The 71,112-nt window shown below is 43.3% G+C and overlaps 3 protein-coding genes and 1 long non-coding RNA gene across 7 annotated transcripts; 3 read left to right on the plus strand and 1 right to left on the minus strand.

Annotated features, from left to right (window-relative positions):
• Nucleotides 1-14,391: 14,391 nt before the first annotated feature.
• On the plus strand, nt 14,392-18,458 carry NPVF (neuropeptide VF precursor). The gene is made up of 3 exons (XM_083578929.1): nt 14,392-14,554; nt 16,983-17,365; nt 18,117-18,458. Exons 1-3 carry the CDS (start codon nt 14,426-14,428, stop codon nt 18,202-18,204), a joined length of 600 nt encoding a protein of 199 aa, XP_083435055.1. The 5' UTR covers nt 14,392-14,425; the 3' UTR covers nt 18,205-18,458.
• A 1,458-nt stretch (nt 18,459-19,916) lies between these two features.
• Nucleotides 19,917-38,844, plus strand: SPMIP4 (sperm microtubule inner protein 4). The gene is made up of 9 exons (XM_083578693.1): nt 19,917-20,029; nt 22,501-22,643; nt 25,395-25,556; nt 28,942-28,971; nt 30,312-30,421; nt 34,462-34,523; nt 35,295-35,460; nt 36,182-36,273; nt 37,933-38,844. Exons 2-9 carry the CDS (start codon nt 22,510-22,512, stop codon nt 38,719-38,721), a joined length of 1,545 nt encoding a protein of 514 aa, XP_083434819.1. The 5' UTR covers nt 19,917-20,029; nt 22,501-22,509; the 3' UTR covers nt 38,722-38,844.
• A 3,487-nt stretch (nt 38,845-42,331) lies between these two features.
• On the plus strand, nt 42,332-45,974 carry CYCS (cytochrome c, somatic). Of its 2 annotated transcripts, none has more exons than XM_083578967.1 (3): nt 42,332-42,489; nt 44,284-44,460; nt 45,548-45,974. In XM_083578967.1, the coding sequence occupies exons 2-3, from the start codon at nt 44,292-44,294 to the stop codon at nt 45,694-45,696; spliced, it is 318 nt and encodes a 105-aa protein (XP_083435093.1). In that variant the 5' UTR covers nt 42,332-42,489; nt 44,284-44,291; the 3' UTR covers nt 45,697-45,974. The 2 variants fall into 2 exon arrangements, with proteins under 2 accessions (XP_083435093.1, XP_083435094.1); XM_083578968.1 differs by having other exon boundaries at nt 42,337-42,489; nt 44,287-44,460.
• Nucleotides 45,975-46,173: 199 nt separating this feature from the next.
• On the minus strand, nt 46,174-56,057 carry LOC310745859. Of its 3 annotated transcripts, none has more exons than XR_014540395.1 (3): nt 53,832-54,944; nt 50,828-50,990; nt 46,174-46,679 (listed from the first exon to the last, which is right to left on the minus strand). It is a non-coding gene; the product is annotated as an uncharacterized lncRNA (long non-coding RNA). The 3 variants fall into 3 exon arrangements; XR_014540396.1 differs by lacking the exon at nt 46,174-46,679 and adding an exon at nt 55,626-56,057 and having other exon boundaries at nt 50,764-50,990; nt 53,832-53,895; XR_014540397.1 differs by lacking the exon at nt 46,174-46,679 and having other exon boundaries at nt 50,764-50,990.
• Nucleotides 56,058-71,112: the final 15,055 nt, after the last annotated feature.

Raw genomic sequence — 71,112 nt, forward strand, 5'->3', positions numbered from 1 at the left:
CAGGAGGCCCCATTAGCTAAAGTGGTGCTTCAGGTTAAGAACAGTTTCAGATTAAGAACAGACCTCCGGAACGAATTAAGTACTTAACCCGAGGTACCACTGTAGTAAGCTATGGACATTCAGCAACTGAAAATGAAGCAGTATGTCTGTTCTGAAATTTTTGCAGAGCCAAACCTTATTGAAAGTGGATCACATATAACTGTTCAATCCAATCAGTGCTCCCCCCCCCCCCCGGGATACTCAAGGTTACGCAATACCGACAGCTTTTCAAATGTTGAAAATGTGGCACTTTACTGTAACAACTTCATGGTGAGTACTGACTCCTTTTTCCCTAAAAATAAAGCACTGAATACCATCGTGAGCACAAATCGTCATGAATGCACAATAAAACAGACGTCTGGAAGGGTCCTTGCCTGTAAGTAAACCCATAAGATAAGGCTGCAAGTGAAGGAGGGAGTAACAAACTCAGAGGAATCCTTTCCCAATGTACACTGGTTCTTAATACAAAAGTTGAATTACTCTTGCTAAGCAGTTCCACGATGGAAAAGCCAGCAATGTTTAATTTTGTTTTCGCTACACTGATACACAGCATACGATCTCTGAAGAACACAACCGGGAATAATGATTTCGCTATTGCTGTAGAACATTGTAAATGTTACAATGGTTATCAACAACAAGCTGGTTTAATAGCATTCCATAAAATGTTATATAAATCCTAGAATTCAAGTACATTCAGTGCATTAGCGGAGCACAAACAAGCTCTAAAACTGTGTTCATTGCACTATAATTTTCAGACACTGCAAATGAGATGATAGTTTACAGGCAAATTGCTTATTGCCAAGAAGTACGTGGAACAAACATGGCCAGTTTGGGCCCCAATCACTGTACTGTTGACTGTATACTGATAAAAGTGAAGGCATTGCCAATAATGTTGTCATTTATGGCAATGAGGATAAGGAGCACTTCTGTATCCTATCCTGCATAAAAGCACCTGATTTGCTCTGATGTCACAAAAGATGGGCGAGTTTGCCCAGGCTATATTAGAGTTGGGAGTGGCAATTTCAAGTCTTTGGATGTACTTCTGAGCACCAGTATGGGCTGGAGGTACACACCTGTTAAGTTGTGGGTGAACATATCAGACGACACAGCGATTCTTCAAACAGCTCTTGTTTATTCACAGGCCAGAACAGAACTGAACTGAAGGGTTCAGTCAGCCTGCTTATATAGTACAACATAACTGTAACAATTTTCTAAAACTATCCAATCACTGAACGTTACTTTCAAGCCCTTATTTGCATAACTATCTACAATATCCCCCTGCTGGCCCAGGGTGAGAACTTCAGTACATAACAACACCTTACGTTACAAATAATAAAATTATTGCCTACATGTTATGGGCTTAAAAAAAGAATCTTGCTTGTACAAATTGGCTGGTTAGTTTTGGAGTCTTTCAATGGAAACAGGACGGTCGCACTTGCCACTTACAAGAGTTTTACAAGAGAGATGGTAATGCACATTTAGATTTCATTTTAATCATTATAAGCTAGACTCTCCATTTTTTCCCCTTAACTTTTTTGCAGACCAGCCAGCATTCCCTGACATTAAGGGCACTTTCAGACCGTCACGATTTTCATGCAGAATTCAATCACATACGCATACAAACAGCTTGCACAATGAAGATCCAAAATCTTTGTGCAAATAAATCAGGATGAATGTTCAAAATAAGCAGGTCATCTGGAAAAAGCCACAGTTTTTTCCTGGCTATTTTTTTCATGCAAAGCAACCCTGGGTAGATTCAGGTTGAGTAGAGGACCCAGCAAGGGGATGTGTCATTTAACATTTTTGCTTCCATTCCCCAGCTGTTTTTCCACTGGGGAGGAAAGATATGGTGACCGTGTATCATGCCCAAACCTGAAGATTCCCACAGCTGCTTTCTGTAGAAAAAGTTGTAAAAACAAAACAAAACACAATAACAGAACAGAACAGAACATGTGTAGCTTGGTCCTAAATCTGAGCGCATTGAATGTGAACGCTTCAATTAGGAATTCTTAAAAGGATAACTTTGTCTTTTTCTAAAGAGATTGAAACGTTTGTGAAAACAGTTTGTGCTTTTTCAAATTAAGAAAGGTCAGCCAAAACAATAAATGAACAAATTTAGGTAGGAAGCAAACCAAACCAATCTAATCACATACCCTCATCTGCCAAAGTAGATAAATAGGTTCAGCCATCTTTCTCCCCAGGGAGACGCATGTACATGTATTTTTTCCCAAAAAACAAAGTACAAAGCAATACTGCATTTCAAATTAAACTGGATAGCTAATTAAAGGGCTATTTTTTTCTATCTTTCTGGTATTACAGGACAGCCCTGTCAAAATGCAAGACGCAGTACCCTAAAGAGGAACAAAGTGCAACCAGAAAAATGGGTTCAGTTATGAGAGCATAACATTAGGATTCTTCCAAGTCAATTAAAATTAATAATTAACTGTAGCTAGTGTAATAGAAATTGCATGAGCAAGTATAATCTTTTTCACATCAGGAAAATGTTATGAATAACTGAGCTCAATTAAATCATCTCTTTAAAATTGTAGTGATATAAGCATAGAATAAAATTAAGCAGAAGCTGAAAATGCAAAGGTTAAATGCAGACAAGTCTGTATTTTTTTTTTAATGTTGAATATCTTTTTGGAACACTCTCTGTATACGAATGATCAAAAATTCAGCTCTGGTATTTAGGAACCAGATAGATTAAGTGGAGTTTTCTACATTTCCTCTCCCAAACAAAGCCATATTTTGTAATTGAGTTTAGATTTATTTCACGCAAGGCCCATTTTGCAATAGTTTTCAGTCATACATAATTTGTAGGCAAGTTAGCAAACACTAGGTAGTAACCTAACCTCCATTTCCCAGAAAAAAAACCTCAGTCTCTGTGTGATGCTCCAGGGCCTCAGAAAATTTCTTAAGCAAACATCTCATGCCCCCATGTGGTTGAATTGCAAGTCTGCTGAAAACTAAAAACAGCGCAGCAAAGGAGCAAGCACACAAATGAAGATGTTGTTGTTGCTGCTGCTGTTAAAAAACTGAAAACTTAGAAATTTACAAAATGGTGCTTGCATAAGACAGCAATGTGCAGCTCACCACTTACTGGTTTTGAAGGAATGTCTAAGAAGCTGCCTGCAATATTACCACGAGCGCATGACACACTGCAGCCACAAACGCAGGCTTGTATCAGACTGGCACAGAAATAAGTTGAGCTCCCCCTACAAAACTGGGAAGTATCTTAACTTATTTCTAAAAACATGGTTTCCCATATTTATGAGGTTGGACACTTTGAGAACTGATGCTCACTGCTTCCCCGGTAGACCCTCCGTTGTGGACCCTTACTCTCCACCTCCTTCCCAGCAGCTGGACCCTCAGGGTCGCTGGCCGATGGGGAATTCCCTTCAGGTGCTGCAGCCATGGGGAAGTGTGACTTCCTGGCTGGTGTGCTGGGTTCAAACGGGCCAATCAGAGCCCAGGTTGTGGGGGAGTTCCTTGCTGGCCGGCCAGGCATTGGTTCACAGCCATGACCGGCTGGACAGCAACACATAAAAGGACACTGTGAGAATACGATGCTGAGCTGAATGAACTTTTGGTCTGATTCAGCAGAGCTCTTCATAGGTTCTTAAGAACGAATCTCAGTCGCTTACTGAAATCAGCAGAGGTGTTGATGTCTGGGTTGATTCCAAAATGGATATGTAAAAAAGCCACAGTCTAAAAATGGCTGGTCAGTGCGAGGTAGGAGGAACAAACAGTAACCCACTGCTGAAGATCACTGGAGGAAAAGGATCTTCAGCAGTAGATTCCTCTCTGCCCACCATGATCCTTTTGGGAGCAGACTATGTGCAAGATGGGCAGCACTGGATTTAGGCCAGTGTGGGCAGCTGATCCTATTTTCATAGTATCTTATTAAAGCTTATGATCGAATATATTCACAATGGTTGTTTTGCTACCATTTAGTCCAGAGGTAGCCAACTGGGTGCCCGCCAGATGTTTTGGACTACAACTCCCATCATCCACAGCCAGCACAGCAAATGGCCAGGAATGATGGGAGCTGGAGTCCATATCATTGGATTCCCTGCAATCAGTTGGAGGTGTTTGCACACACTGCTGAAACTCTCTTCAGCCCTTACTCTCACTGCGTAGTTCAAAGTCCCTGAACCTAAATATCACTAGTATAAAGAATATAAGTTGGAAAACCTGATAGGAAAAGGGAATGGTGGAGCCAGGGTTTTTTTCTGAGTTTCCCGGCATTATGAGTAATAAATGCAAAATTAGTGTGAGATTTGTGACTAATGTTTCAACATGAAGCCAGCAAGCTGTGAACCACTAAATTCAATGAAAGTGATTAGAAACTATAGACAGAGTTCCCTGCCAGCAAAATAAACAGTTAAGTGGCAGATGGTCGTCGACAATCCCACTGGAATTGATGGTCCCTTTGCCCTAACAAAGCAGCTGTTTATGTGACAGAGTGTATGTGCGCATGTAAAGTAAAATGTCACATATATATCCTCTCCCCGCAAAAATCCAATGACAGCAATGGTCATGAGCACTCTCCTAATGTCATGGATTTTTAAAAACCAAAGAGTCACCCGGGATAACAAAGGGCCCGTCGTGTAGCATTTGCAGATGTATGTGTGTTGTAAGTAAGTTCTCACGATTCAATCATCTCTGCCAGAGAAGAGCAAATGCATGTGGCTTTTCTTTCTGCCCGCATGGTGTGCCACCCCTGCCTTTGCCATCCCTGTGGGCAGTTCATCCAATTGCCATCTAGGTGCATACAAATTCTGCAGGGCCATCATGGCTGATGTCCTGATTCATTTAGGAAATCAACCACACGATCCCACATGATTTACATGGATGTAGGAGGCAATCGGGCTATCCATCCCCAGGTAAAGGTAAAGGACCCCTAAACGGTTAAGTCCAGTCAAAGGCGACTATGGGGCTGCAGCACTCATCTCACTTTCAGGCCAAGGGAGCCGGCGTTTGTCCATAGACAGCTTTCCAGGTCATGTGGCCAGCATGACTAAACCACTTCTGGTGCAATGGAACACCGTGAAGGAAACCAGAGCGCACAGAAACACTGTTTACCTTCCCACTGCAGCGGTACCTATTTATCTGCTTGCTCTGGTGTGCTTTCGAACTACTAGGTTGGCAGGAGCTGGGACAGAGCAATGGGACCACAGTGCCACCCGCGTCCCTTTCTATTCCCAGGACAGAGGTGAAGGATAGGGAACTGTACTCAGCAGCCAGAAAGTTGCAATGTGCACTCATATCCCTCTGCACATGAGGCTACCTTCGGGGAATGAGCATTAATGGAAACAGCCTATGGAAACACATAGAGGGACAGATAGATGGGTTTATAGAGGCCCCAGCAATTTTATGGTACTAGAGGTTATAAAGTATAAGGTGTGAACATCTGATCTATGGCCTGTCCCAGCTATAGGATGTGTGGAGACTCTTTGCCCATTTTGTCCAGTATCGGACTGGGAGTGTCTGTTCAGGATCTGAGTCAGTGGTTTTTCCCATTGCTGACACTCTGAGCATGTTCATGTAGCCTTCACTGAGGGGCCTGAGCTCAGCATCGCATCCAAGAGGTCCCAGCTAAAATCTCTGACAACTCCAGTTAATCTCAGGTAATGTCTCCTCCCCCTCAGTCACTCTATAGAAGAGAATAATGAGCAGTTAATATTTTATAGTCCTTTTTATTCAGTCATCTGGTTGCAAGCAAAAACCCACATCTCTCCACAAGGAGAGCAGTTGGCTACTCTCAGCCCTCCCCCTTACGTCCCCAGCAACATCCTGGGTGCCATTGGGAAGCTCCTCCTCCCTGCATTCTCTGTTCTCTAATACAGACAGACCTCCTAGTTCTTGGGGAGGGAGGGCCCCCCATGCTCTCCAATGACGTCTCTGCTAGCTGCTCCCTCCCTTCTCTCTCTCCTTCCACTATCTCGTAACTAGGTAACTCCTGTGGAAACGGCTGAGTGTTTGTGTCTCTCTCTGCTCCTGAAACCGCTAGAGATAAGGAGGGCAAATCTTCCCCCTCTCCTCCTCTTCCAAGAGGAGCTGATCTACCTGATAATACATTCCCCAATCCTCTGATCCAGACCTTTCCCTGACAGCTAATGGAGTCAGGAAAGAGTCTTTGCCTTGCACTTCAGGAAGCTCTTCTCACTTGCAATGGACTGCACGAGGCTCAATACATCAATAGTATGGCTATGAGGCAACTTGTAATGTGCATGATATTTATATGTGGCCCAAGTAACAGAGAAATGGGTGACGTGTAGAAAGCATGCTGCACAACTGCCCCATTTTAAGCCAGTTATCTCATATTTAAGGAAGCTGCCCTGGCTTCTGATCCCAATCATGGATGTCCCGTTTTGGCTCCTGTGTTCTGGCCGCGCCAGAGCATGGAACCAAAAGATGTGCCAGCTTACCTTGTCCTTGTGCATCACCCACTCTTATTCCTCTGACTTTCTAGCTGATGTACTGTCAGGGACCGTTCTGAGGACGGCTGCACTGAGGAAGGGTGGTGGGAGCCACCCCCTCCCCCTGCTCCTGCTCCTGAATCTTCCCAGGAGCAGGAGGACAGTATAAATTTTGAAGAGTGGTTTGCAGAGGGACATAGTTCAGAAGGCAGAAGCTGGGAAATGCTGGGTGGGGAACAGCTAGGAGAAGAAACACTGGAAGAGAGAGGGTTAACAGATTCAGTCATTGGACAGCATTCCTCTGTCTCCCCAAAGTCACAAAGAGCTCAGAAAGTCTCAGAACAGAAAGCACAGAGATTAAAAAACTCAGGTGACGAGACGTAGGAGTGATGTAGATTAATAGGGACAGAAGGCGATGTAATCCTTAATTGGGAGCACCGCCATTTCTAGGAGATGTGTTCTTTGTTCTCTCGCTGTGATTATTAAAGTTTCTAACTGGTAAGACGTTCCTTTCTTTGATCTTCTTATCTACTGCCACAAGGGGAGGAAGCCAATTCCCTGAAGCCTGACACGTACTTACAGAAGCTGGGGCCAGACTTCTGGAAGTGGTGCCAGCTTCAGGAAGCACTTCAGTGGCTGTGGTGGAAGAAGACACTGAGGAGTAGGGGGATGCACCAAGAGATGGGGGAGCTGGGCTGGAGTGCAAAGGGGGCAGCCTCCATCGAGGTCATGATCCAATTTGCTGCACTCTAGTGTTTGAAGGTATGAGAAAGTTTTTGCTTCATCAGGGCTGGGGAGCCTGTGACCCTCCAGATATTGCTGGACTACAACTCCCATCATCCCTAGCCATTGGTCATGGGGTCTGGGATTGACGGGCATTGGAATCCTGCAACACTGCAAGTGCCACAGGCTTTCTCCATCCCTGGACTATACACAGTAATACAAAAGACACAAATATTCAGAGGGAACAGGGAAATTAAAAGCTCTACTAATCAAATTGATCAGTTTCTATAGAAAATCGCATTCTAATAAATTCCAGAGTAATGAGTATCTATACTGAAAGGCCCTCAGTTAATAGTTAATTTAGTTAAAACGCTAATGCCTCTTTAAAATTCCAGAAAGACTTCTTAAACTTAAATTTATGGAAGTGTTTTTTTCTTCTTCCTGTGTTCTTTGTTATTACCTCTGAATCCAGATTTAATCAGCTTCTTTCTCCCTCCCCTAAGCCTTTATGAAGGCTGTTGATTTGTAACCAATCCAATTCCCCTTAATAATGTATGTTAAATTAGTTTAATTTTTAATAGGAGAGAGAGAGAGTTAGGGATAGTGCATGCTGCAGTACATTTGTAAGTACAGTACCATTTTTTTCAAAAGAGTTAGTAAAAAGTACGAGTACATTTATAGCTCAAGCTGTTATTGAGGACATGTTTGTTTTATTACTAGAATCAGATGCATAATTGAAGAACCTGTCCAGCCTAGAATTATTGTTCTCACGTCTTCCTCTTCTTTTCTTCCTTCTTTTTTTTACTAAGAAAATATAATTGTCTTTGGTCTCTTGCTCTCATTTCACCAAGCCCCACTTCTGCAATGCTTCTCCTTATTCCACCATCAGAAAAAAGCAGCATAAACATTACAGGTCTCTATCGATTTGTGAGATTTGTTTCGTCAAGAAAAAGAATGAAAAAGAAAAAGATTGATTCATAGATTCTTATAAACAGCAGCATTCCCTGAATCACTCCTTCCTTGTATGAATCACGTTCCCCAAACTTTAGATAAGAACAAACAAAGGTTGGGCAGAAAATAGGAACTTTTGCATTCTAGGACTGACCTCACTTTTATTGCATTTATTATTTAATTTACCCAGTTTCTCTCTGACCCCTTCCTCCCAAGGTGGAAAGCACATCCACAATAAAAGAATACCATCAAAAATAAAATGAAGACTTTGTGGAAAAAGTGGTACTGGACACCAGTTTAGTTTGCCCATATATTGCCCACAACCCAACCACGATGTTGATGATGCAGTCCTAAGAGGACTTAAGATCACTTGTGATGTGTTGCCTGGTAATACAGGCGTTTGGGGGAACTGTCCAAAATAATCTAGGAGATTGTGGGTTTCTCCCTCCAATTCTGTTTATTGTCCCCCTCTGAAGGCCTAAAGGCTGGTGTAAAGCATGAGGATTTACTAATTTTTTAGTGGCCAGTTGGCTATTGATAGCTGAAACCTGGAAGGCCTTACCATGATTATTCCTGGATTTATGGTATATAAATATTTGTCAATCAGCTAGTGCGGAGAAAATAATGCATAAAAGTCATAAAAGGAATGGGGTGGGGGGACCAGACAATTTTTATGCAATATGGTAACTATTTATTAAATATACAAACAAAATTGGTCTTAAAGATAAACACTTCAAATATCATGTGGCAAGCCTGAACGGCATAGCTAAACCTGTAGCATGCTCATAAAGGTAAAAGGTAAAGGGACCCCTGACCGTTAGGTCCAGTCGTGGCCGACTCTGGGGTTGCGGCGCTCATCTCACTTTACTGGCCGAGGGAGCTGGCATTTGTCCACAGGCAGCTTCCGGGTCATGTGGCCAGCATGACTAAGCTGCTTCTGGTGAACCAGAGCAGCGCACGGAAACGCCGTTTACCTTCCCACCGGAGCAGTACCTATTTATCTACTTGCACTTTGAGGGGCTTTCGAACTGCTAGGTTGGCAGGAGCTGGGACAGAGCAACAGGAGCTCAACCCGTCGTGGGGATTCGAACCACGAACCTTCTGATCGGCAAGCCCTAGGCTCTGTAGTTTAACCCACAGCGCCACCCGCATCCCTAGCATGCTCATACAGACTGTAAAACGAAACTCCAGTTGTGCTTAACCATTGCTCTTCTCAACAACTCCACTTTATAAGGCTCTGTATCATCCGTTCCCTGAGATCCAGGCTCCCCCAAATCATGGGAAAATAGAATGGTGTCTGAGCAGGGTCAAAACTTCAAAATAAGGGCGCCATTTAGATGGCCAGTGCCCTGCTTCTGCAATATCGTTGGAGAAATGACCCAGACACTGTCAACCCCATCTATGACCCAAAACTGCCCAAAGCTGCTCCGTTGCAATTTGCTAAATTTGCCCTGCTGCCCCAGTACCTGTCAGGATGCTGTCAGCAGCTCCCGTCTGATTGCCCAGGAAAGTATAAAGACAAGGGAAAGTGTCTTACAGTCCTTTTTTATTTCAGAGTTTACAGAGAGAGGCTATAGAACCCAGCCTCTTGGATAATGACGTTGTCCCGACTGAATCTCCACCCCTGTCGCTCCCACTTTCTCATTTGTCGCTTCTATGGGTGCTGCTATGTGCCCTCTGTCTTTGAGCTCTTTGCTCTCCTACTTTTAAGGCTCGTCAGGCTCTGGGAGATGGAGGGTCTGGAAAGCTTTCTAATGACAACATGTTGCTTTGGCTCTCCCATGATTTCCCAACTTTCCCCCTCATCTGCCTCTGAGCTGTGACCTCCCTCAAACCCCTGTTGTAAATCTATACTGTCTTCCTCTTCCTCCTCCCTGGAAGCGTCAGGATAGGGAGGTGGTCTCCACCACTCCTCCTCTGCCCAGTCCCCGACAGTATCCCATAACTTGGTCTACAAGAGACAAAGCCTGCTTTGTGCCTCTGACTAGGGCTAGTCAACACCCAAGCACCAAAGGCTGCCTTCTAAGCCTCTCTATATGGTCCTCAGGATTTACCCCCAGGCCACACCCCTCACTGCCCCTGCTTCCTATCCTCCTTGAGAGTTTTTGGCTGGATGAAATGTGTCTTGTGATCATGACTCTTGCTTGGTGAGAAAGAGACAGCATGGTGTGGTGGTTAAGAGTGGTGGACTCATAATCTGGTGAATTCGTGTCTCCACTCCTCCACATGCAGCTGCTGGGTGACCTTGGGCTAGTCACACTTCTTTGAAGTCTCTCAGCCTCACTCACCCCACAAAGTGTTTTTTGTGGGGGAGGAAGGGAAAGGAGAATGTTAGCCGCTTTGAGACTCCTTCGGGTAGTGATAAAGTGGGATATCAAATCCAAACTCCTCCTCCTCCTCCTCCTCCTCCTCCTCCTCCTCCTCTTCTTGCCTGCTGTGTGAGTGTACCCTGCTTTTGTTGGGCATTTGTTGCTTTGCCCACCTTTGACTCTTCCCCCACCCACCCACCAGCATGTGGCCCTGAGAAGACTGACCAGACGATCCCCACCCTGGTCTACACAGTCCAGATTCATGTCATGGGCCCAGGAGTCAGCTTTGTTTTAGCTATCAACAGCCTGAAGGGGGAGAAAGAGGTGTGACTCCACCTGCAGCTGATCAGCCTTCAAGGACAAAGAGGAGAACCAGCTGGCTTCAGCCTTCTTAAAAAGAGCTTTCAGCAGCAGTCAGATGTCGGAAACAATGTTTGTGGTTCCCGGCCCTACCTTGCTGCTTCTTGCTCTACATCTGGACCCTAGGATTTGTAATCATCAGATTACATCAGAACCCTCAGAGCAGACTTAACTTCATATGCTGACTCTGCCAAGTGTATCTCAAGAGACTCTTCTCTTCTGGTTGTCTGGCCTCACACTCCACTGAGTTTCACATGCTGTCGCTCAGCAATGGGACTATGACAATTCATAGGAACCCCAGACACTCCTCCACGCACTACTGTGAATTCTCCATGGCAGACAGCTTGCCAAACTCTTGCAGGAGGTTCTCCCTGCCTCTCTGCAATATATTGTTCGTAAATTCTGAATTTGCACATATTCTGAAATTTGCAAATTCTGAATTTTCACGTACATGCAAATCGGATCACAGGTTTCCATTGTATTTCTCCAAACTTTGAGATACGGTTCTTGACTCAAACCACATACCACAGTGTGTATAAAACTGTGTATTTTAAGATAAAATATATTTAGAAAGGTGTCTTTTGAGAGAAAATACATTCAAACATAGGATTTAGGTACATATTTAAATATGAATTTTCATGCATCTTAAGCAAACAAAAAACACAGATTGACGCAGAAAGAGGATGACATATGTAGGTGTGAAAGTGATGCAAAACTCCCAGAGACTCCTGTGGTTGGGGGGGTCTCTGCCTGTCCATGCAAATGATTCCTCCATCCATAACCATATCAGGATACTACCATAACTGTTAACATCTGCTTGAACTTTTACGTAGAGCTGCATTTTTAAGACCAAAGAAATATCAAACACAGTTCAGTAAGAAGGCTGCATACATAGAATGTATGAAAAATGACTGGGCCAATTCTTCAATGAAAAAATGTATGCATTTTTAAATCATGCTATTTCAAAATGAGCCATAAAATAGGTCATTACATACTGGGGCAAAATGAATATGCAATGAATTATTCATCTTTATGGAAATCCTTCGATACTTATTGGTGACATGAGTCATGTAATGCATATCCTTTTTGCACAATGCGCTGTTAATAATGAATAAGGATTTATCATTATATTATTATATGAAATGCAACGAACAATATTAAAACCTGCTCTTCCGCTGGAATCAAGTGATTTACGGCACACTGACGGATTCGCTTAGAAGACAAAGTTGCTCTTTTCATTACTACTGATCAGATTTTCATGCCATTTAATATGAAACCATGCATTCCTCCAGGCCAAGAGTTCATCACAGCGTTTGAGTTTCCTGCATGGTCCCCATTCATTGCAATGGAACCTACATGGGAGTAGAAAGTTGTCCTTCAATGCAGCTGACATCATCAAACAGATATTGCCACTTGTTGCACAGTAGTCAAATAAAGAAGAATTTTTTTAATATCCGTCAGGTTTTGAGCTCAGATATCATTACACTTCTTATTTAATAAAACACAATAAATTATATATTAGCAAGTAATCTTACAGAGGATACAATATCCTGCAAAACAGTTTCCAATATGTAACAGTTGGACAGAGTGTTGGGATAGGACCTGGGGGAGCAGGGATTGAATCTCTACTCAGCCATGAAACTTACTGGGTGACCCTGGTCCACTTACCATCTCTTAGCCTAACCTGCCTCACAGGAGGGGATGCGGGTGGCGCTGTGGTCTAAACCACTGAGCCTCTTGGGCTTGCTGATCAGAAGGTCGGCAGTTCAAATCCCTGCAATGGGGTGGGCTCCCGTTGCTCTGTCCCAGATCCTGCCAACCTAGCAGTTCGAAAGCGCAGCAGTGCAAGTAGATAAATAGGTACCGCTGCAGCAGGAAGGTAAACGGTGCTTCTGTGTGCTCTGGTTTCCGTCACAGTGTTCTGTTGCGACAGAAGTGGTTTAGTCATGCTGGCCACATGACCCAGAAAGCTGTCTGTGGACAAACACCGGCTGAAAAGTGAGATGAGCACCGCAACCCCATAGTCACATTTGACTGGACTTAACCATCCAGGAGTCCTTGACCTTGACCTACCTCACAAGGTTGTTGCAAGGATGAAATGGAGAGGAGGAGAACCATGTACAGTGGTACCTCGGGTTAAGTACTTAATTCGTTCCAAAGGTCCGTTCTTAACCTGAAACTGTTCTTAACCTGAAGCACCACTTTAGCTAATGGGGCCTCCTGCTGCTGCCCCGCCGCCGGAGCACAATTTCTGTTCTCTTTTTTTTCTTTTTTTTTGAAAAAAAGATATTTATTGAAATCTTACAAAAAATAAAGAATTACAGAATAAAAAGAAGACAAGAGAAGAAAAAAGAAGAAAAATACAAAAAACACAAAAATACATAGAAAAAAAGATACAAAATACCTTAAAAAAATAAATAGAAAAAATTAAAAACAAATCAATTTTTTCATATCTTAAATTTCGTTTGCTTATTTCCCTGACCTCCTCACACCTCCCTTTTTTGTATTCCCGTTCACATAGTTAGTTCAGCAAATCCTTACCCTTTTTCATTTATCTTAACTCTGTATCTCAACACATTATAACTGTATGTTTTCATCCGTTGTCAATCCATTTTTACATATTCTTATTGTCCTTGTTGCTAAGGCCACTTAATTTCAATCCAGCATCATTTTAACATTCATTAATTTTACAATGTTTCTGCAAATAGTCTTTGAATTTCTTCCAATCTTCTTCCACCGACTCTTCTCCCTGGTCTCGGATTCTGCCAGTCATTTCTGCCAGTTCCATATAGTCCATCACAATTTCTGTTCTCATCCTGAAGCAAAGTTCTTAACCTGAAGCACTATTTCTGGGTTAGTGGAGTCTGTAACCTGAAGCGTATGTAACCCGAGGTACCACTGTACATCACCTTGAGATCCTTGGAAGATAAAGGTGCTCTATAAATGTAAACGTATCTTTACCTTACCTTTACCTATAAATGTAACAAATACAATTGCTATAGAAGTGTTTAATAATGCCCAGGGTGGAATCCAGAACGGCAAACTACACCTTTAAAGCACATTCAAAACACATTTCCATCCTCAAAGAATTTTGGGCAGTGAAGTTTACTGCTCACAGAGCTACTGTTCCCAACAACCCAGTTTAGGCAGTCTGTTTCCAATGGTGCACCTCTAAGAAGAAACAAACTCCCACAGACCTGGGAGAATGGCATGCACCGACATTTCATTTTCAAGCACCGATGACTGAGGCTGATGCAAGAACAGAGTGGTTTTGTTTCAAACGTGGTAATTAAGCATAAGGTCCTGCTCCAGATTATTGTAGCCCTAATTAAAGCTCTTTAATAGGCAAGGGAAATATTTGGTAATGCCATCTGCATTTCTTGACCAGAAACACTTTTGTTTAAACAAGTTCACAAAACAAATTCTCTGCATACTTCCCATACATAATTAACATCACATTTCTAATTCATATTAAAATGTAGATGTTTGGAATCGGTGTCATGGTAAGATTATTATTTTTTTGGTTGCCTGATAGTATAAAAAGATGCCACTTTTTCTGCTGTCCAGATTTGGATCTCTGATGTAAATACCATCTAGGAGAACTGAAAATTATTTCAAATGAACAGATTAATCATATTTACTTTAGCTACATGTTTGCTTTTAGCCTCAAAGACCTTCTGCCGTGATGAATTGGTAATGACCAGCTTGCAGAGCAGAGAAGAATACAGTGATGATAACTATTCTGAGGTAAGAAATTTACTAACATAATATTATCCTTTAAGAACTGTGTTTGCACTGCTGTTGTTGTTTAGTCGTTTAGTCGTGTCCGACTCTTCGTGACCCCATGGACCAGAGCATGCCAGGCACTCCTGTCTTCCACTGCCTCCCGCAGTTTGGTCAGACTCATGTTTGTAGCTTCGAGAACACTGTCCAACCATCTCGTCCTCTGTCGTCCCCTTCTCCTTGTGCCCTCCATCTTTCCCAACATCAGGGTCTTTTCCAGGGAGTCTTCTCTTCTCATGAGATGGCCAAAGTATTGGAGCCTCAGCTTCACGATCTGTCCTTCCAGTGAGCACTCAGGGCTAATTTCCTTAAGAATGGATGCGTTTGATCTTCTTGCAGTCCATGGGACTCTCAAGAGTCTCCTCCAGCACCATAATTCAAAAGCATCAATTCTTTGGCGATCAGCCTTCTTTATGGTCCAGCTCTCACTTCCATACATCACTACCGGGAAAACCGAACCATGGCTTTAACTATACGGACCTTTGTTGGCAAAAGAGGTTGACAGAGAAAATGTTGAAACAGCATATGTGTGGATCAATCAGGGCCGGCCCAAGGCATTTTGGCACCTGAGGCGAATCAGAAAATTGTGCCCCTCCAAGAATCGTACCTCGGGTTAAGAACTTAATTTGTTCTGGAGGTCTGTTCTTAACCTGAAACTGTTCTTAACCTGAGGTACCACTTTAGCTAATGGGGCCTCCTGCTGCCGCACACACACACACACACAACACAATTTTATATTTTATCAACCTCCTATCTTCATCTTCAGTTCACAGAGATCCATGTCTTCCCAGCTCCCACCTCAGACAGCTCCCATCTTTCTCAACCTCACACCCTGAGAAAAACCAGTCTATTCTGCCTCTCTCACAAATCTCTTCTACCAATCTTCTCTCTTTATGTATCTTCATTCATATCATGCTTATAAGTTATGTTATTTAATATTAATAAGATACTATCAAAAACTAAGTAAGAAAAAAGAAAGAGAAAAAAGAGGTACTTCTTCTCTTCTATCTGTCAATTAAATAGAATACAGTTATTTCCAATATTTAGCAGATACACTCCAGAATAGCTCCTAGCTGTAGGTGGTATACAGCTTTTTGCCATCTGCTAATGGTACTACTTCAAATTCCCTTTGCAGGCCTCCAGCATCTCCAGTTCTGACACTCAATCAGTCTAATATGACTCTTCCTTTATTGTTATTTCCAGTTGTCCCCAAATTAATATTTCTCCAGGTTCTTGTGAGATACTTCTTTTTGTGAGTTCCAGCACATCTCAATAAAATGAGAGTCTGCATTTATTTGCCTGTTACTTATTCAATAAATCATAACCTCCTGCTTTTCTCTCCTGGAAAATAAGCTCCATCTCGGATGTTAGTCATCAAGGTAGAAATTATCCATCAGACATTTCACCTTCCTGGTGTCTGTGACAAAAAATCTGGCCAGTTCCAGCCAGTTGGCTATTTTAAAAAAATAATAATTAAGGATTAAACTTGGAAAGCGGATTAGTAATAAAGCCAAGGATATTAGCCCAAACCGGGGTAAGTGCACAGCCAATCTGAAGGTAAGACAACTTCAGAATGAATTGAGTACAGTGGCACCTCGGTTTAAGAACAGTCCGGTTTAAGAACGATTTGGTTTACAAACTCCGCAAAACCAGAAACAGTGTCTTGGTTTGAGAACTTTATCTCAGTCTAAGAACGGAAGCTGAACGGTGGAAGGGCACCGGCGGCGGGAGGCCTCATTAGGGAAAGAGCACCTCGGTTTAAGAATGGTTTTGGTTTAAGAACAGACTTCCGGAAGGGATTAAGTTTGTAAACCGAGGTACCACTGTATTTGACTCCCCCTCCCCCAACTACTCTTGAAGTGTTCTCACTCTCCACAGAAAAATCTGGGACTGGCAGAGAGTCAAGACTTGGAGAGGGCCAAAGCCTAATCAGAATCACACTTAATTATCAGCATGTAACCAGTATATTGAATGGGACGCAGGTGGCACTGTGGGTTAAACCACAGAGTCTAGGGCTTGCCGATCAGAAGGTCGGCGGTTCGAATCCCTGCGATGGGGTGAGCTCCCGTTGCTCGGTCCCTGCTCCTGCCAACCTAGCAGTTTGAAAGCATGTCAAAGTGCAAGTAGATAAATAGGTACCAATCTGGCGGGAAGGTAAACGGCGTTTCCGTGCACTGCTCTGGTTCGCCAAAAGCAGCTTAGTCATGCTGGCCACATGACCCGGAAGCTGTCTGAGGACAAACACCGGGTCCCTCGGCCAATAAAGTGAGATGAGTGCCGCAACTCCAGAGTCGGTCACGACTGGCCCTAATGATCAGGGGTCCCTTTACCTTTACCTTTAACCAGTATATTAATCGCCTTGAAGTTGTGTTATTGTTTTTTCCCCTTTTAGTCTAGTGAAGACATCATAGAAGAAAATCAGAGAAGCCTAAACCTTGAAGAACTGGAGGATTGGGGGCTGAAGAACATCATTAAGATGAGGACGCCCACCACAAAGAAGGTGCCCAACTCAGCTGCAAATTTGCCCCTGAGGTTTGGCAGAAACTTTCAGGAAGAGAGAAGCATCAAGCCTGCAGCAAACCTGCCTCTCCGGTTTGGAAGGGCGTCTGCCGGAAGTCTTGCTCGGCACACCATTCCTTTGTCACAAAGATCTGAGAGAGCTCCTTCGGTTCAAAGTTCCTTCCATTCTCCTGCCAACTTGCCACAAAGATTTGGGACATCGCTTCTCTTCAGTCTGCCCCAAGTGGCCAAAGACCCTGACCAAGGCAATAACAAGTAAATAAATTTAAATCCATTGTTTTATTCAAGTGCTGAACGCTCTGTGGCAGCCTTCCATCATCCGAACAACACTTCCCACCAGCCACAGATTGTGTGTCCATGATCCAAAACAGCTGAAGGGAACCAGGTCATAGAAAGCTGCTCCATGTGTTATTCATTCAATAAACAACTTCTAATTCCAACCTCATTACCAATCTGATTTGATGTAATAATATACCATTATGAATTTGCCCGGTCAATGTTAATAAAATATTCCCTAGAAGTCCAAGTATGTCCTTTGTGGCTTGAGAAAATCTTAACGGAGCTGCCGTCTGAACTTGAAGGAGGAAAGTATGATGGAGAGAGATGTGATATTTTTAAAGCAATGAGGCCACTCTGGAAGCATCCTCTCTGCATTTGATAAAAAATGATCTTTCCTCTCCAAAGTCAAGCTCTAGAGTTGCGACGAAAAATTCTCCTGCATTATATTTCAACCATTCTCTTATCAATTCTCCATCATCCAATTCTCCATTCTCCATCACCAAAACCCAAAAATAATAACTGGACATTTCCTATAATTCAAAACACATTTTTGGAATGGGGTGGTGGAGAGGACTGTTTTCTTAAAAGCATTTGAATGGTACCCTTGAAAAGCACATTTAATTTGAAGAATGATCCAGAGGGTGGTGAAGGGTTCTCTCCTTTACATCCATCCACATTTGAATCATTGGTGCTGCTGAATCATTCGTGGTTGATTCTTTCTTTTCAGATTTGGCAATTTACACAATAATATGAAAAGGGAATCTGATGATGAAGAGGCAAGACTTTGGAAGGCTCTGGGTGAATTTCCATTCTAAAAGGTGATACAACGAAAGAGAAAGAAATGGGGCAATTTTTTTAAAAGCCACCAGTCTTCAAATCATGATTTCCATCAAGAGGCATTTGTAGACTGGTGATGGTGGCTGTTGTAGTAGTTTGTTTCCATAGCTGTGCTGCGGGTTTCAATCTCTCATGTACTCTGTACCATTGGTGTCAATTGTAAATAGCATCTAGTAGTATTGCATGTAGCTGAAAACAGTGTCAGCAAAATAAAAAATGTCACCACAAGAAATCTACCTTGTAACCAAAGTGGCTGAAAAGTGATGCTGAAATAAACATGTTTGGGGCTTGCTTCTATAAAAGCTGTGCATGTACAAAATGTACAAAAGGACTGGAATTTTTTTCCTGATTCCTGTGGATGAAGAAATCCGTAAAAATAAATAAATAAATGAGGGGTGGGAATGACATGATGCTGTGCAATGCAAATTTCTCTTTGGTTTTATAGCACAGGAGCCAAGGAAATAATCACTGCCTAGTAAGTGAAGCTGCAAGCAAATTCTAGGCAGGTAACACACACAAGGATGGCTATCTGTCGATTATTTATTATCCATGCATATATATTATTCATGAACTGGGGAGAAAGGCGGGAGAAGGACTGGAATAAATCAAACCTACAGGAATGGATTTCAGGAAGCTGCAGGAGCTCCCAACCTTCTTTGTTTCTCACACAAGTTGTGTGTTGGTGCCTAAGCCCTTTATTTTTCAAAAGAACAAGAACACAGTACTCTTTTTAGACTTAGGCCAAGACGTAAGAAATGAATCAGTGAAGAGCTGGCGGTTGTAAAGTGAGTCCAGACACCTGCAGGATTGTACTGTGGTTGCATTCATGTACAATTCAGGGCCAAACTAAACAACATACTGCACTGTGTCACTGCTAATAATCTCAGTTTTTGGCTTTTTAAGTGTGGGAGCCCTACTTTTCATCAGGGCCAGGTACATGGGGAGGGGAGCTTCAACTCTTTCCTCACCCACCATGGTTTTGATTGAAATTGTCATAATTGCCCCCCATAAGTACCAAGAGGAAAGTATCTCTATCATTGGCCACCTCAGGAATTAGATGCTGGCAGGTAGTGGTCAGGGGTTGGACTTGTAGGGCAGAAAGTAGGAGGACCAACATTAGGTGGAGCCAGAGCCAATGAGAGTCGAAGCCATCCCCTGACTGGTTGTATAACCAAGAAAGCAGGCAGGTGGAGACTGGCTGAGGGTAGACTAAGGTTGGTGGGGCAGTGCCCCATTTGCCAGAATGGACTAACCTCCACCGCTAGGGGATAGGGAGTGGTGACCAGATGTTGGAGGAGATAGCCATATGTGGTGTGCCATGTGGCCTCCACTGCACCCCCTAAGCCTGTTGCCTTCCATTGTAGTGGAGAATATTGCCCTGTTCCCAGTGACTATGAACATTAGAATGTGTTTCATTCTGTCAAAACATAGAGAATACAAAACTAAGCACTGGTTTAATGAGAATGTGGCCGTCACTCTCAGATATCTCCCCCTTGTTTCAAGAAGTAGCATAAAAGGTTGCTTTTCAAAGCACAATTAGGTGAGGGTTTTCTTTTCCTTCGTTTAGCTAAACTTCCTTTAAGTACATTCGTGGTATTTTGGTTTCGGTATCAAGCACTATATTTCACTTTTCCACGTCCATTTTACCGAAATATAATGTGCCAAATTCAACAAGCTAATTTTCCATCAGAAACTGTGAAAGCAAACAATCAGGACAATCTCCTCTATTGTGATGTCAGATACCACTGACAGGACAGGGCAGGAAACTAGAACAACATACTGCACTGCCCTTAAACTAGAAAGGTAGGCTTGAGGCTCAAACTTCCACTTTTAAGTCCGCTTCCATCTGTTTCCTCTCTTCTAGCCATTCTTATCTAACTTTCAACACTGCATGGGGTTGGGGGAAAGGCCTGGAGACTAATGGAAGCATCAAAGATGGATCTTCATCCATCTTGCGGGTATAGGGTGGTTACAAATTTAATAAATGATAATAATAACTTTGAAAGCGGACATGTGTTGCACGATTCATGGTGTTGTGGTTGTTGATGGATGGCCTTGAGCAAGTTAGAGCATAAGACAAGCCTGCTGGATCAAGCCAAAGGCCCATCTAGTCCAGCTTCCTCCTCTTAGAGTGGTCAGCCAGATGGTCAATGGGGAGCTCGCAAGCAGGACCCAAGCACAAGAACACTCTCTCCCCTCTTGCGGTTTTCTGCAACTGGTATTCGGACAGTTTACCACCTTTGACTGTGGAGGCAGAGCAGGTTATTAGTTAATAGTCCAGAATGGGTGGCTGATGAGGGATAATGGCTAGGTTGATAGCTGGTGTCAGGCTGCAGGGAATCTGATCCTCCTCCCTCACAGCAGGCTGCCAGTACAGTGGTACCTCAGGTTAAGTACTTAATTCGTTCCGGAGGTCCGTACTTAACCTGAAACTGTTCTTAACCTGAAGCACCACTTTAGCTAATGGGGCCTCCTGCTGCTGCTGCACACTTTCCTGAAGCAAAGTTCTTAACCCGAGGTACTATTTCTGGGTTAGCGGAGTCTGTAAACTGAAGTGTATGTAACCTGAAGCGTATGTAACCCGAGGTACCACCGTAATGGGAAAAAACAAGAAGCTCTTACCAAGGTGTTTTATTCAATATTCACAGAGATAGACATAGGATGCAGTCTCTCAGATAATGGCGTTGCTCCGAGTAAAGTCCCGCCCCCTCCGTCTCTCCTATTATACATCATCCCTGCATCAGCTAATCTGTGTTTTTTGCCTTCTGTTCTCCTACTCGCAATGCTCGCCAGGTCCTGCGAGGAGGAGGGGATCAGGAATGCTTTCCAAAGACACTGAATTTGTCAGCTGTCCCTCCCCTGGTTCTTCTTCCTCCTCCTGCTCCTCTCCCAATATTTCCCAGCTTCTCCCCTCTGCAGCCTCTGAACTATGACCTTCTGCAAACCACTGTTGTGAATCTATACTGTCTCCCTCTTCTCTGGGAAGTGCAGGGGGGGCAGTCCCCACCATTCCTCCTCAGTCCAGTCCCTGACGGCTGGGATGCTTTCTATGCCTTTGAATGAGGTACTCATTGGAGCACAGAGAAGGTGACCTATAACCACCCCTCCAGCTGAGAGGCGGAGGATGATGTGAACAGTTTGTGTAAACATAGACTATTTGCCATTTGGAAGAAAGGGACACAGAAAGAAAACTGGTTTCTGGCTGAGGGCATCTTGGAAGTGCAAGGTATTTCTGTTTGGGAATCTGCTATGGGGTAGCGCATCTCCTGCCTTGGAAGAGGGCCTCTTTGCTTCTCCTTGAGCCAAACCTGTGGCCCTCCAGACTTTGGCTTTCATCAGACCCAGTCAGCATGGCCAGTGGGCAGGGATGATGGGAGGCATAATATAGCAACATTTGGATCCCTGCCTTATGCTCTGCTTGTATATTTCTTCCACTGAAATGTTCTTTGAAGAAGTGAACAGGGTTAGAACCAACCGCGATCACATCCTGGCATTACATGTACCCATAGCACTGGTATATGGGGCGTAACTGCTGGTGTAATCCAGCAGGCAAACACTCTCACAAAACTGCATATATTTATCAAAAGTGGAACACAACAGAAATGTGCAATAGTTCTGTATGAATTTGCCAAAGTTCAATGCTAGAGTGGAAGGCATGGTACAATTGTATTTCTGCCATAAACTACATCTTAAGGGAAATCAAAGTAAGAGCTAGAGTTTATTGAATGGCTGCTAAGAAGAAACTGGCTCAAATTCTTCCCACGTACCATTTGGTACAATACCCAAAAGTTGAAAGAGAATTTCCCCTCATGCAAATAACTTTAATCCAGCATTCCCCCAACATGGTGTCTCCAGATGTTACTGAACTCCAACTCCCATCAACCCCATCCAGCTTGGCCAGGGGTGGCAGTTCTAAACATCTGGACTGCATCAGATTGGAAAAGGTTGCTCTAGTCCCTTCCAACTTTTTTAGGGACTTTGTTTTAATATGATACTGTGTCACTTTGAAAAAACAAAATTAGCTTCTTCTTTTCCAAAATCCCAAGTTTTCAATGTTTCTAGTTCATCATGAAATTCTTTGTCATGTCTATTTTTGTCCAGACTCTCTCATTTTTACATTGCAATCTGAAAAGTGATCTCTTTCAGTAATGAAGTTGGCGCTGTTGCTAAATCAATTCTTGTTACCTATTGAAACAGAATTTTATCTGTTCAAACTAAGCAGAATGCTAGTTGCTTTGATCACGGACTTTTCTATGTATAAATTTACTCTGTAGCTATTAAAGATGGAAATGCATACGGGTATGACCTATTACAATGATGCTCAAGATGGAACAGCCTTAGTAACAAAAACCTTGGAATCTGCGAATCACCTGACTCCACTGCATATCCCCCCAGGCCCACCTATATCACCAGAAAGGTAAGAAGTAGCTATTCACTCTGTAATTTTTTTCAATATCTCTATGTAGCTGACTTAGGTCTTATACAGTGGTACCTCTGGTTATGAACTTAATTCGTTCTGGAGGTCCATTCTTAACCCAAAACCATTCTTAACCTGAGGTACCACTTTAGCTAATGGGGCCTCCTGCTGCCGTCGCACCGCTGCATGATTTCTGTTCTCATCCTGAGGTAAAGTTCTTAACCCGAGGTACTACTTCCGGGTTAGCGGAGTCTGAAACCCAAGGTGTTTGTAACCCAAGGTACCACTGTAGCATGAATATACTCATTACGGCCACAATACTGTGTATTGGAATTAAGCCTCATTGACTTTGATGAGATTTAATTCTGAGTAAACACACATATAGGGACATGGGGCTTGCCAATGATCGGAGGGTCGAATCCCCACAACGGGGTGAGCTCTCATTGCTCAGTCCCAGATCCTGCCAACCTAGCAGTTCGAAACCACGCAAAAAAGTGCAAGTAGATAAATAGGTACCGCTCTGGAGGGAAGGTAAATTGCATTTCCATGTGCTGCTCTGATTTTGCCAGAAGCGGCTTAGTCATCCTGGCTGCATGACCTGGAAAAACTGTCTACAGGCAAACGTCAGCTCCCTCGGCCAGTAAAGCAAGATGAGCGATGAAACCCCAGAGTCATTCGCAACTGGACTTAACTGTCAGGGGTCCTTTACCTTAAAACAACAACAACACATAGGACTGGGCTACACATTTTGCAAGTAGCAACCCATGAAATAGCAGAAATTGCATGCATGTCAGTTGATAGTTAACATGGACTGATCAGGGACTAGTCATGATGTGAAATATGTCTGCGTTTGTGCTAGTTCCTCTCAATGCAAATAGCAGCCTCAGATGAGTGATTTCCCCCCAGTAATTTGGCAGGGAGGATATCTGACTTAGTTCAGCATCTCAGTGCCAATAGCATTCAATGAACCTTGTTGTATGGAACGTTAAAAGTAACCTTAAAAAGCACAGCCACAGCATAGATGTTTCAGTTTAAAGGCACAAGAAACATGTTCGAATAACACAAGAAGGGCTGTGAATTTTAAATTGATGTGGAGGACAAACTGGCTAGCTAGCCAGGAGTTTTGAAACAGGCTGATGACATGGAAGAAAAGAGAAATTAAGCGTTTGAGGCTGCAGTCCTAACTCCACTTACCTGTGATTAAGACTGAATCAGTTCAATAGGGCTTACATCCAGGGCTTTTTTTTCTAGAAAAATGCCGGTGCTCACCATGATTCCCCCCACCCTTCTCTCTCTCACTCCCTCCTGGTTCCCCCACCCCACCTTTCCCTGTCTTCTCACACCCACTCAGGACAGCAGGACTAGCAGCAGAGGCTGATGTCTTCTCCCCTTCTCTCTCCCTCCCCCCTCCCTTCCCAGCCCCACAGACACGGAAAGAGTGAGCAGAGATGAAAAGGAAGCAGCGCTTGCGCTCGCCCGGGCACTCGCGGTGCAGCGAGGCAGCGGCATAGCAGCACAGCCAAGGGGAGAGTGTGCCCTGCAGGGGCGGCCAAGTGGGAACGGTGTAACCCAGGGGTTGTCAACCTGGTCCCTACGGGCCACTAGTGGGTGTTTCAGGATTCTAGGTGGGCATAGGGGGTTCTACGGCACAAGCTGAATCCTCCTTCCATCGAACACTGGTGGGCGGGAAGGAAATTTTACCATCAAGAAAGATGCATTAGTGGGCGGTAAGTATAGAAAGGTTGACTACCCCTGGTGTAACCTGTTGACTGGGAACAGCGACTACAGCCCCAAACAAAGGCCTCCTTTTCCTCGCTGCCACCTACTCCATCTCCTGCTTTTTGCAATTCCCCTTTGAGATACGCTTGCTTGCTTGCTTTCCCCACCCTCCATTTACCTTATCAAAAGATTGGGTGGGGGGAGGTGCTGGTACTGCGTACTGTTAAGTACAGTGGTACCTCGGGTTACAGACGCTTCAGGTTACAGATGCTTCAGGTTACAGATTCCGCTAACCCAGAAATAGTACCTCGGGTTAAGAACTTTGCTTCAGGATGAGAACAGAAATCGTGCGGCGGCAGCGGGAGACCCCATTAGCTAAAGTGGTACCTCGGGTTAAGAACGGACCTCCAGAACAAATTAAGTTCTTAACCCGAGGTACCACTGTACTACCAGGGGGAAAAACCCTGCCTACCTCTGAGTATACATCAGGCATAGGCAAACTCGGCCCCCCAGATGTTTTGGGACTACAACTCCCATCATCCCTAGCTAACAGAACCAGTGGTCAGGGATGATGGGAATTGTAGTCTCAAAACATCTGGAGGGCTGAGTTTGCCAATGCCTGGTATACATGGCTAGATTTGCACTGTTAGTCACTATGAGCTAGGTGTCCATGTGTCCTGCTTTATGAGGGACAGCTCTCTGTTTGAAGGGCTGTCTGTTTCAAGTCTGATATACACAGAAAGGACTCTGAGAAGTAGGCGAGAGAGCCTTCAAGTTGACTCTCAATAGTCAGAGCCTGGTAGGCAGTCATGCCCACAATGGCAAGATGCATTATATTTATATTTAAACTGCAGCAATTGCTTCCAAATGTGAACCAATGCATCTTAATCAGCATGTGCAATTGCTATGCAAATCTGTGTCCTCTTTTGCCCTCCGGTCTGTTAAGTGGCCATCCCAGCTATGAAGCAAGCATCACTCAGGTAGAGTATCATTGTTGCAGCTGTTCTTTGGGAACACTTGATCTGATTTCAGATATGAAGAGCTAAGGGAAATATTCCAGCTGCGCAAGCCCATCGTGAAAGGAGAACAAGAATCTGAACCCCTGTTGCCAGAATCCCACAGAATCTACGAGCCACCTTACAAGTTTGATCAGGAACACCAGTACTATGGCAGTAACAGAGATGCCCCGCTAAGGTAGGCTATCTGCTTTCTCTCTGGATGGCTGGATATTGGTGTTTAAATCCAGAAGCCAATTCAGAAATGCTGGTGTCTCTCGGAAAGCCAAAAACTGATGAGGACTAAACCTGGAAGAATATTTATTTTATAAAAACATTCCCTCCATCCTATGGTCAAAAGAGACTGCCCAATGTGAGCAGAGAGCTTTTATGATCTATGATACACTAAGCTCATGTTTAAAATACCTGCAGCGTTCAAGAATGAGGCATTGGTGTCTACATCCTGAAATTCTGCAGTTTTCAGATCACTACATTAACAAGTATATCATTATTCTGGCAATAGTGCCATAGCAAAGGGCACTCCTATATACTTTGTGTGGCTTTGCATTTAGGTTGGTTGAATGGGTTTTTATTCAGCATCACTAAGATACACAGGTATCTTCATCACAAGTCAGGTCACATATATCCTCAGATTAAAACCACAAATTGTATTGTGACCCCTTTAAAGACAACTGTATTATAAAATGGGCTTTTGTGGACTAGATTCCATGTCAGTTCATAAAGGCTTGTGTGTTAAAGATGAATTGCTTTGGCTTCCATTCTTATTGGTATGGAGGAGGTTAGACAACTTTGGTTATTTGATAAGCTTTCATTCTGATTTGTTTCTGGGGAGGTTAGATGACAGAATTCCACTTGAAAATAATGGCAGTCTAGAAGCACCCTTTGTTATATTTGCAGCAACAGGTTAACATGGTTGTCTCTCAAGATATTGTTCCCAGCTAAGATCAGACTATCTTTAAATAGCACGTGGAGCTCAAGTGCCGTTGGGGTTGTGCCTTTAGATTTTGATGCAGGGTCTCAGTCCTTGCAGAGAGCTAGCAGTTAAGTTAATAACTGAAGAAAATGTTCTCTCATTGCCCTGATGAAAACTTAGCCGGCTGAGAGAAACTTCAGCATTGTGGGATTAGAACTGCAGAACTATAGTTTTGCCACCTGATGGCACCAAAACACAAAAAGTGATTGCTGCACGTTTCAGAACTGGAATAAACATAATTATTTGTTTGAATGCCTGTTTCATTCAGAAAGAAACACAGTTGCGTTATCAGCATAATGAAAAAAATAGGATACATTCCAAGAGCAACTATTGCAGCCCACATGAGTTCCTTTTTAAAAAAATATCTATTTGCATTTATACTAATCCAAAGATATACTAAGGTTCATTCCCAGTACAAATTATCTTTTATAATAGACCAGAATAAAATAAATACTTTAAAAATCTAATCTAAAAAGGAACAGAAGGAAAAAGAAGGGGAAAGGAAAAGAAAGAGGGGAGGAGATAAAATGACTTCCGATTTTCTGTCCTGCAGCTAAATAGAGTATTCACTCATTAACATCCACCTATTCTATTTTTTATAACCCAGTATTTTTTCAGTCTTCAAATCCAGATATTACAATGAGTCCACTTGGGATCCTGAGCTGTGCCCCTCTCCTATTAGGTGTTGATGTAGGGAAAGAGTGGTTCCTCATTTTAAAACATACTTCCTTCCTGTGCAGTGTTTGTAACGTTTGTGGTTATGTCTGGAAACCATGTCAGAAAACCAGCCTCCAGAAAGCTGGAAAGAAGAGACTAGATAGATTAAACCTGCTCTACACATTCAGCAAAGTGGTTTGTTTAGAACAGCACCCCTTCATAAAATTGCTCATCTTGCAAGTAAAAAACCTAGCACATCTGGAAGAAAGGATTGTCTAGCTGGGACCATTCCATGTTGCCCTAGCTTTCTACTTGCAAAGATTCCATATGCAGGTAGATTCTGTATATGTGGGCAACCGTGGGCCAAAGACATTCTTCATTATTTGTTTTATTGCCCATTATACACGGAGCTTGGAGACGCTTTCTAAATCCCCTGTTTGTTCAAGAAAGCAGTCTCTCCTCAGCGGAGAGAGTTCTGTGATTGTTGAGTAACTCTAACACCCGTGAGGCTCATAAAGTCACCCTTTTTGCACTAGCAGCAAGAAAGATTAGGAAGAAGGAATTGGACAAAATACCAGTAAATTGTAAGGAAGATTTGGCATTCTAAATTGAAATACGTTGTATGTGGTTGCGGAGGCTCCCCATTCACAGTCTTGCTTGCAACACATGGTTCTGCTTATTCAAATAGAGGTTTTGCTTTATATTTTATATTGCCTGTGTTATATGGTTTTGTCATGTCCTTTGGCTAGCACAATAAATTTACTGAACAGAACTGAACTACTTCCAGTGAGTTGTTTATGTACGGAGAGGGTTCATAGATGTGATATATCACCTGCAGTTTGAAATGGCACAGTCTCTTTTACCACCTCAGAAGTCGACCGCCTCATTTTACTGCACACATGCAAGCCTTGCTCCCTATAATTTTTGGTTGCTGCTCCTGCTGTTATTAATTTTATTTTAAAAGTGCCCTTCAGCCCATAGGATCCCAGGGCAGTGGACAAAAATAATCAAATAGAAGTTACCTGCTAGTGGTGCAGCAACAAAACTGCTAGCACATTTGCAAAGCTAAGCAGGGTCTGGTCTGGTTTCAAATTGGATGGGGGACTGCATGTTGAGATTCCTGCCTTGCAGGGGGTCAGACTAGATGACCCTTAGGATCCCATCCAGCTCTACAATTCTATATGTTTCTAAATACAATACAAAATACACTGTTTAATAGCAAAATAATTATCAAAATCAATAAACCACCGACGTAAATATTTTACAACTATGAATAATTCAGCACAGTGCAGACAAAATACTAACTGGTGGATTCCAAATAACATTTGTCTCCCAAAGTAGATCCATCCAAGGAGGTTCTCCTCATTTTGACTCCTAACAATGCAAAGTGCTGCTGTTTGCATCATGTTACAATCCATGTCCAAAATGTGAAGGACATTTTATCATCATCTTCATCAATTGAATTTATAAACTCCCTATACCCGGAGGTGTCAGGGTGGTTCACAGAATAAAATCAAAATATAAAACCACAAAATACATAATCAAAATAAAAACAACAACCCAATAACCCCCCCAAAAAAACACCCCACTATTTAAAAGGGCATAGGATGTCAATTAAATCAACCAAAGGCCTGATTAAACAGAAATGTTTTTACCTGGCACCTAAAAGTGTATAATGAAGGCATCAGGCGAACTTCCCTGGGGAGAACATTCCACAGATGGGGAACTACTGCAGAGAAGGCCCGTTCTCGTGTTGCCACCCTCCAGACCTCTCCAGAGCGATGGGTGAAATTTACAAAGCTTTGAGTATATCCTAAAGCCATTTGGCCAGATTCAGCTGCAGCAATCAGAACAGTCTCAATTACAATTGCCTTTTGGAAGTATAAGGTATCCTATACACTGACGTAATTGGCTGACCTCTCTCTTATTACAGACTTCCTGACTTGCCAGAAAATTCAGAGGAGTAAGTATAGTTAACTTACGTCTGTGTTAAAATCTGTGTGTTTTATATTCAGATAACAGAAAAAGTATGACTAACATTTGTATCCATTTCCCAGCCAAACTGGCTTCTAAAGCAGCTTACAGTTCATAATGTACAATATATTAGGACTATATGGAGGAGTTTGTGGCTTCTAGCTCCTGGCAATTGATGCCACAGTCCAGGTTCCAACTCTTTCCTGAGAGGCGACAGAAAGAGCTGAAGATGACCTCAGAGGCCTGATGATGATGAAGACACTGCCCTTCCCTTTGGTTTATTGTTAAATTAGTTTCTGTATAATTTATTGGCTAGAAAACGATGGCCCAAGCTCTCCACTGGACCTCATTCCAGAATTCTGCATTACCCTTCCTGAAGTGCAAAAAAAGTTAAGAAAGAAAACAAGTGTGTGCATTTAGCACTCCGGGTGCAAAGAAGGGCAGGTGTGGGGTCATCTTCCTAGGAAAAGGGAAATAATTCATGCTGAGTAATTATAATAATTCATTGCTTGTACCCCAGCCATTCTGGGCAGCTTCCAACAGAACACCAAACATCGAAAGCTTCCTGAAAGAGGGCTGCCTTCAGATACCTACAAAAAGTCATATTATTGTTTATTTCCTTGACATCTGATGGGAGGGCATTCCACAGGGGGTGGGGGACTATCAAGGAGGCCCTCTGCCTGGTTCCCTGCAACCTCAATTCTTGCAATGAGGGAACCGCCAGAAGGAGCTGGACCTCAATGTCCAGGCTGAACAATGGGGATGGAGATGCTCCTTCAGATGTCCAGGGCCAAAATAGTTTAGGGCTTTAAAGGTCAACACCAAAACTTTGAATTAAACTCAGAAACGTACTGGGAGCCAATGTAGATCCTTTGGGACAGGTGTTATATGGTCCCAGTGGCCACTCCCAGTCACCAGTCTAGCAGCCGCATTCTGGATTAATTGTAGTTTCCGAGTCACCTTTGAAGGTAGCCCCATGTAGAGAGCATTGCAGTAGTCCAAGCAGGAGATAACCAGAGCATGTACCACTCTGGTGAGGCAGTAGGGATGCCCTTCCTCCCCATGCCTTTGGCTCATTCCTAGGACTACTTCTTCTTCTGTTTAATACTGTTAGTAAAATCTGGATGAAATGTGTTGCTGTAGCCTGTAGTTTAACAGCTGAATCCCTCGAATGAACCCAGGGCATTCCTGTTGCCAGGTATGGAACAGTCAAGGTAGAAGTATGGAGCAAAATTAAGGGATTGTATTTCTTCATCTGGGCAACCGAAGCCCATCATGACCATACAATGTTCTTTGTCCCCGTCAAAAACTTTCTGCTGTATTTGATAGATATGAGAAGTATCTAAGGCACAAGTCACCAGCCAATCCAGAGACCCATCTTGTGGCCGGCCGTCACCGGCCACTTCATCCTTACGTCCACAGTAATATCGACATCACAGGTAAAGCATTATTCATTTGTGCCTGTGTGCGGTTTTGGTTTGTGTCTTCTCATGTCTTTTTCTCATGTCGTACCTACAGGACCGCCTCTCCCAATATGCCCCAAGGAGAGCCTCAAGGTCCATAAATAGCAACACCCTAGTGGTCCCGGGCCCTAAGGAAGTTAGATTAGCTTCAACCAGAGCCAGGACCTTTTTAACACTGGCTCCGGCCTGGTGGAACGCTCTGCCTCATGAGACCAGGACCCTGCAGGATCTGATTTCTTTCCGCAGGGCCTGTAAGACAGAGTTGTTCCGCCTGGCCTTTGGCTTGGAGCCAATTTGATTCCCTCCCCATCTTTCTTTTTTCTTTTTCCTTTCTCCTCCTGTGATGAGGCTGCATTTTAATATTTTAATGTTTCAATATTTTAATGTTGTATTTTAATTTTGTTTTTAAGTTGTATTCATTCAACTTGTTTTTATTATTGCTTGTTAGCCGCCCAGAGGCCGGCCTTGGCTGGGGAGGGCGGGGTATAAATAAAAATTATTATTATTATTATTATTATTATTATTATTATTATTTTATCAGCTAGAGAAACTTAATTTTAAAAACTGCTCTTGGGATAGCTGTAAAGAAGAAGTGTGCACCCAGGGACCCTCCAGATGATGCTGAACAACAATTCCCACCTGCCCTAGCAATCTTAGCCAATGGCTAAGGGATGATGGGAGCTGTAGTTTAGCATCTGGAACACTAAATGTTCCCCACGCCTGTTGAAGATCATATTTGTTAAGTTGTGGGCGAACATATCAGACGACACAGCGATTCTTCCAAAGCAGCTCTTTATTTGTAAACTGGAACAGAACTGAACTGAGGAGCTCAGTCAGCCTGCTTATATAGAGCTCCACTAGAATGCAACAGTAACCATTTTCTGTAACTAGCCAATCACTGAACGTCACTTTCGATCCTTTATTTGCATACAAACTATCCAATCACTGAATGTCACTTTCAATCCTTCATTTGCATAACTATCTACAGTATCCCCCTGCTGGCCCAGGGTGAGAACTTCAGTACATAGCAATATTCTCAACTGTATAAGAGAGCAGACCTCTCTAGTTAGAAGCTTTAAGGCAGTTCTGTGCATTATCTTGGGGGAAGAGGAGCAGCAGCAATACTTCTATATAATTGAAGGGAAGGAGTCAAACCAATGGCTTCAAGTTACAAGAAAGAAGATTCTGACTAAACTTCAGGAAGATCTTTCTGACAGCAAGAGCTGTTCAGCAGTGGAACGGACTCCTAAGAAGAGGTAGCAGACTCTCCTTCCTTGGAAGTTTTTTAGCAGAGGCTGGATGGCCACCAGTCATGTATGATCTAGTTAAGATTCTTGCAGTGCAGAAGGTTGGACTAGATCAGGGGTTGGCAAACCACGGCCCCTGAGCCAGATCAGGCTCGTTTGGGTCCTAAATCCGGCCTGAGAACCCACTGTGAAGAGTTACGCCTGCCCTTCCCCCGCCCCATTCTTCCCAGTGTGCATAGGAATTCATTCATATATATTTTTCAAAATATAGTCCGGCCCCCCACAAGGTCTGAGGGACAGTGGACAGGCCCCCTGCTGAAAAGGTTTGCTGACCCCTGGACTAGATGTCCCTTGGGATCTCTTCCAACTCTACCATTCTGTGATTCTATTATTTGTTATGCTACCTTTCCCAAAAGGCAGGTATGACATACCTGGTATGTGGAGGAAACATTGACCATCTCTGTATTCAGGGCTTGCCCATCTCCCCCTTGTCTGCACACTTCTTCCCAAATTCTAAACATCCTCTGACTCCGAGATCCATGTAAGGCAAAAAACTGTTTTGGAATCAACAGAAATCTGTTGGTGAAAAAACCATCAGGCTTAAATCTACTGAGTCACAGGAGGCTAAGCCACAGACTCAATCTTGATGGCTGAACCTTGACTTTTGAATTCAAGCTCTGTACAGGTGCTCATAACATAATGGGTTTATTGGCAGGGTTCCACAGAGTTCCTGGTGGGGCTTTTAACCGAGGCCTGCAGCAAGGTTTCTCCTGTTCCAAGGAAGGGGGGAGGGAAATCCTGGAGATTAGGTTGTAATGTAGTGACATTATCAAGCCTCCTTCATCCGGCCAGTCCTGCTTTTGTTACTTTATACATCTGTCCATGCAATACAAATATATGCCACTGAAAGCAAGGGCTTTACAGCTGTGCTCCCAATATCTTCTGAAACTGAGGGATTGTTCTTCTCAGCCTGATTTTTCAGACAAGCCATCCCTTCTTTATCTATCTATTGGGGTTTGCCCCTTACGATGTTTTCAACTGGCCAATACACACACATTTGTTTATTTATTATATTTATATAATGCCCATCATCCCAAGATCTCAGGGTGATTAACGAGATAAAATATAAAGCAAAACCACAAATAAATAGTTAAAACAAAAACAAAAATAATAACCCCTCCTTCTGCAAACACATTTAAAAGGTTATATAATATTAATCACCCAAGGCCTGGTTGAAGAAGAATTTTTTCGCCTGGTGTCTAAAGATGTATAATGAAGGTAGGGGGATGCAGGTGGCTCTGTAGTCTAAGCCACTGAGCCTCTTGGGCTTGCTGATCAGAAGGTCGGCAGTTCGAATCCCTGCAACGGGGTGAGCTCCCGTTGCTCTGTCCCAGCTCCTGCCAACCTAGCAGTTCAAAAGCACGCCAGTGCAAGTAGATAAATAGGTACCACTGTGGTGGGAAGGTAAACGGCATTTCCGTGCGCCCTGGTTTCTGTCATGGTGTTCCGCTGCGCCAAAAGTGGTTTAGTCATGCTGGCCACATGACCCGGAAAGCTGTATGTGGACAAACGCCAGCTCCCTCGGCCTGAAGCAAGATGAGTGCTGCACCCCATCGTCGACTTTGACTGGACTTAACCATCCAGGGGTCCTTTACCTTTACCTTTTACCTTATAATGAAGGTGCTGGATGAACCTCCCTGAGGAGAGCACACCACAATGTATATGCGTGTTTATTTTTATTTTATTATTCCAGTTTTAATTTTTCTCCTTTTCCCCCAAATTGCTTTGAATGTGTTGAAAAAGTAGCATAGCATCTTGTAAATAAATGAATGGATGACCATACTGCGCATTCAGACTTCTATAAACGTGTTGGCACTAACACAAAACGGATTACAGGCAAAGGGAAGTAATGTAAGAGGAAAACCTCATGAGACTACTGCAGTCACAGAACATTTGTCCAGTTTAAATGCATACAGTGTTAAGAAGCTTTAATCATTGGGCAGTAATGGCATTAAGCAACAGGTCAAGTTGAGTTAAGGAGCTGTTATCTCCAACCACCCATCACCACAATGTTGAATAAGAATGCTGAAGCACATTATGGGATCTTTGCCTAGTAAACCAAGGAGGCTTTCAAGACATTATTGTACAATAGTGTGATTAGCATTCCTCCTTCTAAACTTTCTCCCGTCTGCCAGTACTGGCCCTAAGCAGTACAAAGATGGATAGATGTGCACTTCTATTTTTGTTTTGCAAGGGACCATCAGAGGACAAGTTCTATTCCAAGCAAAGCTTATCAGGTTAAGAATTATGGCCTTCTCTGAGGACTTCTTCAGCTGTGTTCCTTCTTTGCATTCAGGCGCTGGCAGCAAAATCATTGTACACCGAGTGTGCACCATACATTTAAAATACACACCACCACCACCATCCTGGAAAGAAACCTGGGAACTTTGGTTGACCCTTCACAGAGCACCCTTAACAAACTACTGTGCCCAAGATTGTGCTTTTACTGTATGGTGTGCCCTCAGCCAATTTTGCTCCTCTTCCACAAACATTGTTAAAAGTGCTCTGCAAAAGATGGTAGTCTTCTGCCTTCTGCCCAACCGGGACACAGGCCAAGACCTACTGGTAGATCTCTGATTTGCGGTGAATCAGGAAGTGTTTCTTAACTATAGCAAAGTAGCTGCCCCCTTCCAAGTCAGATTCTTCTTCTAACCTCAGCTGCTTGAATTTCATATTATGCAACCAAGTATTTCCTCCTGAATTTTAAAGGTGGCCCCGAAAGAGACGAAAGAGCCGGCGAACCTTTAGACAGACGGCTTGGATACTTTCCTGTAGGTAATCGCTACTATAGTTGGGGATTTTGACATTAGAGGGAGGGCTACAGCTCAGCAATCAAAAAGAACCAGGTTTGATTCCTGGTTCTCTCCATCTTTAAAAATAAAATGTTAAAACCTCAAGTAACAAAGAGGTCTTGGAGACAGCTCTGGCAGAGTAGACCAGCCTTTGCCAACCAGCTTCATGGACTATAATATTATTGTTGTTATTTATTAACTGCCTTCCATATATGTCTCAAGATGATGCACAAAATAAAAACGACCTTTTTAAAAAAGTTTAAAACATAACCATGACAGGAAATGATTTTTTTTAAAATCATACAAAGTAGACACGCCCATGGCAGAGGCAATGGCTTCTTTGAATGGAGGAGGGAGGGTGGCAGAATGTGTGTAGAAAATATCCCACAGTACTAAGGTAGCATTCATATTAATGGCTCCATCCTCTTTTGCCTCTGGTCCTGACCTCCACTAGCACATGGCCTCCAGAAGGTTGCTCAAAGGGGAATGTGGCCCTCAAGCTGAACACAGCTCCCCATCCCTGCCCTAAACTCTTATGTGGAAGTGTGGGAAGTGCATCCAAGTGTGGAAAGTGCATCCAAACTTTTACCATCCTCATTCATTTGCTCCCAATTGGACAGATTTCTAAAACCACGTTTTAAACCTTGACAGCTTCGATTTTGAAAGTTGTGTCCTTCCTACCGTCTCAGCAAACACTCACACAGTTCAAGCAGGAGCACTTATCATGCCTGTTCTACTTTTTATTCTCAGAATGGCGATGAAAATGGTGAGGCAGGCGACCCAAATTCTTCCCCAAAGGGGGGCCGCAAGAAGACTTCCAAACCCCCGGAGCTTGACATTTCATTCAGAGCTGCCAACATGCTGGAAAATGTCAAAAAGGCCCTCTGGTTGTCGACTCACAAGCGTGACTATACAGGTACACACCTTTTAAACGTGAGAGATTAAGGCTGGAACACAAAATACCTAAGATAAATCATCTTGAGACTTGCTCTGCATTTTCCAAAATATTATGATGAGGGGAGGTTTTTTTGGGGGGGGACAGTCTTGATGATACCTGGGGTCCCAATACTTGGGACCTGTACCTGTAAGGCTGGAATGTATACGAGGGAACCTGCAGAATGGGTCAAACTTATCATGGTAATGGCTTTAGTGAAGCCTTCGTGAGCATCTCAAAGAACGAGCTAAGTGATGCCACTCTCCAGGAAAGGGGGCCATAGGCATCTTCCCCACTCCCTTCACCTGACTAAAGGCCACATGATCCTAGGTAGAAGAACAATGCCCAAAATTGGTATATCTGTGAGGTGGGAGCTGGATGTTGAAGCTGCAGATACAGAGACATGACTTTGTGTCTCCCCTGGAAGCTTAAAGGGGAAGCAAAAACTACAGGGGGAGTGTTGTTGCTGTGAGCCGCTCCATCCTATGCTTAGGATATATATGTGTGTAAATAAAACCATTTATCCTGGAGACACCACCATCTCCATTGGCTTTCATTCCAAGGAAACTAAATCCTGAGTTAAGCACAGGTACCCCTGGAGTCTCTAACAGCTTGGAGACTGGGGTAACACATAACAATATTATTGCATACCACATATTACATATTAACTTCCTAAACTGATGTCAACATTGTCTTGCTTAAGGTAAAGGTTCTATGAACCCCTTGCTGCTGGATGACCATGATCCCAAGATGATTGGCAGAGCAACTGGAGAACTGGGCATGGATGTTGAACTCGTAAGTATGGCAACTAGGACCTTTCAAGCTGATCGTTCCCTTCCATTTCTGATGTTCAGGCTGTGAGTGCCATTGATGATGTAGCCCGAAGGGCAGCACCCACCCACAGCACCCAAGAGGGAGATATCAGCAAGCTGGGAGGTGGGCACGGAGGTTGCAGAAATGCAAAAACAAACAAACGTGTCTCTAAGGGAAGGGGAAAACCACAAAGCAGCCCAATGAGGATTGAGCATGCTCAGTTTCATAGAACAGCCAGCTGACTGTCCTAGAAAACCAGGTGGGAAGGAGAATGGAATGGAGAGGCTGGAATTCTGAACAGCAACACTCCACGCTGCAACCTTATTGTTGCAAGGCACTCTTTTTCTATGCATTAGCTTTGTTTGTGATGAGACACGTTTTATTGATCCGTGGTGATGAAATGTCTTCATTAAAGCTTTTCTTTAATGGAGTGGAACAAATAAACTGTTATCACTAATAATAATGGAAATAAACGGTAAAAAAAGGTAATACCCTGGACATAGCTGTCACCTTGCAATGCCTACAGCGACTTCTAATCTTGCTTTGACACTGAAGTTGTGATCTTTTCAGCACCAGGTTAAGATTTTCCTCTTTGATAGGGCTGGGCAACATATCACTATATCGTCCAAAACCAGTTTGAAGTCCATATTGTGGCGTCATAATTTTTGACCTGGCAATATATCATGAACCATGATGTGTGTTTGTGTGTGCTATGCAAAAAATCGCAATGTGGGAAAAACCGTGAACTCAGACGATGCCTTTATACATAGCTCCATCCTTATTTCAGACATCACAATATATCAGTATATCGCAATGTTTAGTTGGTAATATATCATGCTGTTGAAAACCAAATATCGCCCAGCCCTATTCTTTGACCACACATTTTTAAAGGGTTACATTTGTCCTCCAGTCTGTTTGTTATTTTCATAGATGTTGTCTTTTGGTTTCTTGTATTCTCTTGTTGCTGATATTATCATACACTGCCCTGGAATTTGCTTGCACGAAGGACAATTTATTTAAATATTAAATCATCAAGCAAATGATATACAGTATCTAGTTTGGTCCTATAACAGAAATGGGGAATTTCTGGCATGGCAGATACTGCTGGACTACAACTCCCATTGCCCCTGACCATTGGCCATGCTGACTGGGGCTGATGGGAGTTGGGAATCTAACTGCATCTGGAGAGCCAAAAGTTCCCCATCGCTGCTCTGAGAGTTGTATTTATAATAATAATAATTTATTTGTACCCCGCCCATCTGGCTGGGTTTCCCCAGCCACTCTGGGCGGCTTCCACAGCGACCAAAAATACACTAAAATGTCACACATTAAAAACTTCCCTGAACAGGGCTGCCTTAAGATGTCTTCTGAACGTCAGGTAGTTGTTTATCGCTTTGACATCTGATGGGAGGGCGTTCCACGGGGGGGCGCCACTACGAAGAAGGCCCTCTGCCTGGTTCCCTGTAGCTTTGCTTCTCGCAATGAGGGAACCGCCAGAAGGCCCTCAGCGCTGGACCTCAGCATCCGGGCAGAACGATAGGGGTGGAGACGCTCCTTCAGGTATACTGGGCTGAGGCCGTTTAGAGAACATCACTGTAAACAGAAAGGGTAGCTATCAATCCCAAACTATCTGTTTTTCAGAGAGAATCATTTCCGTCAGCTGAGACTCAAGTAAGACCCTTAGAAGGACGTATTGCTCGCGCACTTCAAGGCAAACCAATCCGCCCCTATGACCCTCAACAGCAGGATCCTGGCTATATTTGTGAGCATCCACCTCAATGGACAGGTGAGTCACTCATACGCAAATGTTTAGATGCGGTGCAGAGCAGCAGTAGGCAAATGCCTCCGGAAACAGACAGCGGAGCAAAAAAGAGAATTGAGGACTTCCCACAAAATCAGATTGATCGTCCGGTAGGCAACCCGAGAGAAAGCATGAAACATACGAAACTCCCGTGGAGCAGGTTTCAGAAAATTACAGATACCTGGAAGACGGAGAAGTTATATCAAAGGCAGCTTGCTGTCCCCCCCGAACCAGAGATTGTTGTGAAGCCCGCTGAATCCATTCGCTACGAAGATCTGCCCCCCTCCCGCTTAAGCAATTACATCGTGTGGCACCATCCCATCAGCCTCTCTAAACCAGGCCCAACGGAGGTGAGCTTTGAAACATGTGACGACATCCCAGGTGTTCAGTGTGTTCCTAATGTGTTCCCAGGGATCGAAAGCAGGTCCACTTTCCCAGAATGGATTCCTAACTGCGAGATAGCTCGGCCTCAGACAAAATTAAACGATATGCAGTATTGTTTTAGGAAGGGTGAAGCCATCAAGCGCCTGAGTGATCTAACTAGAGGAGGAATAAGGGACCTGAGGGATCATGACAGGAAAGGCAGAAGGCACAAATTCTACGGCGTGAATGCCTATCACTATAACTGAGGCACGTCCTCATCCTTTCAAAAAAAGCGAAAGGGAAGGGCGAAAATAATCTCAGCCGATTTCTCCAGTTGCTGCTTCTGAATTGGTTTGCTGTGCTTTATAAAACACTCTCCTAGTTTTTCAGTTTTTTGTGTGAAGTACTGATTCAGTGTCGTCCAAAGGCAGGTTGAGGCAGCTCTGAAGGGGGGTGGGAGGAATCAAATGAGAACTAGACAGAAAGCCTCTTCGCACCTAAGGCCACATCTGCTAGCCATGCCTCTAATATTATGAAGTACAGTGGTACCTTGGTTATCAAATTTAATCTGTTCCGGAAGTCCATTCCAAAACCAAAGTGTTCCAAAACCAAGGCACGCTTTCCCATAGAAAGTAATGCAAAATGGATTAATCCGGTCCAGACTTCTAAAAACAACCCCTAAAACAGCAATTTAACATGAATTTTACTATCTAACGAGACCATTGATCCAAAAAATGAAAGCAATAATCAATGTACTGTACTATAAAATAAATATGACAGTATTGTAGATGATAACAATTACAATTAATTTTTTTTCTTACCTGCACTGATTATAGTCATTGTTTGGATAGCGGGCTTTTACCATTTCTGCAGTCACACAATCAATCAATCAGTAGCTGAACTGAGTTCCACACAGTCACAAAAACAAATTAACTGAAAAAGCCTCAAAAACAAAAACGCAAATCACAAAAACGAAAGCGCCAAACTTAATCCGTTCTGGAAGTCCGTTTGACTTACAAAATGTTTGAAAACCAAGGCACAGCTTCTGATTGGTGCAGGCACCCCAGAAACGATAGATGACAGCCACATCGGATGTTCAGCTTACGAAAAACATTCAAAAACCGGAACACTTACTTCCAGGTTTCCGGCGTTTGAGAACCAAGGCATTTGAGAACCAAGGTACCACTGTAGTTGTTAATTTGCATTTTTCTTCAAGGAACTCAAGGTGGTGGTGCACATGGTTCTCCCCCCTCCTCATTTATTCCCAACAGCAACCCTGTGAGGTAGGTTAGGATCAGAGGCAGAGACTGACCCAGGATCACCCAGTGAGCTTCATGATCGGGTGGGGATTTGAACCTTGGTCGCCCAGGTTCTAGTCTGACGCTCTGACCACTACGCCACACTAGCTGTCATCAGCACACCTCTCTTTCTATGCCCCTGACATGTATGTGTTCTACTGAATGTGAAAGCGAGGTCTTTTCTTTATGCAGTATTGCATATGCAAAGATCTCTTTCCTGTATTCAACTGCATATGAGAGAGCAGAAGGGCCTAATTTCTTGCACGTGTTGAGAGCACCAAGGGAGAGGGAAGGATTTAAAATGTGGGAAGGAAAAATTACCGTATTTTCGCTCTATAAGATGCACCTAGATTTTTGAGGAAAACAAGGAAAAAAATATTCTGAATCCCAGAAGCCAGAACAGCAAGAGGGATCGCTGCGCAGCGAAAGCAGAGATCCCTCTTGCTGTTCTGGCTTCTGGGATAGCTGCGCAGCCTGCATTCACTCCATAAGATGCACACACATTTCCCCTTACTTTTTAGGAGGGAAAAAGTGAGTCTTATAGAGCAAAAAATACAGTAATCAAATGATGGAAAGTGGAATGAAGGGGAAGCACTCTGGAAGCAATTAGGTTATGTTTGTGGCAAGACCAAACCTGTCTCTAACAGCTCACTGGGCAGGAAGGCAGAGGGAGGGCAAAAGAGAGGGGGGTGACCCCACCCACTTTTGGCTCTTGTCCTGCCTGCTTATGGCACACAGCCCCTTATAGATCACCCCAGAGTAAGTGCAGCCGGTGACAGAAAAGTATTCCCCACTCCTCATCTATATGCACAAATCCCCCCAAAGAGAAAAAATATTGTCAACTCTTGAGATTAATTTGAAATATAGTGGAAAAGTCAATTTGCTACTCACCTGTCAATCTATATGGAGATCATGTGCTTTTAAGAGCTCCATAAAAGGGAGGAGCCAACAACCTTTGCCTGCATAGTTGTAGAAGTACTCTAACTTCCTTGTTCAGGCAATGAAGCGGAACTTTCAGTTCATTTATTATGGTGGACATAAAATACACAGAATGCAACGTGTATTTGCATTTACTGAGAATACTCAGTAAATCCACATCAGTGACCTTTAACCACCCAACAGCATTTTCCAGCTAATTATATGGCTAGCAACCACATCATGGGATTTAAAATCAATATAATGCTAGGTGGGGTGTGTGCAATTGTTATTGGGGCTGCAACGCACAGGGAGGGGAGACTTAACCCTTCCCTTGCCTGACCAAAACCTCAGCAATTTGAATTAGCAAAAAGCACCCATGCCTGTACTATGATGGTGGTGGGTGATTTTCTAGGGGATCCTATCACATCATACGAAAGAGTTAAAGCTGCTCTTCCCATGCAATGTGGCCTTGTTTTTTAAAAATCCTCTTACTCACCATGCCTAAAATTAAATTTTTGTCAATCCCTTGATATGGACACTATCCATGTGATTGACATAACATCTAGTTAGGCTATCCCTGCCTCACTGTAACTGAGCCTGGAGTAAGGGTCATTGCAGTTTGCACTAGATGGACTACAGCTTGTTGGACTACAGCTCCCATCATCTCTGACCACGGGCCATGCTGGCTGCAACTGAGAGCAGTTGTAGTCCAGCAGCATCTGAAGGGCACCATGTTGGTGATCCTTGTAGTAAGGCATAGGGCCTTGGGAGGTTGCACAAGATATCCCATAAAAGGTGAGCTTTGAATTCAAAGGCAGTAAGAGAGGTGTTCTGGGGCATATACAATTGTGGCACTAAATTTTGCAACGTCATATCGACACAATCCAGCACTGTCACAGAGGGCACTCAAAGGCTTCTTCAAAAACAAATTTATTATATGATATCCCTAACGTAAAATCTACACTAGCTAGAATATGCATTTCATTCCAACAGGTGCAAACCTATATAACATGTCTTCTCAGAAGCAAATCACATTGATTTCAACGCAGCTTGCTCCCAGAAAAATTATATGGCTGTATGCTAAACTGTTATTATCCCACCTCTTTCTTATTCTGTGTTTGAATATTTACTCAGAGAGATTCAGGTGAGAAAACAACCTTTAGCCCTTAAAAAAAAAGTGGCATAATAATCCTCAGACTATACAGTTTAATACTTTGCTCTGGGTGCGAAGGTTAATAGAGTCGTTCCAACTTGTCTTGCTCCCTAATTGCATCATTTACCTGTAACTTTGTGACTACACCATCATTACCTGAATGGGGCATCCCCCTTCATTGTACGAAGAGGAACTGCAACATCCTCGCCCAATCACACACTGGGCGGAATTCCCACGCACGTCACTTTCTGCAGGGAGGAGCATCCAATCACATGACCTTTTTTCTTTTTTAAGCCAGCATCCTCAAGCGTGCTTGACCTTGCCGCTATCCGTCTTCTGCGCATGCGCCGCTGTCGTCATCTCCCTACGTCCCTGCCTTTGCGCAACGCCAAAGCCGGCTCACCCGAGATCCCCTCGGGCTCAACCTAACCTGCTGAGATTAGTCACGCTGACAGGCGTCCGGCTGGCCCAATAGAGCTTCCCCGAGCCGGCGTCCGATTGGCCAGCTGGGAGAGACGGCGGCAGGCCCCCGGAGGGAAGCTTAGTTGCGCGGACACCGGTTACATAGCGCTGGGTACGGGGTGTCCTTGGGCTCAGTCTGCGGAACTCTTGACGGGAGAACGCGCGGCGGCGGCGGCTTTGCATCCCTTCCTCTACTTTGCGTGGTAATGAATGGGGGAGCGGGAGCCTCTCGTGTGAGGAATGGAGGGGGGGCACCCCGAACCGGAGGAGTGGGGTTAGGGGAGAAGCAGAGGCCTGCGCTGTAGGCCGGGAAGGGAGGAGAAGCGGGTCGAGGCGGGAGCGGGCTGTGCGGAAGGCCAAGGTCAGGCAGGTGAGCCCGGGGGGAGAGGCCGGGAGAGAAGCCTGGGAGAGAAGCCGGGCCGCCTCCACGTGGCCTGGAGCAGGAGCGCGGCGGGCGGCGGAATCGCGGCCCTTCATGGCCTTCCCCCCCCCCCCCGTCATCGCCCTGGAAGGGGCTGTAGATGCAGCCCTTGCAGCGGCCCTTCCCTTCCACGGGCGGTGGAGACGCCGGTGTCTCCTGCCGGAGGGACGCGGCGTCCCCAGAGGCCCCGCAGCGCTGACTCATAGGCGGCGGCGGCGATTTTATCAGGTTTCGAGCATGCGCCCTTATGCGAGATAAGGAAGAGGCTGCTGCTGCTGCTGCTGCTGCTGCTGCTGCTGCTGCTGGGCATCTTTCGACCTTGTGAAGTTCCACATAAAGCCGAAAAGGATGGCACAGGTCGTTGACCCCAATAAAAGAGGCCGCCCGAGAAAAGAACCTTCCTGCGCGCCGGTTTGACCCCCCGCGTGAACTCGTGCCCTTCATCCCGCCCTTAAGCAAAGCTTTTCGCGCGGCCTGGAGCTTCCCGCCGAAAACCAAGCATGGCTAAAGGCACAGGGTGAACTTGGTCCCTATATATATAGGGCGTCCACATGATCACACCGAACAGCAGGGATTAGCAGTCTCTATTTGCCAGCCACTCACAAATACGGGGTTGGTATTTAAAAGAAGAAATTTTAAATGCATATATACATATACATACATGTGCTATATGTATTTTAAATCTATCCTTTTGTTTACCAACTCCATATTTGTGAGGGTGGCTGGCAAAGAGAGACTGCTCGTCCCTGCTGTTCAGTGTGATCTTGTGGATGCTCCCTTAACTCTGTGAAACAGGAGACTTGAGAAGGAAGGCATGCTTTGTTCCAACATTACAGTGCCTCTCTCACTTACCTCTGTAACACGGACAATTTTCCTGGTGTCACTGCCCTAACCACAGTTTTTGAGACTGCCCCCAAACTGAGAGGGAAGATGAGAAATAGCACTTAGCATGACCCTTATTTCCTCAACAGGTTTGGCTGTAGTGGGTCCTGTTGAGGAAATAAGGCACTGTAATGTTGGAACACCTCTTGCTTAATAATTTCAGCCATGTGCATGTTGATTTGGAAGCAAGAACCTCCCAAGTAAAGTACATAGGATTGTAGCGTTGCACAATAACAGTGTCACGAACAACTTAGCTTGCCCTGATTGTATCCTGGGTATGATGACACTACAGGAATATAGATTACTATGAATCAGACAGAATTGAATATATCTGATACCTTGTTTTATGCAGACAAGCTCTTTGATATTCACTTATGCTATCTTACTCTAGAACAAATGCTCCAAACAAATTTCCTGAGATAGTTTTGAACCCCAGGGACAGACCATTTTCTTCTTTAATGTTTCATTTTAACATGTAACATTAGTAAAACCTAATAGCTTTTGAAAGTTGATCTACTGGTCATAGTCACTGGCTTTAAAATGCATTGTTTTGTGCTTGGTTTTTTGTTTTCTTTATGGCCGCTTTTAGAAGTACCCGGATCTTTGCATTCTTACTGCGTTTCTCATTCACTTCAGATGAGCCCAACTGACCTTGAAATGTTTAAGATTGTATGATGATCTTGTTTTTCTTCAGCAGTGACCATGGGAGACGTTGAGAAGGGCAAGAAGATCTTTGTTCAGAAGTGTTCGCAGTGCCACACAGTTGAGAAGGGAGGCAAGCACAAGACTGGCCCTAACCTTCATGGTCTTTTTGGCCGAAAGACTGGTCAGGCCGAAGGTTTCTCTTACACAGACGCCAACAAAAGCAAAGGTAGCATGGAAGTGTCCTGTTAGCTTTGCAAATCAGATTGCAAGAAAACTAGCAGCAGTCAATAGGGAGGACATAGTTGTAACATAGAATGCATGCTCACTCCCATGACCAGGGCATTCTGGAATGTGCTCTGCATCTTTCCAAAACTCAACCAGTCCCATTGCCTGTTATGTGCCCTGCTTTTAGGTCATCAAGGAAAGGTGGCTAGGGAGTCAACCGCAGCTTATCAGGATGCAGAGGAGGAAGGTCGGCTCTGTGTGCATGGCACCAGTGGGAGTGCTGGATTGGCTCCACTGGTGCATCCACAGAGCACTGACCTTGTCCCAGCAGTGGTGTGGCAGGAGTCCAGGTACATGCTGCTGCCACTCCTGCCTGCTTCCAAGAATTAACTTGCCATTTAATTTCTGTTCTCTCTGGAGTCAGCCTCCTAACTTCCTCTTTGCAGCAGCTTTGAGCTGCCATTTAATCATGAGACAGCCCACACTAGATTAGTGTCTCTCTTGCAACTCCCAGCTCCATACCTATTTGTGCAGGTTAGCTGGCAAAAAATTGTTTGCCAAGTAAAGAGCCATAGAAACACCACCTAGTGGTTGCATGCAGTGGGCAGGCTTTTAGGTTTTGACTGTCATGAGAATGAGCAATTTCAGAGTTCCTAAAACAACAATACTCAGGACCTCATCTTAACGAATGCCCACTTAGGGGAAGATTTTGCCATGCATTGCACGGCAATTTACTGCCTATGCGTGTCTTGGCTTTTATCTAATATAGCATGGAATTTTACAGGTAGCATCATGACTGTACAAACAAGCAGGGTTGAGCAGGAAGTGTCGACTCCCATCATGTGCTTTCAGTTCAGGGCCAGTAACAACATCTTTAAGAGTAATGCCTCAGTGACTGGTCTTAAAAGTTACCAGTTCATGTCCTGACTGCCTAATTTGTCTGTCCAAACCTGCTGGTGGTTTTAAATATAAAATGAACCATATGACATGGTTTTCAACATTGGACCAAAGTATTGAAATGGGGGGGGGGGGGTTGTTGGATTCTTTATATAGAAAACATCTTGTTAAATACTGTTGTTGTTTCCTAGGTATAACCTGGGGAGAAGATACACTGATGGTTTACTTGGAAAACCCCAAGAAGTATATTCCAGGAACCAAGATGATATTTGCTGGCATTAAGAAGAAGGCGGAGAGGGCAGATTTAATAGCATACCTGAAGGAGGCCACTTCTAACTAATGGCTTCTGCTGCCTTATTTATTTCACCATACAAATGGAAATGACTCTCTGATGAGATTGGTTTTTAAACTTTCTATTTTTACATGCATTATATTGTAACAACTTCAAAAAGCCTTCTCATCAGCCAGAGAACTTTTGATCATGGATGGTTCCTAACATATGTACTTGTTCTTGTATTATAATTTATAGAATTGTGCAATCAGGCTTGAATGAGTACAGTCAGGGTGACTGTAGCGTTTCTTGATCATGTAATTAAAAAACAAACAACCCCTGTCAAAGTGTCTTTCTGCTTTTTCTTTCCGAGTTCAAGCATATAGCGGTACCACAGGTTACATACGCTTCAGGTTACAGACTCCGCTAACCCAGAAATAGTACCTCAGGTTAAGAACTTTGCTTCAGGATGAGAACAGAAATGGTGCTCCGGCGGCGTGGGGGCAGCAGGAGGTCCCATTAGCTAAAGTGGTGCTTCAGGTTTCAGGTTAAGTACGGACCTCCGGAACGAATTAAGTACTTAACCCGAGGTACCACTGTATTTGAAAGCAATGAGCATGGTGCTTTCCATAACCTCAACACAAGCAAGTCCATGGCCCTGTATGCCTCTCCTGTTTTCCTTCACCATACGACGAATCAAACACAAACTTTAAAACTTAGCTACAAAACTCGGAACATGACCTCTTGCCCTTGATCCCTGGCTCGCCAGAGGCTTATGGTAGAGGCAGGCAGCATAATGGCTGCTACAGTTATTAAAAAGTAGCAAGTTGGTATGAAGTGATGGTAAAAGCCATGAGTAGAGTTCTGTTGGTGCGCTTGTGCTCACAGAAAGGCTTTAGAGCTGGCAAAGGTCTTCACTAATGGAAGAAGATAGGCAATAAGAATAATTGCCATCTTCCCCTTCTCTGACAGCTTGTAGTTTCTTCTCCCCTCTCCCAAAAGGCTGTTGAGTCCAAATGGTTGAGATGCCCTCCAAAACAGGAGGAAGTGGGCTGCAGGGGGAAAGGAAAGTGAGAAAAATGCATTCCCTCCCATTCTTTTAGCTGAGGTATACAAGGACACCGATTAGATTTTACCCTGGAGTGTTATGTGTCTATATTGAGCAAGAAATGTACACAGTATATCGAATGGCAGCACTCCATGCCATGATACATTACAATCTTAGTTTCTAAAAGGTTAGGGGCAGCTGGCTGGGGAAGTGTGTTGGTCAGAATTCACGATGGGCAATTGGCCTGTTTCGGCAGGTTCTTGCGTTTTTATGAGTACTATTTTTGAGGGCTTTGAAGGAAAAGGCGCTACAAGATAAGTGCTTGTAGCAATGTAGTAATTATACCAGCATTAACCACAGCCATTCTAGCCAACGGTTAGGGATGAAGGAAATTACAGATCAGCAGCTGGAGGCCACAGGTGCCTCACCTCTGAACTAACACAACCATTTTACTTCCAAATTCTTTTTCCTTATCGCTGAACTCATCATAATTGAGTTGAAAGGTTCATTGACTTCTTTATATAGCTTAGAGGTAAGACATACTCAAACCAGATTAAACTACCATACCTGATCAAGGGAAGTCAATACTGCTCTGTTCTGCCTTGATCAGGCCACCCTGGAGTACTGTGTCCAGTTCTGGATGCCACAAGTTAAGAAGGATTTTTAAAAATATATATATATAATTTTTATTAGTTTTTTTAACATATCATTTTCAGCAGTAATTAAACATACTTTTACATCTTATTCAAATTTTTGACATCATCAATCCTGTCTGAAAATTTTCCAATCTAATCTCTCAGTATGCATTTCTTATCTTCCCTATTACATTTCAAACTCATAACCAATATCTCTATTTCTACTTTGTAACACTTTGTATATTTCTCCTTACAAAACTTCTTGTAGTCCTACTTGCGTAATTTGTTGATTACAGTTGCTCTTCCAATAATTCATATACTTCTTCCAATCTTCTGTAAATCTCTGGTCCTGCAGGTTCCGAATCCTTCCTGTCATTTTGTCCAATTCTGCATAGTCCATTAATTTCGTCTGCCATTCTTCTTTCATCGGAATTTCTTCTTGTTTCCATTTCTAGGCTAACAATACTCTTGCCGCAGTTGTTGCATATAAAAACAATTTAACATATTGCCTATTAATGTCCTTACCTATAATACCAAGTAAAAATGCTTCTGGGTTTTTTTTAAAAAAATAATTAAAAACCATTTTTAAGTTAAGAAGGATGTTGACAAGCTGGAATGTGTGCACAGGAGAGCTACCAAGATGATCAAGGGTCTGGAAACCAAACATATGAGGAACGGATGAGGAAGCTGGGTATGTTTCGCCTGCTAAAAAGACAGGGAGGAGATGATATAGCCATCTTCAAATAGCTGGGATAGCTCAGTCAGTCAAGCATAAGACTAAATCTCAGGGTCGTGTGTTTGAGCCCAACATTGGGCAAAAGATTCCTGCATTGCAGAGAGTGACTGGCTCCTGTTGTCCCTTCCAAATCTACACCACATTTTTCGCTCTATAGGACGCACTTTTTCCTCTCCAAAAATGAAGGGGAAATGTTTGTGCGTCCTATGGAGCGAATGCAGGCTCCTTGGCTTCAGCGAAAGCAACGCGAAACCTCCAAAGCGCAGAGGGAGCGCTCCCTCCGCGCTCCGGAGGCTACGCGTTGCTTTCGCTGAAGCCTGGAGAGCGAGAGGGGTCGGTGCGCAGGGATAGCCACCTGAAGCCTTTGAAGCACAGCAGGACCTCGCGCTGTGCTCCAAAGACTTCGGGTTCCTTTCGCTGAAGCCGGGACTTCCTTTCAACCACTGCTGACTTTAATCATCTCTTGAATATTCTTAAATACCTGCTTTTGACTTTGTTTTATCAATCATTTTAATATTCTGTTGTATATTTTTGTAAACTGTTTAGAAAGCTCTCTTACCATCATGTGGTTTATAATATATAATAACAAATTCAATTAAAAAACACACACATTCTTTTCCTTTCAAACAGAGTTTGAGCCTTACTATTACATACTATTCAATAACTGGATGATGGTTACCGTACTTCTGGGCCTGGCATACAAAAAAATTTGCCTTATACTTTGCCCCAGCTATCATCACGTAGATTTGGAAAGGCCGGGGCGGGGAGGACAGAAAAATGTGGGGGAAGAGGTTTTCCCCCCCAAAGCCGTTTTTTAGAAGTCAATGAGAAAAATGACAAAGACAAAGAGCAAGAGCAAGAAGAAATGGAAAATGATAGCAGTAGTTCAGAAAATGAGATAGAATAAACTGCATGAATATGTTGTGTCTTCTGTTTTTTTGGGAGGGGGGTTGGGTTTTTGAAAAAGCACTACTCAAAGGGTAGACCTTCTATGGAGCTTAAATATTGACATGGACCTTAACTTTATTTGCTGTTGGTGTTAAGGGGCAAATCTGAATTTTTTTTATGTTGATGGTTTCTTGCTTTTTTGTTGCTTTTGAGGGAAAGGGGCTGGTTACATGTTTTATTGCAAGCATAATACTTTTATCTACACTGTGTTTCATGCAATTTGTAAAACTACTCCACACTAAACTTTTTTCAATTTTTCCAAAATTTCCATTTTTTTCTGGGAAAAAACATTCCCCCCCCCCTCATGGCTTCAAAATTTCCAGGTATTTTACATCTCTACACCGGGCACCTCTGAAATTTTATAGACCATGCCTGGGAGGGGGCCTCTCATACAGCTGCGGAGCCTTGCAACCTGTGATTTACTTTTCGTACCATTCTGATCTGAAATTCAAAGCAAAACCGGAGTCACGAGTTCCAGTCCCTCATCTGACAGGGAGAGTTAAGACAACTGGCAATAGTGTCAGGCATCTGTTGCCTTTATGCCTCCTTGTGATCTTCCGCCAAGTGTCTGGTTGACACTGTAGAAAAGGACAAAGGACTAGATGGGCCTTTGGACTAATCCAGCAGGGTGGTTGTTATGTACTGATTTGAATAGGATCCAAAATGCGGCAGTCTGATTGGTCCTAGAACAATAGGCCCCAGAATGCAGCAGTCTGATTGGTCCTAGAACAATAGGATTCAGAATGCAGCAGTCTGATTAGTCCTAGAACAATAGGATTCAGAATGCAGCAGTCTGATTAGTCCTAGAACAATAGGATTCAGAATGCAGCAGTTTGATTGGTCCACAGGAGCCACCCAATCCAGCTCCAGGTGGAAGTGAATCTGCAACTTGATTGGCCTACAGGAGACTCCTGGAATTAGCCAATCACGTGGGGCCCATTGTGTAAATAATGTATATAAAGCAGACATTCTGGGGGAACTTCCATTCCTCCTCACCACTATGAGCTGAATAAAGAGCATGAAAAACACTCTCGACTCCGAGTATATTTCAGTGGTTCAGCACATGCTCCAGAAGCTTCAATAGAAATGTATTACCAAGAACTCTACTTACACAGCCAAAACATGAGATAAAATTCACCCTGCAGGGAAGCATTCTGCTGCAGCTACAGAGAATCCATCCTACACTCTTAGCCTTTCTTTTATTCCATGGTTTTTGATATCCTCATGTGTTCATTTTTGTTTGCCTATTCATAAGTGGCTGGCGAAACAACAGTGTGACTGTCGCTTGCTGCATATATCAAATGGCGGCTTTGTGGAGTTCAGACTCTGATCCCTCTTGTGAAATGCTAGACTCTTGGGTCCTCCATTAGATGGTATGATTGAATTTCAGAACACTCAGTGTTATCCTTTGATTTCTGCTTGGGATCAAGTATTTACCTGCGCGGCACAGTGTCTGCATTAGCTTATTGCATTGAGCAGCAGGCAGGCAAACAAAGGAGAGAAAACGGAGACTGCCGCTATGGATTGCATTTGTGGCTCACTTTAACATTCATGGGATAAATAATCCAGAATGCTTCTGAACTGAGCAAGCCAAACTTCTGGTCTGCAACGCTGGAGGGGGTTTGGATGCAGTAGAGATGTTTCACACCCAGACCTGCCAAACTCTGGGAGATGGGAGCACCTGTTGAAGTTAGTGAAATTTCAGCTAAGAAGCTCAAATCATATATGTGACTGACACCCTTCTTTGGAAATTAAACCAATGTCAATACTTTAACATTCAAAAACTTTACTTGCAGAAACTTAGTTATAAATGAATTAAAACAGAATATTTACAGTTATGTGCTTCTCCAAGCATGGGCTTCTTCTAACTTCCAAACAAACTGTATTTTCCTCCCTTTCCAGAGCTCAGTATTCAGCCTTCTGTATCTCAATTAGGCCATGTCTTGCAACTTCTATGAGAGATTTCCACTTTTACCTTTTCCTTCTGCTTTTCTGTCTTTCTTTCAAGCAAAGAAGAAGCACTCAAACATTCTATTCAACTTAGCAGTATTCACAGTGGATTCTAAAACACAGTCATCTTGCCTGAGATTAAATAGAGTCTCTCATTCACTAGATACCTCCCATGTGACCACTAGAGAACTCTCTAGAATTCAGTTACCAACCAATCAAATTTAAACACATAGTCATGCATAAAAGTATTTATAATCTCAGTCAATTAAATTACAGTGGTACCTTGGTTCTCGAACGGCTTAGTTGACGAACAAATCGGCTCCTGGACGCCAAAAACCCAGAAATAAGTGTTCCAGTTTTCAAACTTTTTTGGAAGCCGAATGTCCGGCGCAACTTCCACTTGAGTGCAGCCAATCAGAAGTAGCACCTTAGTTTTCGAATGGTTTCGGGAGTCAAACGGACTTATGGAATGGGTTAAGTTTGAGAACCAAGGTTCCACTGTACTATACTTAACAACCCCCACCAGCACAGAGAGCCCCAATACACCTGCCAAACCAGATAGAAGTTACTGCTGGTGGTAACCCATGCAACTGGGTGTTTTGGAGGTGGAGAGTGAAGGTGGCAAGAACTGCAGCAGCACAGAATCTGCTGGGTGTTAGGCTGGCCCTTCTACCAATATGTGAGGGCAACAGTTGTTTGTGACAAGCCAGAAGCTGGGACTGAAGAGCAAATCAAGACAAAAAGATAAATCAGGATTGAGGAGCAAGCTCACTACCCAGGAGTGGCTCTCTCAGCAAATTCACTCCACATAAACTGTCTTGCAAGCTTTTCCTTAATAGACTCCTGCTATGCAAGAGTTATGGAACTCTGCTGATGAAGTCAAAATAATTTAAATTCTCTTGCTCGGAGATGAATGTGCATAGTGAGGCTGCATAATTGCTTCCAAAAGAATTAGAAAATATACATTTTCTAATAAAACTCCCTAAGCTCTTACTTCTGGGAGAGATAATTCTAAGAATTCCTGTAATATATGCTTTCAACTGTGGCAATGAAGATGAAAGACTTCCGTTGTAAGGGTTTTCTCTGAATCTGTTTTTTTTTTTTTTAATTATGATTTAACGCTGCTCTCTGCTATTTTGCAAGGAGCTGGAAACTCAACTCATATCTTTGCTGTTATATAACATATTACGAGGAGATGTAATACAAGTGGGGTGAGGGAATAGCCCCACATCACAGAGGCCCCAGGATGCAGGAATGAGGCAATGGAAGGTGACGGAAGTCAGTGGGAATGTCAGGGGATGAAGAGAAACAAGACATGGGTAAGGGAGTTGAGAATGAACTGAACCAAAAAAGCAAATACATAGTGGCATTTCAGCCATCACTGTGACACAATTATGTTCTGAATATTTGGTATTAATCTTTTCTATTTGAATTCCATCACTAGACAAACATCACATCACAGCAAGATGGACTTGTGCTATTGATTCAACACAAAAGGTTGCTACATTGGGGCATCCTAGTGGGTCCTGTCTTTACCATTCTGCCCCCCCCCCCAGGTATTTTGTTGTTGTTGTTGTTTAGTCGTGTCCAACTCTTCGTGACCCCATGGACCAGAGCACCCCAGGCACTCCTGTCTTCCACTGCTTCCCGCAGTTTGGTCAAACTCATGTTGGTAGCTTCAAGAACACTGTCCAACCATCTCGTCCTCTGTCGCCCCCTTCTCCTTGTGACCTCCATCTTTCCCAGCATCAGGGTCTTTTCCAGGGAGTCTTCTCTTCTCTTGATGTGGTCAAAGTCTTGGAGCCTCAGCATCAGGATCTGTCCTTCCAGTGGGCACTCAAGGCTGATTTCCTTCAGAATGGATAGGTTTGATCTTCTTGCAGTCCATGGGACTCTCAAGAGTCTCCTCCAGCACCATAATTCAAAAGCACCAATTCTTCGGCGATCAGCCTTCTTTATGATCCAGCTCTCACTTCCATACATCACTACTGGGAAAACCACAGCTTTAACAATACAGACTTTTGTCAGCAAGGTGATGTCTCTGATGTCTAGGTTTGTCACTGCTTTTCTCCCAAGCAGGCGTCTTTTAATTTTGTGACTGCTGTCACCATCTGCAGTGATCATGGAACCCAAGAAAGTAAAATCTCTCACTGCCTCCATTTATTCCCCTTCTATTTGCCAGGAGGTGATGGACCAGTGGCCATGATCTTAGTTTTTTTTATGCTGAGCTTCAGACCATATTTTGCCCCCCAGGTATAGGGTGGTGTATGAATTCAATAAATAACAATAATAATAATTGCTGTTATGGAATGTTAGTGTAGCCTAATGAGTCTTAAAAATTGCAAAATAATGTGATCTGCTCCTCAAGCCAATAGTCAAACCAAATAAATTTGCTTTTTCACCACTTTTCTCAGTGTCTCCAATGCCCTAGTCTAGCCACCAGAGGGAAATCTTCCTCTCTCTTTTTCATTAAATTCAGACACAATATAAACAGATCGGTCAACCAGATTTTCAAAGCGGATGTCTTGACACAACTGATAACTGATATTCATTCAGTCTGTCACAACAGTAAAATAAAACCGACGTTTCATATGGTGTCCAAGGTGATAAGTGTCAGAACACTGTCATGAAGCACAGAAGACATGCAATGTTCTATAAAACACTAATGTTAGTTCAGATCTTGGGGAGGAGAAAGCATTATTTGCAAAATTTGATGCCCTCAAAGAGCACCTGTGTTCATTTTCATCTGTACATAAGAACATTACACACACACACACACACACACACACACACACACACACACACAGCAGATTAAGTAACTATCTCTGGATTCCTAGGGATGGTTTCTGGCAACTACTTAAAATTTTGCAGATGGCATTAGACTTACCTTCCATTGGTTTGCGAGGACAAGGTAGATGGTCACAACCAAAGTGTTAGGTTCTGATTCTGTGCTGGATTATGTACAAAGATTGGCAGAAAATATTAGTTTCAACTACTGTTTTTGTTTAAATACGTTGTCAGCCCTGTTATGCAGAAGAGTGGACAGACCTGCTTCTGGCGGTAATTTCAAGGGGAACAAGTGAAGGCAAGAACTGGTGTACAGTGGTACCTCGGGTTACATACGCTTCAGGTTACATACGCTTCAGGTTACAGACTCCGCTAACCCAGAAATAGTATCTCGGGTTAAGAACTTTGCTTCAGGATGAGAACAGAAATCGTGCTCCGGCGGCGCGGCGGCAGCAGGAGGCCCCATTAGCTAAAGTGGCGCTTCAGGTTAAGAACAGTTTCAGGTTAAGAATGGACGTCTGGAACGAATTAAGTAGTTAACCTGAGGTACCACTGTATAAACAACGCCTTCCTGTATCATACAAAGTGTTAGCCCTAGATGAATAGCATTTCAGCTCTGCTTCAGGCAGCAAAAAAACTTATGTTGGCACTGAAAGTGCTTTTTCCCATAGGGAAATATGACCAGTTCTGAAGATGTGCCATGATCAACAGATCTCTTGGATACCAAAGGACACTGTATGCTTTTAGTATCACACACAGGACTTTGGTGACCCTAGTCATAGCTGCTTCAGTGTGGCACCCATGGGTGCTAAGGCACCCCGAAGGCTTCTGTTGCTCACAGAACCTCTCCTCCCTCTCTCTCGCAAATGGGATCATCTTAATAGATGGTCCTGGTTGCCAGCAGGCCCTCAAACTGGCTCCCCCCACCCCACCCTGGCGTGGGTGGAGCTATCACCCTTATGCCAGGGTGGCACCACAATCACCCAGGGCTATTGCCCAATCGTTTTGAAGGGTGATTGTGGGGGAAAGTATAAAAGCGGTGGTGCGACGTGTGCCAAGCACCTGCTTTGCATGGCCGAACAACCCCTAAAACAGCAATTTAACATGAATTTTACTATCTAACAAGACCATTGATCCATAAAAGCAATAATCAATGTACTGTACTATAAAATAAATAAGACAATAGTGTAAATGATAAGAATTAAAATTATTCTTTTTTCTTACCTGCACTGATGATAGTCATTGTTTGGAGGGGGGGGGGCTTTTATCCATTTCCGCAGTCACACAATCAGTCAATCAATCAGTCAATCAGTAGCTGAACTTGGTTCCACACAGACATACACAAAATTAACCAAAAAAGTCTCAAAAACAAAAACGCAAAATAAATGGCAAAAATGAAAGCACCAAACTTAATCCGTTCCGGAAGTCCGTTTGATTTCCGAAATGTTCGAAAACCCAGGCGCAACTTCTGATTGGTGCAGGCGCCCCAGAAACAATAGTTGACAACTGCACCAGACATTCAGCTCCTGAAAAACGTTCGAAAACCGGAACACTTACTTCCGGGTTTTTGGCGTTTGGAAACCAGGGCGTTTGAGAACCAAGGTACCACTGTATATGAAAGCTTAATAACTGTATAACTTATTTACTTGGAGGTAAGTTGAAAAAGAAAACTTGGTTTATTATTAGGTACAATGCGTTAGTAGTACTTAATGGTTTTGCTACTCCTTAAAGAAGATAGCTAGAGGCCTGCTCTAGTACCTCTCTGTGTATGATAACCTCCTTAGCCAATTACTCTCCAACTCCAATCACACACACACACCCTGCCAGTTAACTCATAGGCTTATCTGGAGGGCATTCCTAGAAGCGTGGCTCAGGATTCATTGCTCTAGGGTACCTTTCCATTTCAGCTTTACCGTCATCTAAAGTCTTCACTCTGGTCAGCTTCTACTTTTTGTTAATCTGACCTCAGTTTCCCCCAAGACTGCTACCAGAGTCTTCCAAGCCTCTCTCACAATCCATCTTAGTTCTCATCTCTTATCATTTCAGCATCCAGCAAAAGTTCGCCATTTTCTTCAGTTTGCTTTGGGCTCAATCTCTCGGCTTCCTTTTGGCTTTCGAGGTTTCTTTGCCCATTCTCTTCACTGTCCACCGACGACTGTTCAACTGACCCCTCAAACAGTGCCGATCCTGGCTTTATATTCCCCTCAGCTGGGACCTCCAGCCAATCAATTTGTATCTGATGGAATTCCAAATTCCAAACCTTTGTTGGCCTACAATTATGGACCAATAGCTTGGGATGGAATGTCCACCAAATGACCAACTATACTGACCGTTTTTGGGTGCTGTGTATGAAAGACCAAACCAAGCCATCACCTTAGCAACAGTGAACAACTGTGACAGTTTAACTGCCAAGTGACAGGCCTCATATACCCTGTATCTGTAGAAGATGATTCCTCTTCCCACAGCTGGCTTACATTCCAGTCTCTGTTTAAAGCCATCACAAGGTTCATAGCAATACAAATGTACCTTACAAAAAATACGGTACCTGCACATGAGCTACGGGCATCTGTCAAGAGAAGAGTCAAGAGCTGTTGCCAAGATGCAAACCAGCATATGACAGAGCAAGGAATGACTCTTCTTATCTCTGCAGCTGCCATCTCCTGGGTGACAAGGATGCCATTAGGCAGCTGAATGCACATGCGCACTCCATCAATTTCCCTCCCCCCCCCCACACCCATCTGCATGGCCCCAGGCAACCCACACTATGCCACAGTTCCGGTACAGCTACAACAATGCCCAATCTCCTACCTAAACCATTAAAATAACCGTTAGAATGTGAGAAATGCCTTGTGGACTTTTATGCCTCCATGCTTGGGGATGAATCCCACTCTCCCCTTCATTTTTGGTGCAAACTGTAGTTAACGACCATTATCTTTGCACTGGGGCTTATGAATCATGCTTTTAATTTTAAGCACCTACTTCTAACCATAGTTTGCAACTAACCACATTTAGATACCAGCTATGCTATCCATAGTTAGCTTTGAAAATGAAAGGGAGAAGATAAAGCAGGAGTAGAAAGTACCAAAGCCCTCACTTTCTTAACTATGATGAGAGGACCAGGTAGCATTATAACTGCTCTCAGCCTCAAAGTTTGCAATAGAAACCCTTATGTCTTCCAGCAAAACTATTGTCAGGCTCATTTGCCCAGGCCTGAGCATTTAACTTTCTAAAACTAGATGTTCCAGTCAGACAAGAGGACATAGCCCTGGTAAAACCAGGGATGTTCCTAGGGGACCAGATTTATCGGACCATACCAGCCCCCTACCTTGCAGAAATCCACTATGTTGAATACCGCAGACTTCTTACAGCGGCTAGATTAAATGTCCTTGACTCTGCGATATTGTGGGGAAGGTACAGGGGAGTACCATACGCCCAGAGAACCTGTCATTGTGCCATGGGTGTGGTTGAGTCCACCGAACACATTCTCTTGACTTGCCCTTCTTATGCAGAGCTTAGACAAAATTTTATAGACCCACACCTATGTCAATTTAGCTTCCTACCCGGAGAAAACCAGGTTTTACACTTGCTGAATGATGTCACTAGAGCTATACCTTCCTTGGTGGCCAAATTTCTTTTTTTAGCTTTTAAGCGTCGCAAGACTATAATTGACTGTATTTATATGGGGCTATCTGTTTAGCCCATTTTAGTGTTGGCTAAGTTCTAAAATCTTCCTGGATGTTTTAACTGTGTATTGACAAATGTACTTTTTTCTGACTGACGGTCGAATAAAAGGTTGATGATGATGATGTTCCAGTCCAATCTTGGAAAGCAGGTGAGGCTGGGAGGTCAGATTCAGAGCCAAGAAACATGACCTTTGTAATTAAAAAGATAAAGCACTCTGGTGGAGTAAGTCAGGTGTGTTTTTTCTATTGCTTGCTTCTGCACAGCAGCAAATCATCTCTGTGACCCAGAACACTCAGTGACTTAGCTGAGTTGTACTTCCTGAGCAGTCGTGAGGAAAAGACCTAGAAACCTGTTTACTGAGTCATCCAATGGTGCACAGTTCTAAGAACTGCTCCGTGATGCTTTGCTGAGCTTGGCATGGCCCATAAACTCAGTGCCAGCAGGGAAAACAAGAACAGCAGTAGTAGCAACTTACCCTGTAGGGAGACACATAGCCATGTGCTTTCATTGAAGTCAGCCCCAAGCTAGGGATCCTTGTAAACACAATTTTTAATCATTGCGTGGCCAGGCAGAGACCCCCCCGACCTCAGGCGACCCCCATGAGGAATAATGACTCATGACAACGTGTCATGGGATTAAAATTGGCCACAACTTTATTACACTTTCAGATGTAGGGAGACCTTGGCTCAGGCATTGGGCGTTTATCCCTCCCTGTCCCCATCCGGGAATCTGGGGAACATCAGGGTTATCCAAACTGTGTGGGGTTTGGGCTGGCTCTAGAAAACGTATGTTTAAGCAGAGAGCCCACCCCCCATTTCACTGCAACGCAGGGGAGAGCACTGACAACCTAACGGCATATGGCCAGTGACTCCCTTCCACACAACCCCTTTAACGGGGAACCCTGGGATCGCCGTCGCAGGGGGGACGTGGGTCACTGCTTCACACACACACAAGCCCCATTTAGGGAAGATAGACTAAATGATTCTGCCCAAAGCCTGAAACCACCAAAGTTGTGACATTTTGCTATGGGGAAGGCAAAACCTGCCAATGCAGGGAAATTTCTTCCCGATCCTTCAACAGCAACCATCAATGTCCGTAGCAGCACCCGCATACCTGTAAAGAAGAGGTTAACCTGCAAAAGGAAAGTGTAAACTGAGGGAGGGCAGGGTGGGAGAAGCTCTGGAGCCGACTGAGGACTCCCAGGTAAGTTCCACCCTCTATTGTGTGTGCAGGGAGGTCCTAACCCTACCTGGTCAACTCCCCTGGCAACACCTCCCCAGCTGGGGATGGCTAATGGTCTGAGGTTGGGCAGGAACCTCCAGGTATCCAGCTTGGGGAGGCGAAGACAGGCTACATTGCCGGAGATTGTGTAGGATCAAAGGGCTGCACGCAACCCAGCAAAAAGCACCTCCCATTTGAGGTGGGGAGCCGTCATTACTATTACGATGGTTAACGTCCTGTGCTATCCATCCCCAAAGGATGCCCAAGGTAATTTACAAAACAATCAAAACTGTAGGTCCCTCCAGACACCTGCGTAATTCATCACGATTTGTGATTATGATGTTATTGGGGCAGTTATACACAACCCCATTTTGAATACCCTTTTCGCCTGTTTTGCAGCAGTCGTACTGCTTCATTTGCCTCAGGCACAGGCCCCATAATTTCCTGATAAGATGACAAATGTTCGGGGGCAGGTGCGGGGGGTGGGATGTATTGCTTTGGTACACTATTGTGCAAGAATTCCCCTCCAAATGTCAACAGTGCAGCAATGTTGGGGAGGCATCACAAAAGAACGAATAAAAAGGAGTGATGCATAGAAAGTCTGCTTTGGTTTTTGTTATTCACAATGAATGACATTTTACTGGCATTTTAAAAAGCCAATAAAATGACTTTTTAAAAACACAATGTTACCTACCCTGTGAAATCTCTATGCCTGTGCAAGATGTGACCTGCAATGGTGAATGCAGAGCCCACGATTCATGTACCGTTGGCTTGCCAGGTGTCCAAAGAACCTCCTATTCTATAGTGCCAAGCAAGGAGCAAAAACAAACGAGTGAGCGCCTGATAGATCACGCTGGTGAGTTAAGATAAAAGAAGGACACCTGGAGGATAAGTACAGTCAAATGGGGTTGCAGCGCTCATCTCGCTTTCAGGCCGAGGGAGCCGGCGTTTGTCCACAGACAGCTTTCTGGGTCATGTGGCCAGCTTGACTAAACTGCTTCTGGAGCAACAGAACACCATGACGGAAACCAGAGCACACAGAAATGCTATTTACCTTCCCGCCACAGTGGTACCTATTTATCTACTTCCTTGGGATCAGATCATCCCCTCTGTGACACTTCCAAAGGACTCATGAAAATGACACAATCTCATGGAAATTTCTGTTTATGTAAGTGAGTTCTGCTATCAAAGGGTAGCATCCCTAACATAGCCATCTATGAATCCTGACTTTGCAAAAATAAAAATCTGTTCTGTGACCCTGGTTGGCATTCCATCTTCTCCTTTGGGTGTGTTGAAGATCAGAATTTAATATGCTAATGACAAAAGTTGATATTTAATTTTTTAACAATAAAAAGTCTGCACTTTTACTCTAAAGTGGCTACTGTTAAGTTGACTTTGAGAAGCAACATGCTTGATGCATGAATCACTTGGTACCCTGCTGCTCTCACTCCATTTAGAATCCTATACTCCAGTTTAGCAAACTTCCTTTCCAGCACATTTGAAAAATAACTTGGACTTGAGTAGTGCTTAATGCCCTCTGCTCCTCTGTCAAGTATATCAGGAATAATGGCACTTGCAATTAAATAGAAGGAACACGCTATTGCTGTTCTCCTAGGGCACTCTGCGGCATTCGGGTTTAATGACGGATCTAAAATTTAAGCACAGTGTTGGAACAGAAAGATATAGATTCCACTGGAAGACAAAGTTGGCTGGAGAATCAGATTGAAAGTGCATTAGCAAGGCATTACTTCATTTCAAGGCATTAAAAAGTTAGTATTTACAGGAAGGCAAGAATGAGATTGGCAAATGTGACTGAGCTGCTGGTTATTTAAAAAAAAATAATGACAAAAGAGGTGGCATCATCTTGAAACCATCATTTCATTCACCTCTTTCATGTTAGAGCTCCAGTATAGAGAACATATAGAGTTTATTTGGGTGGGCTTTCTACATCCAAACATCTCAATGTTGGATTGCAGCAATAAAGATTAAGAGAAAGACAAAATTCCCAGTCAAATTTAGAGAGAGAGATGCACTTAAAGTCATTTGCAGCCAATGAACTTCAGCCTGCCTGAAGGCCTCTCCAGATGTCCTTTCTGTTGGACATTCATGATGATTTGGACTCATGATGTTTCAGGATGTTTATTTACAATCATGCTTTCAATACTGTTTGCATTTGCAAGGCTCTCAGGGTGGACATACTGCTTTGTCTCCAACTGGTGCATGCCCCATAGCTTCCTGCTGAAATCCTGTAACTTCCCATCCCACAAATGCTCTGGATTGTTGTATGTGTCCCACTTTTGTTGTGCTATAGTGTCAGAGCGGCCCTCCAGAGGGCATTCAAGTAGCCACACTTGAGAAGGATTGCAGAACAACAAATAAAGATGGATTGCATGTGGTCAGTCCAGGATAAACCCACCACTAAAAGGTAAAGGTAAAGGCACCCCTGACCATTGGGTCCAGTCGTGGCCGACTCTGGGGTTGCAGTGCTCATCTTGCTTTATTGGCCGAGGGAGCCGATGTACAGCTTCCGGGTCATGTGGCCAGCATGACTAAGCCGCTTTCTGGCAAACCAGAGCAGCACACGGAAACGCTGTTTACCTTACCGCCGGAGTGGTACCTATTTATCTATTTGCACTCTGACGTGCTTTCGAACTGCTGGGTTGGCAGGAGCAGGGACCGAGCAACGGGAGCTCACCCCGTCACGGGGATTCGAACCGCCGACCTTCTGATCGGCAAGTCCTAGGCTCTGTGGTTTAACCCACAGCGCCACTAATGGGCTATTAATGCATCAACGACATGTTGCAGAATGCGCCCATAAAAAGCACCAATCTGGAGAAGTCTCATTTGCTGGTAGATTGCTGTACTTCTTGACTTCTCAGGCATTGCTATGGATAGACTTCCCTCCACCCTGATCAAAGTACCCTTACTGGCTTCTCTTTGCAAACTGCTTATATAATTCCTTCCTCTTCTTTGCTGCAGTGCTGTCTGGCCTCCCGGCTCAACTCTCTCCAGCCCCAACAAAGTGCAAGCTCCCTCCAAGGCTGCTCTGTCCACTTTGAAGATTAGTGATTGTGGCACCCTTCTGTGATGACTACTGGGTGTTGGCTCAAAGGGCGAAAGGGCATTTTTTTGCTAGTCTGAAATGCAGTCCTTGGGTTCCTATCAAGGTTGCCTTTGTGATGCTGCACAAAGCCAGCGCAGATTGCGAGACTTACCTTCCGACTGGTCAAAATGAAATCAGACACTCCCTCACCTTTTAGGATGGCGTTATGTAGTATTTAACTTACTTCAACATGCGGTAAGAGCTCCCTACTCTGCTTGCTCCATCTGCTGAGCGAGGCCCTGGGCTTCTGCCCTAAAGTCCTAGACTGAGGGCCCCTTGGACAGCAATAATCCTTTAAGGACAAGCATGTTTCTTCTTTTCCATTCAGCTGCACGTTGGTATCAGTGACTAGATGTCAGGCTTCTGTCCTCATTCCGTCCTCATTTTTCATTTTGAAAGGGTGATAAATTAGGGGATCTGGAGAGGTGGCTGGGACTGAGAATTGTTGACTGTGCACCAAAGAAAGAAAGCACTCAAAAACAGTACAGTATTACACAACCCCACTATCAGCTAGGGATGAGGCAGAGCAGAAATTCAGTTCTGTCATCATTTAAATACGAACCTACCAAATGAATGAAAAATAGGATGTGGAAATCCCAAGGGAGCAGACTATTTATGTATGTGACCGCAGCTGAGTGGATGTTATTGGCCCAGAGATGGAAATAAGATAAAGTCCCTACCAGAGAAGAATGGCAGATCATGTTGATGGATTATGCTGAAATGGCTAAAATGACCAGAAGAATCAGGAATCAGGAAGACCAAAATTTTAATAAGGAATGGAGAAAATTTATAATTTATCTTAAATTGTAAACAGTTAAAATCATTAGTAGGATTGGAATAACACTTGTACAGTGGTACCTCAGTTTAAGAACAGTCCTGTTTAAGAACAATTCAGTTTACAAACTCCACAAAACCGGAAATAGTGTCCTGGTTTGCGAACTTTACCTCGGTCTAAGAACGGAATCCGAATGGTGGAAGGGCACCGGAGGCGGAAGGCCTCATTAGGGAAGGGTTTCAGTTTAAGAACGGACTTCTGGGATGGATTAAGTTCATAAACCAAGGTACCACTGTAGTTTAATGGTGAATTTTGGATACAATGGAGAGGTAAAATATTTGGATTATTACAAAAGATGCAGGAGGAAATGATTGACAATAGGACCCACAAAAGGGAGGAGGGAAGTCCAGGAGATTCCTTGGAATCTTGTTTCTATGTTGTATGTTGGATATGTGACTGTAAAACTTTAATCTGAAAAACCAAATAAATAATATTTTTATATATATAAAGGAAAAATAGGATGTGGAAATGTAGAGAACGAAACTTAAAACTGGAAAAAAATGAAAAACTGATATTGCCAGATTTGTCCATACCTAGTCCCAGCTAGGATGGCCAATGTTCAGGGATGATGCGTGTGGGAGTGTGAGGCAGGGAGATCCTGCAGGATCAGGCCAGTGGCCCATCTAGTCCAGCATCCTATTCACACATTGACCAATCAGATGCCTGTGGGAAACCGGCAAACAGGACCTGAGCATAGCATCACTCACTCTTCCTTCCTCTGGTTTCCAGAATTCAAATTTATTGGCGGCTCCATACAAGCTACTCCTGTTCTAAATCCCCATGGTCAATTCCCATGGTTTTGTGGGCAGGAGTGGTAGCTGGGAGAGAATAGCTGAATTATATATGGGACAAATTATATTTGAGCTCCGTAATCAGGACTTCATTTGGTATAAGGCTCTTGGACAAATATTGAGAAAGGACGGTTGCCTTGGTGCTCGACTGCTCTGTGCCACAGATATCAGAGTCCCAAGCAATGGTTTGATTACTCCAAAGACAAATGAGAAATAGAAGGTCCCTCATGTGTTTCAGTGCACACCCAGGGTTCATAAGTGGAACGCCAGAGAGAACAAGCAGGATTAGCCGTAATGAAAACAGAGGAGGTCCCTGCTGAAATAGAAAATAAAAAGTTTTAATAACGTTTGGAGTTACTTAACAGAAGTCCTTTTGCATTCTTTTAGAATATTTACATATTCTCACCTCCAGAAATCTCAAACAACATCTTTAATGTGAATTTCTGAGGTCATAAGATGGTCAAGCACTTTGAAATGTCACTTGCAAGGTCTTAGCTCAGAATTTCCATTGTTTTAAGCCAGGATTCTGTCTCTTTAGACTGGCCTCCCAGTCTCCTCCTAATCTTACTTACTAGGATCTAAGACCTATTAAAATCAGTGCAACTGACTCCCAAGAAATATGCGAGGCATTAGCCTGCCAGCTACCTTCAACAGTTCCACACACCAACATAACATTAAATAGACTCCGATAGATGGATCCTAAATATGTTTACTTGGAAGTAAGCCCAAATGAGTTCAGAGGGACTTGGCTGCCACTAAATATCAAGTCATTTTCAAATGCTTCAGAAAAAAAAAGAATTCTAAAGAGATATCATATTATATTATAATATTAGCTTTCTTTGGGGGGGTTATTGGATTGTTGTTTTTATTTTGATTATGTATTTTGTGGTTTTATATTTTGATTTTATTCTGTGAACTGCCTTGAGACCTCCAGATATAGGATGGTAGTAGTAGTAGTAGTAGTAGTAGTAGTAGAAGAAGAAGAAGAAGAAGAAGTTCCTGTCTTCTCCCTTGTACTTTATGCAGCACACAACACAAGTTCTGACAACAGGCTGTAGTCAATGGAATGGCACTTCCCAGGTCTGCTCTTGGAATCCCCCTAATCTTTCCTGGCAGAGATTTGAGGACAATCCCCCTGCACTAGTGCAAATCCTTGTGTTAGTGCACAAATCTAGTTGAATTGCACCCAATAGATCAGCCTTCCCTAGTCTCGTGTCCTCCAGATTTTCTGGACTATAGCTTTCTTCATCCGAGACCACAGGCCACGCTCGCTGGGGCTGATGGGAGACACAGTCCCAAGGGACACAGTCCCAAGTATCTGAAGGGCACCACATTGGGGAAGGCAGCTAAAGACATATTTCAAACAGGAGTGAGTCAGCTCTCCTAATTTGCTCACTAGATTTAGAGAGATGAAAGTGATCGATGGAAAGAAATTTCAAGGGCATGACTGATTATCAGTTTATTTATGGAAAGCTAGTGGATAGATGTCAGATATGGCTATAGATAATGGAGTCAGATTTTCAGTGATTGCAAAAAAAAAAAAAAGGCCTGAAAATGAAAGTTTTAGAACCCTTGTTGGAGTGGCCTACAAGGCTAATAATAATAATAATAATTTATTATAATATAATATCAGATGATGATGATGATTGTTAAGTTGTGGGTGAACATGTCAGACGACACAGCGATTCTTCAAACAGCTCTTGTTTATTCACAGGCCAGAACAGAACTGAACTGAAGGGTTCAGCCAGCCTGCTTATATAGAGTTCCACTACAACGCAACAGTAACCACTTTCGGTAGCTATCCAATCACTGAATGTCACTTTCAATCCCTTATTTGCATATGTGGGCCTGAGTGAAAACTATCTACAGTATCCCCCTGCTGGCCCAGGGTGAAAACTTCAGTACATAACAATTATTATTATAATTTCATCATCATCATTCAATTGATTATGTGCCCTTCACCAGCAGGTCCCAGGGCAGGCTGCAACAATTTAAGATTTAAAAATGAAAAGCAGTTAAAACAGGTAACAGTCACAGGGATAGAGTAGGCCCTGAGAACACACACCTCACGTGTCAAAGGCCAGGATAAAGATGTCAGCCGTGCTGGTTCTGTCACCAATTTATTTATATTTTTTTTGCAGGTATTTCACCAATTAATATAAATGACCTAAGCTTCTCTTGAATCTTGTTAATGCCACATCCCCTCCAAAGGGATTTGCCACAGTGAATCAGTTTCTTGCCCAGAAAACAGATGCTCTCTGGAGATGGTAATAATGGATGAGCGGCATCTGTCAAAGCTTTGCTGTTAATGCTGCTAAATCATACCAGGCCATATGGGGTGGTATCTTGCTATGAGAGAAGCTAAGCAGTGTGAAAATACTAGTGCAGCTATTATCTGAGGAGATTGACTGAAGGGACGCTGATTCCCCATGCATGTTGTGGGTTCGTCTGGTGACAGAATCTCGCTGTAGCAAAACCTGAGCATCGGGGCAGCTTCTAAGATCTTTTATATCCTTTATCTTCAAGTCATGAACTCTCCCTGGACTTTTTTAACCTGCAAGAAGTGGGGTATGCAAGCAGTACCCCACATGCAATGTATGAATAGCAAGGCTGTTTTCTTGAGAACTACTTGTGGTTCACCACATTCGTCGCTGAAGAAGTAGTCGAAGTTGATGTACAACAAATATTGCCTCATTCAAGATGTTTCTCACATATTCCATCCAGAAATGGAAGGCTAGATTGAACTGATCCCAAAATTCATGGAAGAAAGAGTTAACAGATTAGTTAAACTCCCAACGTTTAGGCAGTTTCTATGACTGAAATTGTGACTAAATTTCTAGCGTGTCCTACTTACTGGTTGCTACACAGAAACTTCCTCTTGGAAATTCAGAAATAATATTTTGCTCAACAGCTTTTATGGTTTGGGACATAATTCCCAAACCATCTCATTCAAGACCCAGAATGAGATAGCCTGGAGATTTTCTCCAGGCTATCTCCAGATCTAGATATATGGAATCAACTTTAGCAGAAGAAGACAGAGAGGTTGTTTGAGACCTATTGGAGGGGAAATATTAGAGGTCTTATTTAGGTCCTGTTGGAAGGTGGTTGCTACAATTCTGTTTCGACTGAAAACAGGCAAGGGGATATAATCATATCCACCTTTTTCTAACTATTGTTTGAGATACAAATTTAATAATAAGAAAATAAATAAATAAATAAATCTTTAAAAATGTGGATTACCTGGCAGTTATCCTGCTTTTTCCTTTGCTCTGGAAATCACTTGCTTGAGGTGCTCATCAAATGCAAAATGTCCCTTGCCGAAACATTACATTTTTTCCTTACCATAAAGTCTTATCCGTGGCTTTGAAGGGATAAAATAACAAAGAATCTAGAAACACCTTAACAGATTTCTTATTGTGGCATAAATTTACAAAGACCAGATTCAATGATCAGAAGCATGAAAAGCTATCTCCAGTTAGGTCTGACGTCTGTCTGTCTGCCCCTATATAAAATGGTAAACAGTGGAGACAAAATACAGCAAAAATAATACATCATTATTAATAAGTACCAATCTATCCAAAGCTTAAATGTATGCTTTCTAAGCACCGTGACCATATCCAACGGTAGTAACTGGTGATAATTGAACTAATAAACTCTGTAAGCCTTTAATCTTGTAAAAGAACAGCAGCTGAGGAATCTTTTTAGCATATTAAATCCAACTTCAAAGAAATTATTGTCAATGCACCTGGCTGTGAGGGTCTTGTGAACACTGATCAGCATCCTACATTGGCTCAGATCCTCAGAGTTGATTGGAACCAGTTGTCTCGAAGTTAAATCCCTCCTTCTCTAGCACCCACTTTGAAAAAGGTTTGGCAGCTACTGATGGGTAAATGTCAGATCGCTGTCCATTTGTGGGAACTGCTTTCCATCCTGTTAACAAGTTGTGAGTACTGGAATTATACCCTAGTAACTTGCTCACTTTTAGAAACAGCACAGTACTACAGCTGGTGGAAAGGACGGAAGTAACTTTACTCTCTTTTTGGCTGCTGTTGCCATTTTCATTTTTCTACGCCTTATCAACACATTGTGTTCTAGACAGGTTGCCTCTGAAATTTCGAAATCCACACAAACATGTTTAATTTGTTGGTGACATTATGGATCTGAGAGGAGGGAGAAGTTTAAGAGGCTACCTGCATGCAGGATATATATATTCCCTGATGTATTCAAGGAAGCAGGTTTCAAAGGAGTCAGTAGCAGCTGAATAAAAACACCCCACAGCATAGCCCAGAGAAGTAAGTGTGGCATTCATACGGAGCCCCCGGTCGTCTTATGGACTATTGATCCGTACACCACTAATCCGCTGTCACCAATCAGGTCCTTCCCGGTAAAATCACTTCAGTCTCAGTCAGGTTCTCAAGGTAATAAAGAAGAGTGTATTTTATTTCAGACACAAACTTTTACGGCATTCCAAATGTTGTTACTCTTTACTTTCTTAGTCTTAGTTTCCTCTCTCTATATCTTCTACTTCCCCTCCCTCAAGAACCCACTGCCCTGTCTCTCTATTTCCAACTGCCCGCCAACTGCTTTTCCAACTGCCTTTCCCAACCAGCCAATCCACTAAAACCAACCAACTACCCACCAACAACTCTAACAAACCTCGGGCTAAGCCCTTTTATACACATGTAGGCTCCACCTCCAGCTTTCCTATTGGTTTACATTTTTAACCCTTTCTTTTCCCCTGTACAGACAGGCTCTAAACAAACGGGCAAACGCCACTTCAAGTTTTGTGGGAATGCACAAGATCATATGTGGGGTTGGGTAAAGCTCTTTAGGATTAGGATCATTAGAAAGAGTGAGGGGGCTGCTTCAGGTGGCAATTGTGTGTGTTGTCCAACGCATTCTGTGCTCCCTAATCTAGCTTGCTTTTCTCATACGCAGTGGAGGAAACTGTCCTGCTGCCGGCGCAGAAACAAGATTAAACTGACTCTCTGGTCAGCATCTGCACATGGAACAGAGGGAGGCCCCATCTTGTCCTGCAGGAAGATATCTTGGGCCAGCCCTGGAACCTGCATTAAAATTACCATTATATTTGACGAAAGAGAATACAGTGGGACAGATATAAAACATATGTTCAAAAATACAGTAAAGGTTCGCTATCTATGCTAGCATTTGACTGACGTTGGAGTGAGACTGAGTTGAGAAAGAAGATTAAGAGCACATATTGATATAGGGATGTATTAGATATTATGTAAAGAAATATACAATAATAAGAGTACATTCATTTGTAAAAAAGGAATATACAACGGTAAAGACAGGAAGTCTAGTGTGTTGGTATGTATATGATTTTTTGGGTGGGGGAAATGTTTGTTTCATTTTCTTTCTAGGTATATAAAATTTTTATATAATTTTTGTATACACGTTGGAAATTATATTATAGTATGTCCTGTAATGTAATATGACAACGTTTACCAATGTAATATAAAAATGTTAACAAATAAATAAAATGAAAATTAAAAAAGAGAGAGAATACAATGGCTTATGTTCCACCAGGAGAGCACTCCTGCCAGGCCTGCTCACTTTGCACTCACTTCCTGAGATAGAATGGGCAGCCATAAGAGAAAGTCTGTGGTGGCTGATACCCATGGAAGCAGGTAGGACAAAAGGCAGGGAGCCCAACAGCAGGTGGCGCTAGATCCAACGACAGGCAGAGCCGACTAATTGTAATTGCAGAGTAAGCTCTTTCACGAGCCACTGTTCCCTGAATTTCACCTACCAAGGAACCATGAGGAGTGCACATCTTAACACACAGGCATGGCAATATAGTGCTTTTTTAAAGAACAATCTAAAGATAAATGGACATTAGTGAATTCTATGAACCATTTTAGGTGTAACTTCTCCCCTCATCTATTTCAAAATTTATATTTTAGTCAATAATTTTGTATTTACAAGATTGTATGCAAACACAAAAAACTCACTCCTCCCACCCTTCTGTGCCTGTCTCCATCATTATTTTGAATTTCTTTTGGGAGGAATTTGAAAAAACATTCCTGTTTATTGGGTGGCTGAAGAATACTGTTTCTGGTAGTTTTGAGATCACTGTGCGGAGGCATGTTTTTAACTGCAATTGTTGTTGGAAAGTTTTAATCTGTTTTAGCATGTTTTCGTTTTTATATCTTATATCTGTTTGCCACCCTGGACTCCTTGGGGAGGTAGGGTGGGAGAGAAATCCAAGAAATAAATAAGTAATTATTTCACTTTCTCTCTCTCCTCCTTCTGCCTGACCCTTTATTGGTCACCTGTTTATTTGGCAACTAAACACACAAGGACAAATTTCAACAAATGGAGGGAAGGATGTTTGGGGAAGAACCCAGCTACAGGACGGCTTGTGGTCCCTTAGAGTGTGGCAGAGGGTGGGAGATACTACATGAGCATATCGTAACCCACCAGTTAATTAAACCTCAGAATATAAAAAGAGCATATTTAATCAAATATGCTGCAAGCTTTTGAAGACACTTTAATTAGTTTGATAACGAAATTATTCCGCCACTTTTTTTTTTCCTAAGGAATTTCAGAGAGTTGTTCAAATATGTTGATTTTGAGCTGGACTGAAGCCACAGTGCTATTAAAGTCAAAGGGATTAATGGACTGGTTAAGTGTACTGAGCAACCACACTATATTGGCGTGATATACTAGAGCCATCAATTCAAATGGGCTTACTCCCTCGTAAATGTTTTTATCTTGTGAACCATCCTGAGATCTTTTAATGAAGGGTGGCAGCTGGGTTCCAGCACCTCTCAAGTGGGCACTATTGCCATTGCCTAAGGCTAAGAGAATTAGGGATGTGTTTATGGTGAGTTCCAGCACCTCTTTTTCTAGAAAAATAGCACTGAAGGGCGGTATATAAATCTAATAAATAAAATAATAATAAACAAATGTGCATAGGATACAGTCCCATGCAGCCATTTTTAAAGCCCCTACATGTAATTAACCAAATGAAATTTGCACTGAGCTAATTGCATGGATTCAGCCACAATATTACACCCAACTTTCTGTCTGTGCTATTTGCATAAGCGCATCTTCTCTCTCTCTCTCTCTCTCTCTCTCTCTCTCTCTCTCTCTCTCCCCTCCCTCCCTCCCTCCCCTTCACAGAGTTACAAATTCCAGAGTTTTAAACCAACTTTAGCTCTGGGAGGGAAACAGGGGTCTCCCGACAACTCTCCGCATCCTTCATAAACTACAGCTCCCATAATGCTTTGGGGGGGGTCAACAGCTGTTTAAAGTAGCATCTTAAGTGTGAATGTGGCCCTCTCTGTCCTCTCCTGTTGCCATGGCTGTTGCTTTGTTGTTTTTTTCCTTGGGTCGAACCTGACTTGGCAGCGAGAACACAACTTCTAGGAATCTGCAGCTATTTAAGGCAGCTTGTAAAAATATTTCACAATGTGGAAAGACAAACGCATACTCAGTATCGACTGAAAAGACCGCTCGTGAGGCTCGGGTGGATTCATTTTGCAAGGCACTGACGAGTGGGAGAGAGTTCAGATGAAAGGGGTGTGGGCAGGGTGTATAGGCGGCGAACAGGATGTGACATGAGCCAAACTTAAACCCCTTTCAGTCTTCTTCTGAGGATACAGTGAATGTGTGGGGAAGTAAGGAGCCCGGATAATGCTGTTGACCAGGGATGAAGAACCTCAGGCTCTGGGGGCAAATCTAAACCACTGAGCCTAGGGCTTGCCAATCGGAAGGTCGG

Source organism: Podarcis filfolensis (assembly GCF_964270895.1).
Source record: "Podarcis filfolensis genome assembly, chromosome: 12".
NCBI classification, from domain to species: Eukaryota; Metazoa; Chordata; class Lepidosauria; order Squamata; family Lacertidae; genus Podarcis; species Podarcis filfolensis.

What these genes read in the sequence shown, in the direction of transcription:
- NPVF (XM_083578929.1), top strand. Translation starts at nt 14,426, where the DNA reads ATGAACAGATTAATCATATTTACTTTAGCTACATGTTTGCTTTTAGCC. An exon ending in GTGATGATAACTATTCTGAG is followed by an intron (nt 14,555 to 16,982) that starts GTAAGAAATTTA and finishes TTCCCCTTTTAG; the next exon opens with TCTAGTGAAGACATCATAGA. An exon ending in CCTGACCAAGGCAATAACAA is followed by an intron (nt 17,366 to 18,116) that starts GTAAATAAATTT and finishes CTTTCTTTTCAG; the next exon opens with ATTTGGCAATTTACACAATA.
- SPMIP4 (XM_083578693.1), top strand. Translation starts at nt 22,510, where the DNA reads ATGGAAATGCATACGGGTATGACCTATTACAATGATGCTCAAGATGGA. An exon ending in CCACCTATATCACCAGAAAG is followed by an intron (nt 22,644 to 25,394) that starts GTAAGAAGTAGC and finishes ATCTGATTTCAG; the next exon opens with ATATGAAGAGCTAAGGGAAA. An exon ending in AACAGAGATGCCCCGCTAAG is followed by an intron (nt 25,557 to 28,941) that starts GTAGGCTATCTG and finishes CTCTTATTACAG; the next exon opens with ACTTCCTGACTTGCCAGAAA.
- CYCS (XM_083578967.1), top strand. Translation starts at nt 44,292, where the DNA reads ATGGGAGACGTTGAGAAGGGCAAGAAGATCTTTGTTCAGAAGTGTTCG. An exon ending in AGACGCCAACAAAAGCAAAG is followed by an intron (nt 44,461 to 45,547) that starts GTAGCATGGAAG and finishes GTTGTTTCCTAG; the next exon opens with GTATAACCTGGGGAGAAGAT.